We start from the raw sequence: 72,089 nt of genomic DNA, 5'->3' as shown, positions 1-72,089 counted from the left end.
GACTCGCACTTGGCCGGTTTTTTGTATGAAGAATCGGCCGATACCAAATCGGTGCAATGTGCGCACTGCGCACTTTCATACAATACAATCCATACTGATTAATAGCCCGATCCAACTATAGGCCGACAAAAAGTCTGTCTACACTGCGGGAGTACGACGCTCTAGTTTACCAGAGGGAATAGAGCAGTGGTTCTTAACCTTTAAGTCACGAGGGACCATTTTAACAAATTTCTGTCTTGTCAGGGACCACTTTTTTTTTTCAATATCCTATGAAAGGAGAGGTCGTTTGCGTTGTGTTGACTCGACTCATCACGTCACGTCACTTGTTTATTACGATGTCTTCGTGGACCACTTGGAATGCCTCCAGGGACCACCAGTGGTCCGCGGACCACCGGTTAAGAACCACTGGAATAGAGGATTTGCCTACATTCTCCCACGCTGGCGTCTTCCCAGACAGATTGGGGATGCTGAAGTTCGAATATTTGTCCCTTAGTTGCCTTTTACGAGGGTGAGATTAATGAATAACAAATCAAAGTTCAAACAATCCTAAAATAACTCATTGAAGTAAGTATGCTGTTGTGGTTATAAATGCCGATATAACGGCGATGTCAACAGCAGACGAAACAATGCGCAGGGGCCGTCTGCGCACGATTGTTTTATGTAACCCACGTGGGTCGGACTGTGTGAGCAATCAACGAAAAATTGCTTAGTTTTAAGGAGATGATCATTTTGGTAAAGACCTTCATCTCAGAGTGACACACACGTCGAGTGTTGGAAATCTTGCGAATTGACTGGCTAATATTCGAAACCGAGTAATTTGGTAAAATTATCTTTGAATTTAATATTGTTAGATCATTATGATAATTATTCTCATTTTTTTTCAGTCGATTTTTATCAACAAAATTGTCAAACTCTATATTAAAATGAAGTGATTCTATGAATTTGGCTTATCTGTGATGAAATCGTTGACTTCCTTCGCAAAGTCTAGTCGAGCGAAGTCCAGTTCCGTGGTCACTTAGAGGGTAAGGCTAAATTAGCCTCGAAGAAGCTTGGTGTGCTCAATAGATCGAGACGGTATTTCACTCCGGCCCATCGTCTGCAACTTTACAAGGCACAGGTTCGGCCTCATATGGAATACTGTTCTCATCTTTCGGCGGGTGCGCCCCAGTACCAGCTTCTCCCTCTGGATCGCATTGAACGGAGAGCAGCTCGAATCGTTGACTGCCAGGACATTTCGGATCGCCTTGACCCCCTGGCGCTGCGTAGAGATGTATCTTCACTGTGCATCTTCTATCGCATTTATCACGGGGAGTGCTCCGAAGAATTGTCTGGACTTATCCCTACCGCCACTTTTCGCCACCGATCTACCCGACAGCACTTCCATCCCCATCACTTAGATGGTTGGCAGTCCAAAACAGTACGTTTCTCCAGAAACTTCCTGCCCCGTACAACCAAACTGTGGAATGGACTGTCGTCTGCGGTGTTTCCGGACAGATACGACCTGCAAGCTTTCAAGAAGAGAGCGTATCTTCACCTTAAAGGCCGGCAACGCACCTGTAACGCCTCTGGGTCTGCGGGTGTCTATGGGCGACGGTAATCACTTACCATCAGGTGATCCGTCTGCTCGTTTGCCTCCTGTCACATAAAAAAAAAGTCTAATTGTTACCATTTTGTAGAGACTTAAGACATTGAACTCATCAAAGATATTAAGTACTCATATAACTTCACAATAGTTGTTTAACCTAGTCTGCGGTATTAAGATAACATTTATAAGAATTAGTCATTTTATAAAATAAGTGTAATACTCGTATGTACTGCATTACTACGAGTACTTCTCTGTGGCTCTACATGCAATAGTTTTACGCCATGACAAGTGTATTATGGGTAACAAATACCAGATATTCAGGATATTTGCTTTTTATGTAAAAGTAAATAAAAGGAAGTACAAATTGTTCAAATATCAGACGAATTACCTAGCCCAAACTAGCTCGTACTACGGCGATAAGGATTCTTATATGTATAAATATACACAAATAAATTTATTACGTGAACGCTATAGTTCCGAAGATTGTCCAGACGGCTTAACCTCCTTATGAGATAACACTGTGAGATAGGCTTAGAGTTGTTGTATCCCACTTTGTTTGGTGAACTAACTTTTTGTATTATCGGGATAACTTTGTCCATATGGACCAAGTTATCCAATAGTTAATAGCTAATATTAGCTAATTAAAACGTAATAATAAATCAGAAATCAGAAATATTTATTTGCTTTTACATGGTTTTACAAGATATTATTATTACAATTGGCATGTCCACATGTTGACTTAATTAGTCGTGCAAATATTGAAAAAAATAATAATGTAAGTACAAAAGAACAATAAGTATTATGTAATTCTACGGAGAGCGAGGGCTGCATATTAGTAGAGTTGTAACGGAGTTTTGGGCTGACACTGTGTAGGTTTGTTGTCGACACGAAAAGAAGAAGAACTAAAAACTGAGTTAGAGAGAAGACAGTGCCCTAGTGTGAAACGTACACTACAGGTATAAGACTTTGCATCAGTCTCTACCTAACATTTTCACAATGTTGATGAATGGTGTTGATGAATGATTAAAACTAGTCCCTAGCACTCTACTTGGAAACAAAGGAAAATAGCCCCGATGCTTTGCAAAAATAGCAGTGGCAGTCTCGCGAAAATTTTAATCAAGTGACCATAACATTCATCATCATCATCATCATCATCATCATCATTTCAGCCATAGGACGTCCACTGACGATGACTATAACATTAGATATGGCTAATACTAGTGTAAAATAGCCCAAATCGTGGGTCGAATCACGAAGAGGCGTAAACAGATTTTTATCAATTTTACAGGAGCGACGCTTAAAGATAATTTGAAGTATGGAAACATGCATTAGGGGCCCTTTTTACCTTTTTTTTTAATCAATCAAGATCAATAACTAGAAGCCTAGCCGCCTTGGTGGATAGAAACTTTTGCATTTACAACATTATTGGACCAAATGGATGGATTGGATCAAATGGTAAATTCATGGATTTCATAGGCCATATTTTTTATTGAGTCATAGCTCACATGAGACAAAACCAAGTGATACATACAGACACTCGACCTTGTAATTCATATACATAGCCAGCCGTATTTTCTGGACCACAGCTCATTCCCAGCGTCTTGCTGCCGGATGCGCCCATTATCTAGTTGAGGCCAGTCCGCGCTGTTTCACTGACCAGTTGGTATACCAGTCGAAACGTCAAAAAATTGACACTATAACTTTTAGATTCCAGTGCATCTTTATGGAAAGGGTTATTTGGACCTTGATGATCACGTCACGCGTCGTAACCTGAGAATATCAAAATCAAAATTTTCTTTATTTGTTTAGACTAATTAAATTAGTACTTGCAAATCGTCAAATGCTCTTAAGGAGCCTATACATGTCTCATTCTTTTTTTGCCCTACCAGCGCTTCGAGACAAACATTTGGCAAGTGCTGAGAAGAAGCGCCGCAACATACTCAGTCACCACTGTCTGTCTATCTGTCAATAACTATTTAAGTAACTCATTATGTTTTTCAAGTTGTATAATTTAGGTACTTCGTAGGGTTTTTAAGAAATAATGAAACGCAGAAAAATGTATAATTACAAAAAACGACATTTTATGTTGTGTTGTGGGACGACTCATCATCATCATCAGTGAATTAGTCTCTAATTCACCAGAGGCAAGAGGTTTTGGCCTAAACTCCCCACGCTGGCCAGACGGGTTGAGGAGGTGGGAAGACTAATAGAGCTTTAAGGCAATGAGGATCATTTCGATTTTTAGCTGTGAATGCAGATTTATAGGTCTAAGAAATCCTTAATATACAGTCCAAAAATTTTTGTTCTACGACAAAAATTGACGAAGTTATGGCCAAATTACTAAAAAAGTTCACTGACCGCCCGGCGCGGGACCGATGACGTCACTATATCCGATCCGAACGCTGCTGGCGTACTGCGTGGATAGAAAATATTTTTTTCTAGCCAAACTATCAGTTTTAGAGAAAAACTTGTTATGACATTTATTCATCAGAATAAAGTAAGCTATCGATAGGTAATTTTTTTAAATAGAAATTGTGAGAAATATCGCAAAAAATCCATACGCTCATACGATTCAATGGAACGCGGAGACGCGATTAGGGTCTCCGCGGTGGTATATTTGGCGATTTATTCAAATAAAGTGTTCATAAGTGTTGTTAGAGTCATATCTTTCAAATAAAAACATTTTCATTTTTTTCATCTTCGTCCAAGTAAAATATAAAAATGTATAAATATAAAGTTTTTTTCTAAAACTGATAGTTTAGCTGGAAAAAAATATTTTCCATCCCAATAGTACGCCGGCTGCGCTCGATTCGGATATAATGACGTCACGCGGCCCTGCGTACGTTGTCTTTTAGCGGCAAAAACGGCCTATGTTTATTACTTAATATCTTCGTAAGTAATGGTCCGATTTGGATAATTCAAAAAGATATATCTTTCTTATGTCTTAAAGATTAACGTAGATACTAGTTTTATTGAATTTTCTACAACAGTACTGATCCTCATTGAGCTTATGTAGTTTAATGACATCATCATCATCATCATCATCATTTCAGCCATAGGACGTCCACTGCTGAACATAGGCCTCCCCTAATGCTTTCCACGTTGATCGATTGGTAGCGGCCTGCAGCGCTTCCCTGCTACCTTTACGATGTCGTCTGTGATTTATGTCGATGTGATGTACGTTTGTGATTTAATGTAAAGTAAAGAAGCCACAAAGTTGCTCTGCAGCCTACATCCAAATAGAGATGCTTTCTGTCAACTAGCCCTTCTTTACCATTATTCACAATAATGATTCACTTGTAATAAATTCATCAAGTGTATCTTATTGATATAGTTATATCACGTGTTTCAATTAAACAACAATTTCTAACTAAGTGACAGATGATTCCGTTATCTAGAGGTCCAACCAGGTCTTTCTTAGTGCACTTGCACTCGTCATGATCATAGTACAACCACAACCTAGTGTAGTTCATTAGTTTGTTTTTGTTCTATCATCAGTTAACGATCCGTCTGGCTGGCCGCGACATTTTACAGTCAAACCTGGATAAGTGAGAACTGGATAAGTGAGAAAACTCTATAAGTGAGAGTAATAGCCAGGACCCGTCATTTTAAGCTCCCAAAACCTCTATTAGCGAGAAACAGAAACCTCTGTAAGAGAGAGTCGTTTTTCCCTCATAGACCTCCGTAAGTGAGACTGCTACTTATCTATACCTCTATAAGCGACAGTCGAGCTTTATTTACAAATTTAACATGTGCTATTTTATGACTTATTCTTAACTTTCGTGGAACTTCCTACTATTGTTTTTGTATTCTCGTCAATATTGTTCCTATTCTATTTCGTGGAACTAAATATAACTTTATTGTTGTTATTTTATCGCATTCTTTTCAAATGGACACGTGTGCCTGTGTACCGTCCTGTTTGTCAGACTTACTCAGTTTATAGTTTTCAATTGCGAAGGAATTTGTTATTGCTGCGTACCCCTATAAGAGAGAAACGCCACCCATGTACCTGCATTAGCGAGAAACTCGGGTTAGTGAGAAACCTCTATAAGCGAGAATGAGATTGTGCTCCCTTGAACTCTCGCTTATCCAGGTTTGACTGTAGTTAGATTTAAGATTAATTTAAATTAAGTACTTTTTTTTAAGAAATCAACATTATATCAAATATTTGAAACAATTGAAATGTGATGTCACGAAACTTAGGACCCCTCCCACCCCTTGTCACACCATGTCACACTTTGTCAACCCACTCCCCCCCTCTTTACGTGTGACGTACTTTATGGATGACCCCGTATCTGTTTTACGCCCGTATTTACAAACGATGCTTGCTTAAGTGAAGCAGCAAATCGAACGCACAGCGTTGAATAGAGTTCTGTGATCGGTTCGTGTGTGACCCTGTGCATCCACGCGCACTGTGAGACCTCATAGTATGTTTGTGAATACGGGCATTTTTTTTTATCCACAACGAGGAAGCTCTTGGCCTGTATCTCACCTGATGTGATGATCAGGCCGAAGGTGGAAGCGAGCTTCACCCGGAATCCTCAACCACGGAGGAACTGGCTATCTTACCTCTAACTGCCGGAACACAACAATGCTGTTAACATTGTTGTTATTAGTATCTGTTTTAGTCTTACTTGCTTAAGTGAAGCAGCAAATTGAACGCACAGCGTTGAATAGAACTCTGTGATTGGTTTGTGTGTGACTCTATGGGTCCACGCGCACTGTGAGTACGGGTTACTACGGGTTACGAGTGGGAGTTAGTCTTATGTTTTGTTTGCTGTTGGAGACTTGGAGTAACTTTATCAATAAAATTAAGTGGTATTATAAAATTTTAAATTCTTCCGTCACAAGCTGATGTAACAGAGATAATAGCTTACACCAATGACCACAGGTCATAAAATTATGTTTATCTGTTTAGTTTATTTAGGTCTTATTAAAATTACGAACTAGATTTTTTCTTATAAACAATATAATAAAATATAATGAATAAAGATACTGATTATAACAGTAGGTACCTATATCTTTAGAGTCATTAGAGTCTGAGAAACTTTATTACCTAACTCTATATTTTTTATCATATCTTTTTAAAAAGAATGCTACGCGGAATCCTTCTAACATAATAAATGTGATGATGGATGGATATTTGTTGTTTTTAACCACTGAACCGATTTGGGTGAAGTTAGAGTTAGTTTGAGACCCAGTGAAAAGCATAAGATAGTTTTTATCCCGGTTTTTAAAGGAGAAGAGCAATAAAACCTTTTTATGACAGACTAATATTCACGGGAAAAACGAAAAATATAAAAGATGCGACCTTGCAGCTCAAAAAACACTTGCTAAAACTACTCTACCGTCTGTCTAATAGAATTACTCGTAATTCCCGCGTGTCTCGGTCGCGTGTCGGCTCTAATTGGGCTATTTTCCAATAACAGGTCATCATACTCGTCATTAAGGCTCAGGATATTGGAGCGTCCGCTTCTCATGTGGAGGAGGCCACTTTCTTTGTAAATCAATGATCCGGCGCATTTAAATCGGATGGAATGCCGAGAATGTTGGCGGTAAGTCTTTCACAAACGATGCTTGCATAAGTAAAGCAGCAAATCGAACGCACAGCGTTGAATATAGCTCTGTGATTGGTTCGTGAGAGACCTCATAGTAATGTTTGTGAATACGGGCGTTAGTCCACGAGAAAAGTCGCTGGATCGAATTTTTCAATGTTTTTCTTAATAAATTAAACACCAAATCGACAATTACTCTAGAATCTTAGAATGGGCCCAGTTGCTGGAAGAAAAAAATATTTGAAAATTCTATCCAATGACTTGACCCGTGGTCCAAGCTAAAAGTGGTCCAAGTCGTTGGAAGACTCCTTTTAGCATCGGCGATTTTACGACTATCGATGCTCATCGCGATTTCACGCGTTTGTACGCAGTATCGGAATCGCGCATTGTACCGATCCTAAGAGTAGCATGTTTTGTGTGCTATGGCTTTTAATCACAAGGAATGTCGGCGCTAGCACGTGGAAATTCATCAGATTTGAAACCGGTTTTCTAAGTCTATCTATGGGTTTCAGGAAAAACAAGTTAACAATAACCTTGAGAAAAGCATCAAACGTACATAAGTATAATTCTTAATGGATGAAATAAAAATTTGAAACAAAAACCACTCATCTATCTCTACCAAGAAAACCGTTGTTTGTTCAAGTTGAAGAATGGCAGCAATTTATTTTTATCTGTCGTTATAAAACTTTAACTGACATAATTAAATTTAAAAAAAACCTGTTATATGCGGGTAACATTTAATTCTACAAGTCATTTAGTCTCCCTGCAGAAACACGATTTTATTTTTATTAGAACAATACAGGGTGTTAGGTAAATGGGTATATGAGCCGACACTAGCCCATGTTAACATGTGCATATAAATGGTATGGTGAAGTCAGAAATTTGATATCATCATTTTATTTTTTTTAATTTTCACACAATATACATTTTATAAAATCCGATTTCTATGAAAATCAAAATAATTAAAATGAAGATATCAATTTTCTGACTTCACCATATCATTTATATGCCCATGTTAACATGGCCTAGTGTCGGCTCATATACCCATTTACCTAACACCCTGTATAAGTATTAGATTCTTTTGCAAATTCAATAAATACTGTGTACTATTCCCTCGTATCCTCTGAGTATTTGTTTATAAATACAACTGATACAACTCTGTAGGTATAGGATCTTCAACTTTTGGAAGACAAACAAGATCTAAAAATAGATTGAACATTCGCCACTTAAGGAAGCAAATATATTAATAAGTCAATTTAAAATCACTTCAGATCATCATCTAAGTTTTTAACCTACATGTTTGTTTACGAAGACTGTCCGGTTTTTAACCATCTAATCTTGTTTTGATGAATCAAGCCCTGGAAATAGTCCCCAGTGTCTCATAGTAAATACTACGCAATGATTTCGACACGTGTACCATTCATACACCACAGTGGAAACAGGTTCAGTAAACCTAAAAATATAAATCTTTATCAGAAACTAAATCAAAATAAAATCACGTGGCCAAAAACTTAGAGCTTGCCCAAACAAATATTTCGACCACCCAGGACTGTCATGGCGCGGGCGCTGCAAAACGAAGAGAGCCGACCACAAATAATGTGAAATGGCTTAAAGAAGAAGAAATCAAAATATAATTACAAAAATAATAGTGGCCTGTAGTGACCACATACTTTTTAGAAACTGCTTCGCAGTCAAAATGCCCACGGTGAATCTATTTCAATACTTATTTATATTTATAAAATTCTGCCATTAATTAGTCTATCATACGAAAAACAAGGTCTAGTAAGGATCAGATTTTAAAAAAGGTATAAAAACAATATACGTAATAATTTCCAATCTCATTAGTAAATCAGTGACAGAGACTAAAATAATCAAGCTAAATTAAACTTACAAGATTGTCCTGTTTATGTCACCTTTATTGTTCAAGAAAAACATTTTACAAGTGCTGAGAAGAGGCTAATAATAAATAATGTATAGATGCCACTCTACTAAGTGCTAAATACCTAAATTACCTATATCTGATTAGAAATGCCACATCACAATATTCCTAACATTTAATTTCAAATCTCTAGATATGGCAACAAAACCAATGAAGATTTACTTTACTGCCATTTCAGAAATAGAACTGAAACTGAATGGTAAAATTAGCGTCAAAAAGTTCGTGACACCCAATAGAGAAGTACCTAATATTTTGTCCTTTCAAAAATACAGACTAAATGGGGTATTAGTAATACTACTGACTCTACATCCATTATGTTACTACTATGTATTATTATGTTAAGTGCGCCGCATACAAAGCAGCGCGTGGCACGATGAGTAAATGTTTACAGCGGTAGTAAATAACAATAGCTTATTAATCATTAGCCATGATTAATTTTTAATGTATCCCAATCGGGTTGTCCGACGACGAACTTCTGTCTCTACAAGACCTAGAGCATATTGCGGTGTGGAGAAAAGGAACCCGTGTAGAGTCGACTGTACATCACCGATCAACTGTTGCGTAGGTACTCGTAATTGCATAATATTACAATAAAATTACTTAACATGTCTCAGTGCGCTGCTTGATGTGTCATCGTCCGTACATTATAGGATAAAAAAAATAACTTTGTTTCCGTGTTTGTTTAGTCAACAGATTTTTGTATAAGATAAGTACGAAAATAGAAAAAAAAACACGCTAGAATTCACACCGGACTTACGAGACAAATATCTAAGTATGTGGTAAACACATATTTACATCATTATTAGCACAGTTCATTCAAGGCGTAAAGATCCGGTTTTGGTAGCTAGTTCTTAGAATTAAGAGGCAGAAACATCCCCAAGGATTTTCATTTCTGATCGAAATAAAACAAATAAGTATTATAATCCAATCCCTGACTATTACGGGGAATATCTCATGATAAACGTAATAAATAATAACAACATTTACTTATGAAGACTTTTAGTAGAAAATTTAGTAGGATGAACACCTTCACTTTGGTAAAGAGGATACGCAACAATGGGTCTTTGGGAATTGGGAGTCCTTTAATTCTTAGTGTTAAGAGGATTCTCATTTATGATTGAAATGAAACGTGTTTACTTTGGCTTTTTTTTTAGTACGATCACTATCCATTCTACCAATCTACTATCTAGATTCTAGACTATCGCGGGAAATATCGCGTTTCTAGTGCTGTATGTCGCAATTGATGAGACATCTTTGCAATGACCTTTATAGATAACTTAGATTATTAGTAATACTAATTCTAAATTAACTGTACCTCTAACCTCTAGATAATAGAGCATTCGACATACAGAGTTTTTTGCCATTTGGCAACAAGGGTAGAGTTTCACTTTTTAATAACCCAGGAAAATATCTTTGTAAAAAACAACGTGGAATAGATGAATAGAACAAAAAAAATCTATTTTGGTTCTCCTTCCTCTACATGTTGATTGAAACAACTCGGACTATAATAGCAATTTGAGGAAAATGCAAGAGTTATTTTCAACTTCTGTTGCCATGGTGCTTTGTATGGCTTTGAAATCGCCCCTCACTAATTGCGTCATTTTCGCATTGGGAAATGGAAAAGGTTAAAATAGAGAGCTTTAGTCAAAAATAAACACCTTACGTATAACAACTTTATAAGCGCGTAAAATCATTTCATGAATCATTTACATTTCTCTATATGGAAATGCACTTGAAAAGGAGTAAAACTAAATAGAAAGAAACCGTATGGTATGCCATGGAAGAAACGGCCATGCATGTTCTTTGCTCATGCGGCCCGCTTATGAGCAAAAGAAGTATCCATCTCGGGCGACACATCATGCACCCGGATGAGATAGCAGATATCACGCTCCAAAGAATCTGGAAATTTATAGACTCAACGGGACTAAGCAGTGAACTCTAAAGACAAGGGCTGCCACAATAGATCAAATTTGGTCGAGTTGGCGCAAGTAAAGGCCCAAAAACCAATAATAATAAAATGGTATGCCATTTCTTTGGGCTATTCATTTTTCTGATAAATGAAAATTTGCTCTTTAATTTAAGAGTCAAGATTTACTTATAGATTTCCATTCGAACCTTTGACGTAACGAAAACATCGCGACATTAAATGTAAAATTGTCTACGCTGCTACCATTTTCACTGACCTTTACAGATGGGCCCGTGCACTTGATGTTAGACGTTAGTCCCCCGGGGCATCATCTAGCTCGACCTTGTACTATGGGTTACGTAACGAAACCCGATCGGACACGGCGCGTCGCGGCCTCGTCACGTTGCGGTTGCCGAGGGCTGGTGAGACTGAAACGGGAGAAAATATTGAGTAATTGGTGATTATGACCCGGGAAATATGATATTGCAGCTATTTTTAAAATGTCAATGAATTAAAAATAACTTTGTTTTGCTCTAAAGATCATCACAAAAGAATTCATGCGTAGATATCGAGATATCTGGCAATCCTGCCTGTATCTTATGATATAAACTAGCGGCCGCCCGCGACTTCGTACGCGTGGATCCCGTTTTACCCCCTTAGGGGTGGAGTTTCGTAAAATCCTTTCTTAGCGGATGCCTACGTCAGAAAATCTACCTGCATGCCAAATTTCAGCCCGATCCGTCCAGTGGTTTGGGCTGTGCGTTGATAGATCACTAGGTCAGTCAGTCAATCACCTTTGAGTTATATGTATATTTAGATGATGAGATGTTACTGAGGATATCCATATTATATAGAAGTTTCCATTTTCTTGGTTCTCATCATCGTTCCCGGAATATTTCCATTGGTTAGTCGATATGGTTAATGACTTTAATAAGATAGGCCTTTGTCTACAAACATCGGTAGAGCCAACAAATAGTAAGTTAAAAAAATAACCACACAAGTATTTACTCTGCTACTACAAGTAAGTACTTGTTGTTATCGTCATTACCAACTGAAACTAATCCTAATCGAACACCTGTCATCAACTGAAAAGTTATGTTATCGTCTTATCGTTGCTACACTTGCAACTGCACTTCAAGTCTGAAGTCTGTAGGTTTAATATTTATTTTATCAATTCACAAAATACGATACTAAATCCCACTCCAACAGCTGCATAACTTACGAGTACAAGAAGTAAACTCATAAAGTTATGAAAACTAATATAAGTCATTTTATTTTTGCAAGTGGGCTTTTAAAAGGCACTTTTACACGTCCCAGTATTAACCCCAACACTGCTTCGGGACAATAAATGGGCCAGTGCTGAGAAGAAGCAGCGCAAGAAACTCAGCCACTATTTTATGTTTGACCGATAACCACAGTCAAGGCCAAATCAGTCCCGAGGGAAAGTTGACCGTAGTTGAACACGTAACGAAAGTAATCAGAAGTTAAGGATTAACTGAGTAGCTTAAGATCGACTATACTCCAGTGGGAAGGTGACATAATTGACAATCAAGGGTATATAAATAACCTACAGAATCAAATACATTTTGAATGCACCTGCAATATTGAAAACTTCGTAATTTGGCGTGCATTATCAGTAAGTAAGTATTTATTTTGCGATAGCAAAGGTGATCGTACTACGAAAAGGTGAATTGAAATTTTATCTAACGTAATAAATATAAAAATATGAAATGTAAAATGGTGTCGTGGTGTCGTTGCTGCATTGTTGCCAGGTTGCAAACATATTATTAAATTGTTAACCTGAAGATAAAGATGTTTTCATTGTTTTTTTGTTCGATAAATTGGAGCAAATACAGGTCGAAGGCCCCTCAACATAGTCTTATGAGATAATGCATATTAAAAGAGACAGTAACTAACCTTATTGATAGCGTTTACACCGCTACACTACCCACTAATAACTACCCATTGATCACAGTTATAAACACGGCAAAAATCGTCTAAATATATTCAAATTCAAATTGTTTATTGTATCCCACATTCATTACAAATAGTGGTGTTGTTCAGACATTAGGTGCCTTTTCGTTTTAAATAAATGTTAGTTTTTTCGGCGTGACCTATGGAAGTTTTTGGTAATAAGTATTTAAGATTAGCTTTTGAGAGCGACTTCACCCGCGTGAATTTTGGCCTGATATTCAGGGATAATGTAACACTATAGTCTATCCAATATAGCTTGATTAGAATGACAGCTGCCATCAAAAGTAACGACATAACTTTGTAGTAGCGATCAATGAGAGCTAAATATTGGCGGACAAGAAATAATTCACGTCTGACCTACAAACAATATTTTCGACGAAAGTGCTTCCAATAAAAATGTTAATTTCGTGTAAATCCAGCGTTAAATTACACCAATAAGTAGTAATTCGAAATTATAAAAATCAAGCTAGAGTATTAACGACGTCTCTACGTTTTTCTAAATGTTCACTATTAAAAACCAAAATACATTTCATTCTGAAATAATCAAACATTGGAAATCAATCACCGGTATTTTTTTGGGTATTCATAGCACCGTTGCTCTAGAAGAGATGCCCACCGCCCTCTAGCGAGAGGAAAAAACCACTGAAGAATACTGATGATAATGACTACGTTTTAGGTTGTACACCCTTGACATGAGTTTTAAATTTTACTGTCTTTAAATTTAAATTATAATTGTCATGTTTATGAATAAAGATATGAAGAAAAATTGGGTGCATTTTTTATATCATTTTTTCGAAAACTTATCGATACATCTATGTGAACCGTACGAAACATACCCAGCACTAGTCACATTCGTTTGATAGCTGTCATTCTCATCAAGCTATATTGGATAGACTATAATGCTGAAATATTTTTTCTCATTACTTTTTGTTGTAGGTTAATTAGAAGAAGCTATTTTCTCATTAATAGAATAAATAATTTGTTCCAGCTGAAAAATGCATTGGGATTCAATCAATTCGATTGAGGTTAAGTCATTATTGTGACCTCAAAAACAGTGGGTTACCTATTAAGTTAATAAAACTTATCTCTTTGCAGTAGGTACAGCCGATGACTGATGATTGATGATATTGTGATATCTTTTTGTCGCCGTGGTAACGGATTTAGTTCAGGCCTGATAAAAGTATAAGAACATACTGAAACAATTTCAAGTGTTGCATTGAACTCTTGGATAAGAGTTTTGGTGGTATTAACAAAATATAATTAACATTTAACACGTTACAATCTCTTGAAACAAACAGAAAAATCCTCACTGGGTTTTAGTTATCAGAGAAAACTTACACAATACATATAAGTAGGTACCTACGACATGGTGTAACTTTTACCTTACATTGTCAAAAGTGTAGTTAAGTTTCATAGGCCAATACTTATGTTAATTTAATTAGTAGGTACTTACAAAAGGTGACATTATGATTCAATGAAGCATTTATTTTTGGCTCTTAATTATGTATTTTCAGCTTATTAACGAACCCGGATTAAGTTTGTGTATGTCACTAGCTTTAATTGCGTGAATCCAAAAAAATATATGTAATTGGCTCCAAATCCCATTCATCATTTTTTTGGGTGATTACATCATCAACCATTATCACGGTAATTTGGAACAATTTTCCGAAATGGAAACACAAATATGAAACGAATAGCATAATCACTATTCTAGCAAATTCTGAATGAATTTCGGATGAATCACGTATCGTACGTAACTAATGTTGTTAGTATGATATTATCAAAATGCTAATAAATTCCAATAAGAGTTATCTTTAGTAAAATCGATTATCGGCGGATAATTCTAACTTTTCTGAGAAGTATCGCGACTGATAACTCTGATAAGGCACACATAGGACGATTCCCGATATGTTATTGCGATTATAATGATCGAGAAAAGGTTTTCGGTTGTTTAAGCAAGTGTTTTGCGGAAAAGAGTCAAGATACTGCAAATACCTACGTTCTTTGATTATTTTAACAAGTTAAAGATTCCCTAAATACTTAGTTTGCACGAATTGTAACGTAGGATATTTTTTATTTGGCTGTTTTGTGTGTTGTTTAATAAAGAGATTCTATCTATCTATCAAGAAAGATTTATATCTTTACTAGCTTTCCGCCCGCATTTGGTCTGTCACAAAAAGACAATTCGCGCGGGTCCCTGTTTATAAAACCGGGATAAAAACTATCCTAATGTCCTTTCCTAGGATTCAAACTATCTCTATGCCAAATTTCATCAAAATCGATTCAGTGGTTTAGACATGACGTAGCAAGACAGACAGACAGACAGAGTTTATAATATTATTTATAATATTAGTATAGATATCTTTATGATAAACACCATGCTTGCAGAATCGTGGCACTCGTGGTTAATGTCTTCATAGTTGAATGTTCCAGTAGGTACGACGATAAAATGATTTTATCAGAGATCTGGGGCACTAGAGATATGTATCTATCAGTTAGGTATATTACACATTCATGTTGTAAACACCAAAAACTCATCACTATTGATCACTTGCCCTTTGATATGGTGATACCACTAAATCCCATGGATGACTGGTGACAGTGAAGGTCAATAGTTTTTACGGATAAGGGATAGGTAGTTAGGACTATGGTAAAAGCAATTCCTGACAGATTTGATAAATCTTCATGACTAAATCTATTCTAACAATCTCATAAGGTATCTTAAAAAAAGAACTTAAAATAACTCAAGTACTTACCTAAATAATACAAAGCTAGAACTACAAAAAGTCAAAGCGAGATGGGAATATTTACCCCAATATTAATATTAGGGGAACTAAGCATTTTACTAAGAACTTTAATTAATTATTATTGTGTGTTAACTTTACACATAGTAATTAAAGTATGTACAATGAATATGTAAAATAAAGTTCTAGTACATACCTTCCTTGTGATAAACTTGATGTTAATCGTATCTTCGTATGCACTTTGCACTCCAGTTTCATTAACTTACTCATGATCACAATAATAATAATGATTACTAAATTAAGGAAAACTTAACGAAATATTGCTGGTAATTACCACCTACTACACACATTGTGCCACTGGCAGAACTAACCGAACGTTAGAGCGATCAAATGAAATATTAAAACCGAACTACCCACAAGTTGTGTCCGATTTATGGAGCGTGCGTGCCTTTGAAGCATCTTCTTCTTCTTCTTCTCCTCTATGGCTATTGTGTTTCCACGTTTGCCAATGTCACGTGAGCATACCCTTTGAAGCAAGATAATATCGATTTTTTTTTCTTGACATTAGACAGTTTACCCTTTACCTTTATTATGAGTGAGAATGGATGGATGTTTGTTACTCTTTCCGTTTCATCTACTTAACCATTAAACCGGTTAAGTAGATGAAACGGAAGACTTTATTCACGAGTAGGTATGTACCTACTTTACGTGATAAACCTTCTTTCCCTTTCAGACCGAAATAAGCGAAGTCACGAGCAAAAGCACCTATAAAATAAAACGAACGAATGATGAAAATTGTCAAGTTCTTTGGCGTATCTGGGTTGTCTGGAAGAAACCACTTCCTAGCGATAAGACTGCCTATTAATTGTGTCGTATGCACCAAGTATTTTTTTTGTGCGGTGTGCAATAAAGAGTATCTATCTATCTATTGCATCTAACTATCCATAAAACGTTAATAAACTTATAATAAATAATGAATCTGTTGTTTCAGCAAGGATGCGCGGACGCACGCCGCGCTGGCGCTGGATCGTGGCGGGCGGCGGCGCGCTGCTGGCCATCGCAGCCCTGGGCGCCGCCCTGGCCTGGACCGCCATCTTTGATTCTGTTCTGGCTTCTGTAAGTATTATGAGACTCCCACTTTTATGGGATTCCATCTTTTTACTACCTAGGTACACACCCCCTTGTGATTTCACACACTTTGCAATAGACATTTTACTGTTTTTACAGCGATTTGTACGCTGGCCAAAGCAACTCTGGGCGCCGCCCTGGCCTGGACCTGATAAGCCCGGTTTCCACAAGCTACCATCTCATGTGATTCCATATGGTCTTCATAATTTTAATATAACTAGATATCTCCCGGATACGAACGAACTTCTACTTTAATCATGTGGACTGCGTGGGAATGGAACTCTTTCTCAGGGTTTGTTTTTCCACTCTTCTATATTCCGGCACATGTAAGTACCCCATCCAAGAGAGAGTCTAAACTTTGTTGTACCAATACCTAAGTATGTTTAAGGAGGCTTTAATTAACTATTGTCTGGGTTCATCATCATGACGTTTTGATCTGTATCATCAAATCATCCTGTTTCCATCTTTTTAGCCCCTTTATTTCATTGTTTTCCTTATTTCATCTTTCCAGGCTGAAAGGGTTCAATAAAACCCAACCATTGCCAATATTTCCATCCATAATAACAATATTCTCTTTCCCTTGATCCTTTATTAATCTATATAAATAAAAATGAATTGATGTTCGTTAGTCTGATTATAACTCGAGAACGGCTGGGCCGATTGAGCTGATTTTGGTTTTAAAATGTTTGTCGTAGTCCAGGGTAGGTCTAAACGGTGAGTAAATACGCGCGCGATATTGTTTTTCTGTGACAGACAAAATTCCACGCGGGCGAAGCCGCGGGCGGAAAGCTAGTATCCAATAAAATCAGGGCTCATTGCCATACAGCACGTGTACACGAAACAAATTGAATTAAAACAGTGCGTCGCGTGACTGAAGCCCTGCAGTTATAATCTGCCCACTAATGTATTACCAATTTAGGCACTTAAGTGTCATTATGGACAGGATTATGTTTTTATTGATTTATAAAACATATTGCTAATATCTCTTCATAGTCTTTAATCGAAGTGCTTGCAGGGTCTGCAGGGATGTACATATTCTGGCTCCATGATCTCTCATGGTATCATTGTAGTGTTATTTTGTGGCCTAAAGTGTGGCGAAGTGATAACAATATGACCATTGCTGCATACGCAGTTCAAATTCAGAAGTATAGCGTGACAAGAGACTTATTGTGTGGACTTGCTTTGGAGTAGGTATTGGCTCCAAATGTAATGGTAAATTGTGTTAATTTTTTTTGGGTGCCTTAGAAAAAAATCATATTTAATGAATTTTGTGAACACAAAAAGCAATTATTAAAGATAATATAATTTATATAACCCGAAAGACTTGATAATAAGCTGACAGTTCCGCGTTTCGAGATGTTATTTAGGTATTTCGCTGCACATGCGTGACCGTACATTGACATTTAGCCTTATCAGCGGCTTATCAGAGGCTCAGAGCATTACAATAACAATTATGATGATAACAGGTAGTGGCTGGATGTTACAAAATCAAAATATCGATTGAATAATTAAGGCTTGGTATTTCTTCTAAAGTAGGTATTTCGCGCTGTCAAAATCTGCGCGCGCAATTCTTCGCCGAAAACAGCGCGTCAAAGAGCTCCCGCCACAATTTCCAGCTACACAGTATAGAAATACGCAGTTGGTTAGGTTAGGTTGACTTCCTTCCTTTCAAGCGTCACACTCACAACACTTTCTAATAGAAATCATATCCAAGTGATACAAATTAAAACACCTTTCAGACTTTTTGGGAATATATTCTAGAATCGAATAAATATAAAATATAACTGCAGAAGTAAACACTGTTCAAAGTGGCCGTGGCGTCGCCCGACCTTCTGGAAGTTCTGCGCCGGCTTAAAGAATTTCAAGATTACGTCACCCGACCTATCGGTAGGCCCTTGGGAGCTTGAGCGATTGGAATTTTTTTTTATGATAAGTTACTCTTAGTAGCGATTATTTAGAGCTTGGATAATAAATTTAATTATAGTTGTTGCAATTCACGAAGCTTTGCATGTGGTTAATAACATTAATCAGTATAGGTACGCATCAATTTTGTTCAGTCTCTTTGTTTATTAATAAATAAAAATATCATACTAAAATTGCAGAAACATATTTGTTTGTATTGGTCTGGGTGTTTTCTTTCTATAATATGTATGACGTATGTACGGGGTTCTGTACCTATCGAAAATTGCTATAAGCATCACACGCGGTTACCTGCGTACCTCTGTGCACTCATGGGAGTTTAAGCAGAGGTCCCTAGAGTTTGACTTTGAGCTTTGTTTATAGTCATTACGAAGCAGACTGATGGGAAACTGCACTGTCTTGAATTCGAAAGGGTAATTTGACGGTGTTTGGGGAATTCTAGGAATAAATACAGAGTCTCCTCATTGAGATTGAGACATTTCAATTTGAGATTTCACTTGACATTGAACACAATCTGAAATGGAGTTTTCAAACACTTGTAAAAATAAAAAGTAATTAAATCAAAGGCACTAAGTAGTATTGATATCAACTTCGAAGAAAATGACTGCCAAAATTACTTTCTACCCGTTCCACACGTCTTTCATGAATTATATTAAGGTATTGTTAAACTAAATTTCAAGTAGATTGAACCAAGGAATCACTTTGTCCCATACAAACTTTGCCCCCTTTTTTCACCCCCTTCATTTCATGACCCCATTTCGGAAAATCTTTTCTTATGAGATGCCTACGTCATAAAAAGAACACACCTTCCAACTTTCAGGTCTCTACGATATCCGTCAGTCATTTAGGACAAAGCATTTTTATTAGTTGTTCAAAACTCTATCGTTCCAGGTATGTCATTGACAGGAGGGCGCTACTATCTTAATGGGTTATTCATTAGTCCACTTGACATTTCAGAATCGTTTGTCTTTAGATACCTAAGCGATTTGATATTCGGAGTTTTTTTAATGAAATCAAGTTCTGAAATAACTTGAGGTGTTGTACCCGATCAAGCTTTTCATTGCAGGACAGTTAAATAGTTTTATTATTAGTTTCTTCTCTAAGTCTTAATTTGTCAGAGTAGGTAAAGGCTCCATGAGAGCAAAATTTAGCTTTATAATAGTTTTTAATTTTTTTCTTGAAATATTTGACGCCTTGTAATCTCTTGTAATCTCTCGTTAATATAGGTCCACACAAATAAATAATGTTTGACTTCGACTTTAATAATTATGCTCTTACATAATCCCAACTAATATTCATTTCATGTAAAATTTGTCCAATTATAACTCTATTTATACCTGCATCTGTAAGCAAGGATTCATGTTCTCCAGCCCAGATGCCGAGTAAACAGAATCGTCTTTCAGTGACGTGCAGCTGCCCCTATATTTGACACACTGACCTATTTTTTTTTTATTTATTTGTGTCAGTGTGCTCTTCTAAAGAGTGAAGACGATTGTATGTGGGTACTATTAAAATGTAATTTTAACTCATTGGTTTTGTCTCATATTTGAGGAATGTATCATGAGTAGAGTCTTAGTTTAAAAGGATGCCAACGATTTAAATTTCAATAGGTAGACAAAATTCAGAATTCTTAAATATCAAAAATTTTAGCTTTCTCCAGTAACACTGATATTATTATACTGTGACTCATCAAAGTCATCATTGTCAAAAATATTGACAAATCGAGAACTGTCACGTCCAAAAAACTGGCACGCGTCCGTCCTCCGTAAGCGCCACCGCGCGACTGATTGAGATTGTCCAAGCCGTCATGGGCCCAAAAAACTGGCACGCGTCCGTCCTCCGTAAGCGCCACCGCGCGACTGATTGAGATTGTCCAAGCCGTCATGGGCGATTTTTTCCACATTTTTTAACATAGTAACTAAATAAGACGCAATATAAAAATTTCATCCGTTAAAAGCCCTCAAGTTATTTCTGAACTTTAGTTTAGTAAAAGATTCAGAATCTCAAATCGCTTATTTTAAAAATAAAACCATTATTAGAAAACGAATAGAGGTAACTTTGGGAATTTATTCTATCGAGTCAACTTCATCAAATCGTGTTTCCATCCGTTAATAGCCCTAGAAAATATCCTCAACTATGCTCAAAAAAAATCTTAGCCTTTTATTTTACTGTTTAGTACCTCAAAAATGAAAAATGAAAACCTCATTTTCACCATTTTCTCTGCTACCCGGCCTTAAATGCTTGTTAAATTGAGTAATGTTGGAAATCAATAATCAATTAGGAATACGCTTCTGAACTGGCTAAGATCTTATTTCATTTCCATTTTTAATTTATTTAAATAATTATTAATCTTGTCGATATGTGATGTGTAATATGTGACTGTTAAAATTGGGACGTGTAAAAGTGCTTTTTGAAAGCTTATTTGCAAAAGTAAATGAGTTTTATGCGTTTTTTTTACTGATCGGTAGTTGGCCGAACGAAATGGGAATGTTCAGGACGTAGCAAGTTTCATTTTTCTACGAAATATTTTTATTTTATTATTATTATTTATTTATTTCCAAGCTTAAGCTTAAGCTTAAGCAAAGCAATAATTGAATCATTATAGGTTGTGGAATAAATAAATAAATAATCTATCAAGTCATGTTTAGATTAATTCATATGATCTTGGCCCGAACTTGAGCTTTTGTCAGCGATGGTCGTAACGACCACGAATCAATATGACTCAATTGCATCCAATTCACCTTGCCAATTGAATCGGGATAAGCTCCTAATCAGTGGACATCTGGGCAGTTACGACAGTTATGACTGAAACATGATCGCAATGACTGCCAATTGATGACTGATGATTACCTTGTGCCTTATAGTATGCCGTCAAAGACTTGCGTCATAATAAAAAGTCATCTGATTCGAATTAATTAATAGGCATTGCAATCTCGTTACAGACGCACATGTGCTTATCTTAAGTACCTACCTAGTTAAGAAAAAACTTGATACTTAGTGAACTTAGATTAGTCCGAAATTCGATATGATTACTAAGTTGGAGTTGAATGTATTTGCCAACACTAAATCACAATAAAATTCTAAAATATTTTTGAAAAAAAGTCCCATTGACTTTCCATAACGAAATAATTTGCTCTATTAGGTACTTCATTTATCATTTTGGAAGTGTATTCTTGCCCAAAACCTGACGATTCTTATCCAGCAGTCCGTCGGTCCAATGTCTCCTTTGTGCAGGTGTCGACAGTAAATTATTTCATTTGCACTTGCACAGAAATAAGCCTATTAAAGAATTGAGGTCAACTCTTGTCATTTATGCGTAGGGAGTTCTCAACCTTTGTATGGTTTAAAGAGGAACTCACATGCAGAATCACTTTTCCGGTCTTGCACAAGTTTCTACTGTACATTTCAAAGAATCTGCTTCCAAGAGATTCGTTTTGGTCTACTCCCACTCTCCCGTGGATGGCCTAAGAGGTGACTATGGGAGAAATATAGGGAACATTAGGCTTCCCCAACTCGCCTTGTCAGCATGGGTGTATGCCAAATTATCCCGTTTACCTCTAGTAAAGTAGAGGGTCACACACAGATTGTACACTATAGTAGAGGAGGCTCATAGTCCAGCAGTGGACTATAAAGGGCTGTTGATGATGATGATGAAAGTAGTGGGTCGTCCTCCTCAGATGAGTATATTATTATACTATTACCAAACTGTGGAATGGACTGTCGTCTGCGGTGTTTCCGGACGGATACGACCTGCAAGCTTTCAAGAGGAGAGCGTATCTTCACCTGTAACGTCCCTGGGTCTGCGGGTGTCTATGGGCGACGGTAATCACTTACCATCAGGTGATCCGTCTGCTCGTTTGCCTCCTGTCACATAAAAAAAAACTATTGCCGATTTTCAGGAAGCTGTGATTTGCCCTCAACCTTTTTGAAGTCCGCTCCTGGTCCTCCTGCAGTGGAGTCTGAATGACCTGATTATGACTGACGATAACGTTTCTAATCACAGTGTTTCTAAGTGGTCCCTCTTGTTCCAGCAATTAGCCCTCAGCCCGGGCTCCCGCTCGTACCGCGACTGGGTGGCGCCCTCCATGCCGCTGTACTTCGAGGTCTACCTCTACAACTGGACCAACGCGGAGAACTTCCCGCTGGAGAAGCCCAACCTGGTGCAACTTGGTGAGTCAATATTGAGACAGGCCTGTTCATCTCCACGAGTTTACATCGAAAACAAAACACGCACGATGGCTCACCTACAGGATACTATTCGACAAGGCCTCACATACGAGCGAACATTGTCTCACGCACGCGTATTCTTGTGTATGATGGAAGAAAATAAAGAAAATGGTGTACTAAATACTGTGCAGTATTTAAATGCCTAAATAATAATAAAAACACAGAATGTACTTTTTTAAGTTGCCTCAAGACACTGAGAGGTAAATAAGTAGTTAATATTACTCATGATAATTCATGCTAAATCCATTGAGTTATAATGTACTACGTACTAATATTACTTCAATGGCTAAATCATGTATTTCCTCCGCCATTTTCCGCAGTTTGGCACCTCACGTCACATCATTTTACCGAAGTCAGCCCTATAGCTTCGGCGCAGTGCCGATCACTGACGTTTGTCAACAAAATGGTGCTTGACTCTTGAGACAGGCTAAATTACACCATATTGTTAATGACATTGAGCATACATTTTTTTAAATACCTTCGCGAAGAAAAACTTCTGTACGTAGTACTTATTATTATTCTGTGATTGAGAGATCAAACTAGAAATTAGTGTTTAGGCCACTCGCCCACGGCGACTTTTTGTAGCGATGCAGTAGCAATTCTGTCGCGCGTTCGCATCGATACAGTCGCAATGCGTTCGCTAGCTGTGTGCCCTCGCCCACATAAACGCGCTACTGTCGCGATGCAAACGCGATTCAGTAACGCTCCCTCCGTTCTCTCCCCGATGTCGTCCGGTCGCGCGTTTGCATCGATACAGTCGCGCTGCTGTAGCGCGTTAGTAGCGCGTTGGCATCACTTCTGTAGTGCGTTGCAAATGCGACTAACGCGCGTTAGTAGCATCACTACAAAAAGTCGCCGTGGGCGAGTGCCCTTAGACACCGAAAATACCTTGCTAAAGGCAACGTGGCTACTAAGCATGCAAACACCAGACCTCCCAAACTCGGCTCGGTTTGCTTCTGGTAAATTAGAGGCTTGTGCTCCTGCAATGACTTGGTGACGATGAAGACGAGGCGTGTATTCGTCTTAAAATCATTCCGCCTAAGTAGTACCTACTCACAATCACACACAGTCAGGCAGCACATTAAATGACTGCCTATACTTTTTTATTTGCAAAAAAATAATCTATTACCTAACTGTGCATAAGTTGCCAGTACCATTGTCTGTAGTTACCTTAATACCGAAACAGATGAAGTTTATTGATTTTATTAAACACATATCGAAAATGGTTTCGATCGAGTAGTCCATCGATATAATAGCCTTACCACAAAAAAGTTTAACGCGCATTGAACACTAGTTTAAAATGTCATTTCCACTAAATATAAATTTATGTTAGTGTCAAATGCGCGATAACTTTTTGTGGTGGGGGGGCAATATATTTTTTTAACCGGGAAATTAGAAGGCACCGCAGTTTCACTATAAAATACATCTAAATAATTCCTTACTGTGCCATGAACTTTGGATGATAATATGACATTGATTGGCAATAACCGAAATTGCTATTGAAGTTGATCGGTCGCTATTGGATTGGTTGGCATAAATTAGTTTTCGTGTGCTCATCAATTGCTGGAACGTACGCGTGGATCCCGTTTTACCCCCTTAGGCCCAGAACAGACGGTGAAACGCAACTGCAACTGCTAGTTACTTTTGAGTTGCATCTAAGTTTCTGCCAAAGCGTCCGTTGAGAGACCACACATGACGCGACCAGTTTGAAAGTTTCAGTTTCATTCATCAGAATCATCAGAAAGTTGCAGTTTCGTTGCAGTTACGTTTCACTGTCTGTTCTGGGCCTTAGGTAAGGAGTTTCGTAAAATCCTTTCTTAGCTGATAACTTACGTCATAACATCTATGTACCTGCATGCCAAACAGCCCGATCCGTTCAGTCACGGTAATAATTTATCATACAGTATTGTAACTTCATATTAACAGACGAAACGAGAACTTTCTTTCGAAATTCAAATCTCGGTATGCGCTCGGTATGCAAAAGTCGGGGGTGTCGCGAATGTGCCGAATGGACGTCGGTGGCCAAATGTTGAAAATGACAACACTGATTGAATTTGACTGACCGTCATTTACGGTCAAAAACTAGTCAAATTGTCATTTTCAGTCAGTTTGATTTGAAATGAAAATTATATTGTATTAAACCAGCTTTTGCCCACGACTTCGCCCGCCCGAAATTAACGTACCTAACAGATCATTATGATTATTAAAGTTTCAAAATTATTTAAGTAGTTTTTACTAAATTAAATCTACTAATCACAAAACAACACACATTTGTAACCTATTCCATTCACAAAGTATTTTGTTTGTCTAACTAAATAAAAAATACAGTCACAAAACTGTACATATAGAAATTCTAAGTAGGCAGATGTAATTAAACTGGGTACTGTAGGTGGGCAGCCCTATCGCATGTTGTCATACTGTGACGTACCGCGCGACTGTTGACATTTATTTCAAAAATATGGCCGAGTTGGAATACTGTATAGATAGTATTACCGTGGTTCAGTGGTTTGGGCTGTGCGTTATTAAATCACTATGTCAGTCAGTCAGACAGTAAGTCATTCACCTTTAAGTTATATAGGTATATATTTAGATAGTAATAATATTTGAATATAGTTTCTTTTCTTAGTCTAAATCTTATAACTAATATTTCCTAAATATCGCTTTTACTTTGTTTAAATAAAGAAAGAAAAAGTATTTATTTGGTACTAAATGATAGAGTTTATTTTGGTTAACCGATGTTAAATATGAACTAAATAAGTGCTGCCAACTCTACCGTAATTCTCAATAAACTCAGTCTCTAGATTTCCTGTAGGTTTTGTAATAGCCTCCCAACTATTAAAAAACCGTCAAAAAATCCTCTAGCAAAATTCCCATTTCCCTAAAAACACCAAAAAGCAAAAAGTTTAAGAAAAGGAATTGGTCTGAATATCAAATTCAAATGTAATATTAAGTAGACCCTTCGCAGGGCACTAATTTATTTAATGAGAAGATCTTAAGTAAACAAACTCCTATTCCATGTTTTAAGGGCCTTAAAACTTATTATTTGGGAGCAATGAAGTTTTTATAAATTGCTCATTGGACCATTTTTTTTTATAAAAAATATCTAACCTATGTTATCAAACATACTATACAATCTCTATCTAGGCTCTATCGACCGAATTTATCACCCGTGGGGGCATTATTGCTTTATTTCGACATAATAATTATGTATTATGTCTATTTCGATTTTCGGGCAGAGCTTTTCGAAAGTAATGCCCGTTCAAAAATCCCAACTAATATTATAAATGCGAAAGTAACTCTGTCTGTCTGTCTGTCTGTCTGTCTGTTACGCTTTCCCGCTTAAACCTCGCAACCGATTTTGATGAAATTTGGCATAGAGATAGTTTGAGTCCCGGGAAAGAACATAGGATAGTTTTTATCCCGGTTTTTGAAACAGGGACGCGCGCGATAAAGTTTTTCTGTGACAGACAAAATTCCACGCGGGCGAAGCCGCGGGCGGAAAGCTAGTTTCTAATATTTCGCCATCTTATGCCTTCTTTTTTTCTTTTTCTTTTTCAGCCAAATGACGTCCACTGCTGGACAAAGTCCTCCCTCAAGGTTTTCCACAATGAACGGTCCTGCGCTGCCCGCATCCAGGCTCTTCCCGCGACCTTTACCAGATCGTCGGTCCACCTAGTAGGAGGCCTGCCCACGCCACGTCTTCCAGCCCGTGGTCGCCACTCGAGAACTTTCCTGCCCCAACGGCCATCGTCTCTACGAGCTATGTGCCCCGCCCACTGCCACTTGATTTTAGCAAATCTGCGAGCTATGTCGGTTACTTTGGTTCTCCTGCGGATCTCCTCATTTCTGATTCGATCACACAGGGAAACTCCGAGCATAGCCCGCTCCATCGCCCTTTGGGTGACCTTGAGCCTTCTTATGAGGCCCATAGTAAGCGACCACGTCTCAGATCCGTTTACCATCACTGGCAACACGCATTGGTAAAATACTTTCGACTTAAGACACTACACACTTATGCCTTATATTACAGAAATACAGCCATAAGAACAATGCTAATTACTAATCGTCATAATAAACCCTCAATGCTTTAGTAGATTGGGAAAAAATGATATCGCGATTTACCTAAGCACAGTGCCCCCTACCGGCCGGGGGAAGTATTCAAAGCTAAAGGCATGAGGGTGGTGAAAGCGCTGGGGCGGGTTGCGTTTATTGAAAAGGTTCCAACTTATGATAACTACGCTTAGGATTACGTCATAAAGTTAATATTCCTTCCGAAGGAAGATTAATTTTATGGATTACTAGCTGACCCGGCGAACTTTGTTCCGCCTTAATGGCAATAAATAACGGGATAAAAATTATCCTATGTCCTTCTCCTGGCTCTAAACTACCTCCCTGACAATTTTCAGCTAAATCGGTTCAGCCGTTCTTGAGTTATAAGCGAAGTAACTAACACGACTTTCTTTTATATAATAGATATATATATATATATATATATGACTAGCGGCCGCCCGCGACTTCGTACGCGTGGATCCCGTTTTACCCCCTTAGGGGTGGAATTTCGTAAAATCCTTTCTTAGAGGATGCCTACGTCATAACATCTACCTACCTGCATGCCAAATTTCAGCCCGATCCGTTCAGAATAAACCAATAATTCCTCTATGTAGATTACCTGATACATATTTGCTCTTTTGGGCCTTTAATTATTATTGGAATTTTAAAAAAGTACAACATCAAGTTAAACACGATGTAATAGGATATTGCAATAAAAATGTAGATATAGTTTAAGTAATGTGCTGTGGACTGGTACTGGGGTGGTAAGTAGTTAAAGTGTGTCAAATACCCAATTTTCCAACCTGTCTGGCCAGTGTGGGGAGTTTAGACAAAATCCTTCATTTTTCTCTGCTAAAATACAGAGGGTTGCGCTCCTGCAGTGCAGTCAGTGCAGTCTAACCCCCTTACTAATAAAAAGTTACCCAGTTGTTGAACACTGTTTTAAAATGACATTTCCATACTAAACGTCACTTTAAAACACTGTTCAACGAGCGTGTAAGTTTTATTAGTAAGGGGGTAAATGTCGTGATGATGGAATACCTAATTAATTAGAAAGACACGGGTCTCACTCTCGGCTTGACGTTTCGGCTGCTATGCTGCAGCCGTGGTCACAAGCAGACTGGCAAGTGAGTATTGCCGTCAAGTACGAATACGGATACTGTGAGTGTTGTGTGTCGTGGTAACATCACTAGTGGTGTAACAAATGACAATATGAAGGTAGTTGAAAATTTTCAAGCCCGCCCGAACGGACGACGCCGCGAGCCGCCAGTCTGCTTGTGACCACGGCTGCAGCATAGCAGCCGAAACGTCAAGCCGTGAGGACATAATGTAACTCATCGAAATGGAACGTAAAAGTTTAAAATCTTTACCTATTTAATATTCTAGGTCCATACCGGTTCCGGGAGTACCGGCGGCACGTGAACATCACGTGGCACCCCCACAACGGCTCGGTGTCGTACCGCAACCTGAAGAGCTGGCACTTCGACCCCACCAGCAACGGGACCCTGCAGGACAACATCACCACCTTGAATGTCATCGCCGCTGTAAGTGTAGCGATGTATTGGCTCATATTCTGGTTGTACTACATTTTGCGTTTTCTTAGCCTAGGCGCAGTCCACCGACTTTTAGTTGGCCGATAGTTGGGTCGGGCTGTTAATCAGTATGGACATTTGGTATCGGGCAATTCTTCGTTGGTGCTTCTAAGTAAACTCAATCATTTATTGTTTATTTTATCTGTCATTATTTTAATATGTATGAATTAATTAAATTTTATTCCGTAATTCGCAAGTGAAAAACATTAGCTATGTATGTTGGTGATGTAGATTATAGGATAGATCCTATTATAGAATATAGAATGAAAGGGATCGCATTTGGCCTGTTTTTTTAAATGTTACGAAGCCATTGCTAATATCCTTAAGCAGACTAACTTAAATGAATAGCATCCGATTTATACTATCATTGCAATGTGAGCTGTAGCATTTTGGTGTTAAGGTAAATTACTTTATTGTCACTCGAATCCTTTGCCGTTCTGTCCTGAGAGGTCCTGACAATGAGTGCACTATAACGAAGCTCGTTAAAACTTTATAATACCGGGATTCAACGGGATTACGTAAAATATAACGATGTCATGTCCAGTCCATTCAGAAGGACTTTCTGTACATCAATCGCTTGTGTAACCTGTTTGTGACACCTGACACCCCGATAACTTGTTATGTAACAGGGCACAGGAGTTGACCTTTTCAATCGGAAAGTCCGATGCAAAAGATTTTTATAACTATCGGTATATTTATAGATTTTTCCTTTTTATATCTTCCAACTACAATATGTTCATTGATTTCCTATCTATCAATTGCAGTATATTTTATAACACGCTAATTGATGAGATAAGAGCAGATTAAAAATTGTCGTTTATTTTTATGACTTACTTGCCCTTCAATTAAGTTAAGAACATGCTTATTTATTTTTGAGATAGTGTGGCGTAGGTTAGTTATACGGATCAGAGATCGATCATGTAGAGCCAAGCTTCTAACTCTACTCACTAATTTAAAAAACTCTACACCTTGGTCGTAATATGTGACTTGGACAAAATTCGCGTCGACATTATCTACCTTGATGATGCTAAAATTTACGTAGCAGCGAATGAAACAATCAATTATTTTTCTGTTTTCAGTCAGCGGTCTATCGGTCCCGATTCTGGGGCTTCTTCCAGCAGAAAGGTCTCTCCATGGGCCTCGCTATGTTCGGCCAACACATCTCCGTGTCCAAACTAGCCAGGGAATTACTCTTCGAGGGTTACGAAGACTCTCTCCTGGAGCTGGCGAAGAGTCTGCCACCCAGCACTACTGGTGGTGCACCCCCTATCGACAGATTTGGGTGGTTTTACGAGGTAAGATGGGCATAGATAGAAACAGTTATTCTAGGCAACTCTTTTGTGGCCCATAGTATACCAAGAGACAGGCTGAACCAGGCAGAGCCAGCCTTTCATAGATGGCTACGAAATGCTAAAAAAATCTAATTTCGAAGCTTGTCTGTATGAAGCCAGTCCCACTTTGTAGCCAGCTACGAAATTCGGCAACGAAATGGCCCTAAGGCATTCCGCCTGCCAAAATTCCAAAACACGAACAACCAATGCCCGTTACCAAGTCCTTTAACCAACTTTTAGTCGAGGTCAAGATAATGCAGTTGATAGCAAAGAACATTATGAGTACTTAGTCCATTAAATGTAACAAGCCAAAGAGTAGTAGAGAGTGGCAGTATTATCTGTCGAACATGAATTGATGAAAAGTGGAGTAAACGGACAAAACAAATGAATGACTAAGTTTTCTCGATTGATAGTATTGCTACTTGAACGTGTGTCTCTAAATAAACAAGTGGTACTTTTCAACCGACTTCAAAAAAAGGAGGAGGTTCTCAATTCGACCCGTATGTTTTTTTTCTATGTTTGTTACGCGATAACTCCGCCAATTATGAACCGATTTGAACAAATCTTTTTTAGGCGAATAGGTAATACCTCAAGGGTGGTCCCATTTAAATTTAATAATAAAAAAAACAACCCCCAAGGGTGGAAAATTGGAGATGAACTTTTTTATACGCAATATCTCCGCCGATTATAAACCAATTTGAACGATTGTTTTTTTGTTGAATAGGTATTATTAAAAGGGTGGTTTCATGCGAATTTGAAGAAAATATTTCACCCCCAAGGGTGGAAAATTGGGGATGAACTTTTTTATACGCAATATCTCCGCCGATTATGAACCAATTTGAACGATTATTTTTTTGTTGAATTGGTATTATTTGTGTTCACGCATTTGTAGTCGGTTTTTTTTTAAAGTTATGTGTTATCACTACAACATTTTTACACAGCAATCAACACGTGTATATTCTCAAGTACATTTCGTAGTCTACTTAACACTATTATAATATTATGCCTTTCTTTATTCGCAGAGGAACAACTCCCTGGATAATGACGGCTACTTGGAGGTGACTACAGGACAAGTCCGAGGCACGCTGCCGGGACAAATCATCAGGTGGAATCACGAAGACCACCTCCCGTTCTATGAGGGCGAGTGCGCCAAGGTAAAAATAATTTAGTTCTGACGTCTTCGAAATAGAAGGCGATGTTCAGTTTTACATCGTGGTATCATGCTTTTGGCTAGTTAACTTTTAACAATATTACAAAACTTGTAAAGCTTTTTGCGGGTCGTTACATTCCCTCTAATATGGTCGAGTGAAGCGATGGCTGGTTCACTCGTCATGTCTGTGAACAGGCGCTGCTTTCGGGGACTGGTCAATCCAAGTTATTCAAATTTATGTATGCGAGTCATTTCTACTAGTATCTTAATATGTAAGTCTAGATATTAGCACGTCACTACCTTGTTTAATATACTACGCAATCTTGTATACCCATTCTTATAAGATACACCATACAAGAATGCATGGTAAATTCAGTGAACTGCTCCTGAATCGAATGTACCTACTACTACTATTTATATTTATTTATATTAACCGGCAGACAGTGGTGACTGAGTTTGTTGCGGCGCTTCTTCTCAGCACTTGCCAAATGTTGGTCTCGAAGCGCTGGTAGGGTAAAAAGATTATGAGACATGTAGAGGCTCCTTAAGAGCAAAATGACGATTTGTAAGAACTATTTATTAGTCTAAACAAATAAAGAAATTTTGACTTTGACTTTGCAAATTGGGCAAGATGCACAAAAAAGGGGACACCACACCAGCAGCCTAAAGTGAGCGAGGAGCACTAATGCAATGATCACTTTTAAACTGCTGTCTTCTCGGGTCCCAATGGTTTTTGTGCCCCCTCTATACTGCCTTAGTCTGTGGCAGTCTTGGTTCACTTTACAGAGCATCTATCTATCTTGTAATTGTCATTCTTTACGATGGTAAATGCAACCAGTCACTAATGGAAACATCTCCAACTTTGCAGCTGTCAGGCAGCGCTGGCGAGTTCATGTCCCGGAGTTTAGACGAGGACTCGCAGCTGGAGATGTTCATCCCGGAGCTGTGCCGGACCGTGGCCATGGACTACGAGGGGAGCGGGGAGCACGCCGGCCTTATGTACCATAAGTACGGCATCTCGCGCTCCAGCTTCGATAACTGTGAGGTTCTTACTCAACGCCTTATTGTACGCTCCTGCAGTCTTTCCTGAACACTATAATCCAGGCCTTTTCAAGGCGAGAGTGAATAGGCATTTACAGGACAGATATGTATAATCCGGAACTGCATCTCACTTAACACCAGGTGCGATTGCGGTCAAATACTTGCCTTGTCATGCACAACAAAATGTAGCATACTGTACTGCACGGTCACCATGGTCTTCGTGGCCACAAGTATGGCATTCTCAAATTTTCTTCAAATTGATTTCGTTGAGAGTTCTGGGATAATAGTAAATTTACCCTGTTTGCAATCACTACTTGAGTTTTTGTCCCTCACACTAGGTTCTTTGAACTCCTCTCCTCCAATGCCTCTGGTATATTAAAGAAGATCGACTTCCTGCAGTGGGACTCCAATGACCAGATGAATTTAAAAGAGCCAGAGCTTCTTGGATTGAGAAATCCAACCTTTTCCCCAATGTCTGATCATCTATAACGTTTTGTTCTGCAAAATGATCCAGAACTGCGCCCTTTTAAGCTAATGAGCCTGTATCGGGGAGCAACGCTCTTCCATTAGTCATATTAAATAAACGAATCTTTCCCCAGCATCTATGTCGTCCAACAACGCGTGCTTCTGCAACGGCGCGTGCGCATGGGGCGGCGTGATGAACGTGTCTGCGTGCCGCTTCGGCTCGCCGTCCTTCTTGTCGCTACCACACTTTCTGCACGGGGACCCTGAGCTCAGAGACATGGTCACAGGCATGGAGCCAGACCCTGAGAAGCACTCGTTCTATTTTGCTGTGGAGCCGGTAAGTGAGATAGATACTCAACATTACCGAATGCACCCTTTTTTATCCGGCTGCGCCAGAAGGAGGGTTATGTTTTTTCATCGGGAAATGCATGAAATTGCAAAGCCACTTGCCCAGGGGAACCAGTGGGTTATGTGAAGTTCTCCTTGCCAGATGGGCAGGGCCTACTCACTAAAACCTGACGGTGTCCTCCAAAGTCTTTGGGACGGAACTGCGAGTTATTGTCCGAGCTAAAGGCCTAGACATTCTTTCGCGGCTTCGCACCAACCGAATGCACCCTAAGGGACGATACCCATTCAACGGCGCGCGATTAGGGTTGCCAGGTCCAAAAACACAAAAGCCGGACTATGTGCTTCATTTGGCCGGACATTCTACCCTAAAAGCCGGACATGCGACGGGGGAGGGGGGGGGGGAGTGCAATTAGTGAGTACTATCATCATCGGATGCCTAACGTCCTGATGCGTGCGTGCCTTATTCTGTGGCCCGACTTTCGCCTGGCGCGGCAACCAAATAAAAAGCCTAACAACATCCGGACAGGCCGGACATAGGTTATTTTGGCCGGACACGCAATCAAAAAGCCTAACTATGTCCGGCTTTATCCGGACGCCTGGCAACCCTACGCGCGATGCGCGCTGCCTAAGACTACTTTAATTCGTAGAACAAGATGTTGTTGCATAATGATGTCAGCTATCTAGTTGCTGATGTTTTACAAATAATCTTGTAGTCTGATGTGTTTTCAACCTATTACCACAAAAAACGAGTTCCCAACGATTTATTTATTTACATGAACAAGCCAAAGGACAGTATCAATGACCTAATCTGCTTTAGCATAACCGCATATTCGTGGTCAAACAGTTTTGTAAGACAAGGTAATTGAAATAATTACTTTAATTTAATAATTTTACTGTTCCTTCCAGAGATTGGGAGTCCCTCTGGATGTCGCAGCGCGGTTTCAACTTAACATTTATTTGGAGCCAAATCCTAATGTTGCGTGAGTATCTCTTCTACATTAATCAAGTATAATAAGCACTAATAATAATTTAAACGTGATGTTGACCCTCTAATAATATAATTTATAGCCCGTCTTCCTAGTTAGTTCCTCAAGGCCGTCTTTTCGTAGGTATGTGTAATGAGAACGTTAGTTATTTTTCGAATATTCGGTTACCTACCTATTTTTTATGTGTGTTGATACTATTGGTGTGACTAAATCATCCATGTGTCAGTAGAACCTACCCAACTTCGTAATTACAGTGTTCTTACATTCTCTGATCAGGAAGTAGGTTAATTGAATTCAACCAGTTTGACCGGTGGTAGGTACCTTCTTTATCACATTAACTAACATTTATCTAATAGCAAGTTTCTTCGAGCAGCTTTTTTTGTGTAAACATTGGCCTGCGTAAGAGTTTTATGTTCTGAACACTTTTTATTTCTTACCAAAGGACAATAAAATTCTCCATATTATAAAATTTTGTCCCTTAAAAGGTTTTTTGGTGACAAGTGGCAACACGTTAACTATAATACTTAGGGCTGATTTTTCAATCGTCGGATAACTTTTAACTGAAGAATAGGTTTGGCACATTGACAGATTCAGTCTTTTACTGTTACCAAATGTATCCAAATTGGTTCATTTGTTTAAACATAAAAACAAACAGCTAAGTTTTTTTTCTCGTGGATAATATTAGTAGACATAGACGATTAAGTAGGTGCCATCAAATTATTCAACGACTTGCTTAGAGGAACCGACGTGGAACCTGTTTAGCCGCACTACTTAGTTGGGTCCGTTACATACTTTCTGTGAGAGTTGAATTTTATTTGTTTTTGTGTGGACAAGCTAGTGTATGTGGATGTGGACGATAAAATGGTAGATGAAAGCTCATCTCATAGATTAATCCATTCAATTATCATTAATCTGTAGATTACCAAAGCTGCTGGAAGGCATTACCTAAGTATTTGCTGCCTATACAGCTGCGTTTTGTTACACTAGGTTTTCCCACATAGCAAGATGATGTACTAAATTCAGTTTTAGTTTGTACCATAGACAATATCGATGGCTCCTACGTATACTGGCGTAAGTGAAAAAAATAGATATTACAGGAGAGCCATTTAAGTAGCCAGTATAGTGCACTATGTTGGCATAAGTTTTAAATTATAAAACTAATTCTCTAGTTTTATTAATACAACAAAATCTTTATTTCTTGCCGCAGTCTCTACGAGAACGTTCCACGCATGCTGTTCCCAGTCTTCTGGGTGCAGCAACGAGTGCTAATCGACGAAACCGTGGCAGTTGAGCTAGCCATGGTCCGCAGCATCCTCGACTGGGGAGCCACCGTGTGCGCGGGCGCAGCTCTCGCGTTCGCGACCGTGGCTGCCCTAGCCACGTGCTTCCCGAAGAAGAAGCACAAGGTGGACTTAGCAGCCGAGAAGCTGAAGGAAGACGAACTCAAACTGAACCCCATGTGAGGGTAGTGATGTGCGTGCACTTTTAGGGGCCAATATCGCGAGACAGACAGTGGGAATGTTGCCATAATTTGAATATTGCGTTGTCTTAAGATTAAGACGTTTCAAAACACATTTTTACTTGGTCAGTTTAAATTATGACTTTTGGATTGCGTGACTTCGTTGCAGTCACTATATTGAAATTGTTCATTCTACTGAAATACTCACACGCAGGGATGAATTTATTGTATTATGTCTGAAATAGATGAAATGATTAGGATGCCTACTGCGGTAAGCCCATCACAATAATATTTTTATATCAAAAATGTATAGGTATAGTTACAAAGAAACTTAATTTTATACTGATGATGATGTGGTAGAAGGATACACGAGTGAATGTTGATGGAAAAAAGTTCGAGATTCGAAACATTTTAGGTTAAGTTAGTTGTTCTGTACTTGGCCGTAAGGCCGTAAGGTTTACACCTTCCAGTAACTTGACTAACATATTTTTGTATCGATTAAACTTGAACAAATTCATAATAATAATAACTATATTTGTGTTTATCCCTAGGAATTGAACCAAAGACTAGGGTCAAGGTCCAAACTACGGAAGCTTTAATAAAGCTAATAATACAGAGTCGAATTTTTGACCCTTACCATCCACCATATTAAGTTATCTTGTGACACTCCTAAATAAATTATGTATTACATTAGTTACGTAAGTAAATAAATGATCCAAAGTGAGAGATGACAGTGTTTAAAGGACTTTGTTCATTATGGGTGGTTCTAATTTTAATGTGCCATAATACGAGTTAAGTATAAGTTAACGAATTAATTTAATTTTTAAGTTCTACTAAATCACACTCTCTATTTTAGTTTTTTATTTACATACTACATAATTAACATATTTTACATTTTGTAATATTTTGTTTATCACACCATTAATCTTTTTAATCTGTATATTTTATGTTTATTTTTATCAAATTATTGCACAAAGTTATATGTTTTGTCTCTGCCACCATATTTTTTTTTGCTAAATACTTACGTCGTCTGTACGATTATTTATTTCGTTTTGTATTTCACATTTAAAAGAATAACCATATTGCCATTTCTTCTTTTTTAGAACAACATACACATTCCTCTATTGTGATAAGATTATATTATTATAATAAGCATAGTATAAAAACCGGCAAGTATGAGTTTTACTTGAGTAAATATTTTTTATTGCTTTTTAGAACCCTGTGAAGATTTTATGTGGTAAATACATTCAAATCTTTGTAAGATCAATAAAATATTACCAATTATATTTTTCTCTGTATTATTTATATGAAATTACATCATTATGCTCGTTTATATTTTTATATGTAGGTAAATAATAAGTAGGTATGTACGTAGTGACTATAGGATATTCTGTGATATTTCAACTCCATCATGAAAATAATGATAAGGTATTATTTAATTTAAATATTTACATTATAAAGTATTTTACCTATGAAATTGCCGTTCCGTATGGACAGTTACACTTAATTTTCAGTAATAACATTTATGAAATTAATAAAAATAGGTTCATCATTCTTCATGATGATGTAACAAAACATTCATTTAATTACCCATTGAAAAAAGTTAGCTAAATATCACGGAAATTAAGAATCTGTACCTGGAAAACTGTTGCAGATTATATGTTGAAGAAGAAATAAAAGAAATTAAAAAAATGGTAATACTTACCAATTAAGTTACAGGAATTTATGTAGTTACTCATGAATGATAATAAGTAGGTATGAAAATTATGGCAATTTCATAAGAAAGAAAAAATAAAGTAGTTGTGATGACACTACGCAATCTAAGTTATAACATCTCAAAATAAACTTACATTTACAAAATAACCAGATTTTAAGGCTTCAGAATACCAATTTGCGGACGAACTGACAACAACTTTATAAGAATTCGTTATAAGATTTTAATGGTAAAAAAAAAATCACCAACAGTTAGATAAAGAAGACAGAAGTTGTTTATTTTTATACATATTATTAAAATTAAATGGTTACTTTTATATTTTTGTAAGTTTACTATAAAATGAGTTATGTAAGTTGTTTTGAAATTATGAAATGAGCGTTTTTTTTATTAAAATAGTTATTAAGACAACAATAATTTTGAGTTCCTCACACTAGAGAACACGATATTATGACATCACAACTTGTTATTAATTACTTAGGTACCTATACCTATTTTAAGTATTAGAACAATAAATGTAACAAACAATGAATTAAATATTTTATAAAAATTGCAGTATTTTATTTAAACATTTATTTTACCGACTGACAAATTATGACGTTCTTCTTCGTCACAATCAATACAATCACAAGCAGATAATTTGAAGTAATTCAAACCGTAGGTAAATATTGCAATATTTATGCCAATATTGTCTATGATGCACGCACAGTGCACTTCGCGTGAAAATGTTTTTGCGGTCAGTTTTCCCGTAAACCAAAACTTTTCATTTCGAAGAGGAGTCCAGTCTAGTTTCGAAGAAGGCTTGCAAGCAATTCTAAGGATTTTCATAGATGATTAATCGAAATAGAATGATACACTTTTAATTTAGACTAAATACCTTAAAATAAAAATTTGTTTAAAGACAAAGTTTTTAAGAAAAACCTGATCATTCAAAATAAATGATAATCATATTTTCACTGAACCTTCTCACCGTAAGAACAAAAAAAATTACCTATCTGTGAAGATTCAGAATTAGATCTTGCCAATAACTGCCAAGAGGCGAACATTGCAATTCAAATAGAAACAAAAAAGTTGTACCTACCTAGATCCAGAGTCGTAGTTTCATCCTAGACCTCGTTAAGGGGACAATATGTCATCGTTGGTCTTTTATCCGAAGTACGTACCGCCGGCTGCATATAGCGGCGGACGCGCTTTGTATTGCAATTTGCACTTTTCTACACGTGAGCGAGCACAGTAGAGTACTAGAAACCTCAATGTCAGCGGAACTGGACCAAGTGGGCGCTTAGGACCCGTATTTCGAATGCACTAATCTTAAATCTAACTGACAAGAACATGTGATTGGTTGAATTGATCGCTAAGACCAATTACAAGCTAGATTTTGTCGGAGTTCCAATCCAGTTTTAAGCATTTTTTTCTGCACGAACGATCCGCATTTTATAGAATATTATTATGAAATTCATCACTACATCAAAGTTTGCTTGTCTGTATAAAAGAGCAGCATGTTAAGTTGGAAATAAACAAATAATATCACCTGCCCATCCTACATTTTGTTTTGTTTTATCTAATTAAATGAAGCCGCAACGTCATATTTTCAATCATGCAAAGTTATTAGCTCAATAAAGAGGATGCCATTCATAGATAATTAAATATTGTGTTTATCATTCGTTGGCAACTATCAAACAAAACTAGAATAATCTAATCTACAAAATATTGGAAACATAGATAATACCTCTATTAGATTTTTCTGAGACTCATCTGGAAACCGAAATAATCTCGCAAAATAAATGATAAAGTCAAAAGGTCTGGTTTATCAGTTTAATACTTTCTGTTGTGCATTCAAGTTGTATTTTGTGCTATAGTTGCACGTAAGATTTGAATTCTACAAAAGATTCACAGAATCTCTCTTTATTATGAAGGTAGGGTTGGTAGGGTTCGTTGGACACAACTAAGTAACACTACTTAATACTGGTTATTTAACTCGTCAGAATTTTTAAAGAGGATTTTGTTGGGTTACGCAACAATATACTTAATTTCGTATTTGTTAGAAGTTAAAAGATTATTTGGGGTCCATAATTAATTCTACAAAGTCTGCAGGATGGTTAAGGATGAGGATCTATGCCATTGGAACTTCCTTTTGCAATTGACCAAATCAGAATTCTACTTTACGATTCACGGAAACACTGCACTAGACCATATAAAACATAGCCCTAAAACCATCTGATGAAAACTGCCCTAAAAACCTTTGCAACGACAAATATCACAAATAAATCAGATTTCCAAGCAGACCCGGGCTTTATTTCTAGTTGTCCTGCTGACGTCCACATCCCTCCCGAGTCCTTGCCACCAATCGCGCCAGTAAATTGGGCAATTTGCCAATTGGCAGGACAGACGCGCGCGGCCAGTGCCGGCGACCGGCCAGTACGCCAGCATGATGTGGTGGACGCTTCTCGTGGCTATAGCAGGTTGGTGGTTCATATAGTTTTAGGCTAAGTTGCACCTTAACTTTAACCGTAACTATAACTGGTGTTTTTGTTCTCTTCTTCTTCGGAGTTGGACAGACTTTTGATGTTTGTTAAAGTTAAAGTAAGATGGTGCAAGCCAGGGTCTGGTAATCTCGCAAACAAAATTAAATATGGAGGTTTAACACAGATTTAGTGGAGAGATTAGTGGTGGGAAAGAACCTCTTTTTGACAGAAAAAAGAATCAATCTTGAGATTACAGAGTAGACTTTTATATTGTCTGCGAGGTTGCCAAAGATTTAACAGATTTACTAGTTCTAATACAACTTCTCCTATCAGACAATAGATTTCAAAATGTGGTGTACGAGTAATCTGATGTGAAATAAAAAGCAGGAAAAAGCGGAACAAAGTAACTGATAACTTTATTCGCTATAGCCGTAAGGTTTATGATTGTTCTACCATCCATAACTTTAGAAAAAAATATTTGGAATGCCTAGTTTTAAATTGATTTCACGGCTAATGGCTTAACAGAAGTACCACGACTATTATAAGACCTAGTCATGGCTGATATTCTTCTAAAACCCCGTGTCAAACTTTTTGTGTCACCGCATTTGGTAACGTTTGCAAAGTAAGCACGTACCACCACACCACAGCAGGGCAAAGACTTTACCTCAACTGCGGAGGGTGGCTTAAGCCATGGCCAGTGGCCACGCAATGGGAACATCTAAATCTTCTTCTTCTCCTTTATGGCTATTGTGTTTCCACATTTGCTAAAGTGTTCTAAGATGATGACCTATTTCTAAGATGATGACAGGCTACGCATGTGATATTGCCATTTGACGTGATATGCAACAATGTTAACAGCATTGTTGTGTTCCGGCAGTTAGAGGTAAGATAGCCAGTTCCTCCGTGGTAGAGGATTCTGGGTGAAGCTCGCTTCCACCTTCGGCCTGATCGTCACTTACCATCAGGTGAGATACAGGCCAAGAGTTTCCTCGTTGTAAATAAAAAAATAATATGCGCTTACTTTAAACCGTTATTGGTCTGATTAGGCTATTGACACCAGGTTTGTGACCTCAGTTCTCACAGTCCATATGATAAAAAATGATAAACATCATATTAGGGTTGTGCTGAAGCACATTGGGTGTTAAGATAATAATATTCATGATAGATTTGTCGTGTACAAGTGTTAAAGACTACAAAGATAGTCGCATATCTTGACTATTGGAGGTCTCTTCGGAATTTGCAGCGTCTTCCAAATCTTTTTGACCTGCAACTGCAACCTGTAGAGTTCAAACCTACGTATATGTATAAGTAAGCAGATAACTATTTCGATCTTTAGCATCTGTATCAGGTACTTGATGTTTTAGATGAACTTGAATCAAACAATAAACGATATTATGTTTGCTGATAAGCACTGTTGGTCTCGGGGTGATAAACTAGATTTTATCTGACTGACTTTGACTACAACGGATGAACTGAATATTTTCTGTATGGAAAAAAATCGACTGCCTCCAGTAAAATATGACTCTTTTCTCTCTTTTATCGAAAGTGTAATAATTAACTAAAAGTACCTACCTGCTTACTTTATATTTACTTACAGCAGAAGGCAAAAATCTATACGACCAAGCTATAATACCTAGACTTCAGTCAAAGTACCTATCCCCCTAGAGGACATACATAAACACTAGACCGTCCCACTCGCCGGGAACTAATCGCTGTGTCCCCTAGCCCCGCTCATTGGATGAGTTGTTACCTGAATAAATCACAATTCCTATACAAGAGGGATATGAATCTTCATACAACAAGCTATTCTTTGTGCGGTCTAATAACTGTTAACTGGACGCTAGTTTAAAAACGCCTACATTATTTATCTCATGCAAAAAGACGTCCGAGTAATTGCGCTGTTGAAAATTGTGTAGGCGTTGGGAAAAAACGTCTTAAGGCACGCCAAAAGATAAGAATGCTTTTAAATCTTAATAAATAACGACATTTTACAATAGAATATACAGTAAAATTGCTCACGTCCTATTCCAAGAAATTCTGAATTAACCCTAATTAATATTTAGGCGTCCCGTTGACCTAAATAAAAAGATAACAATCTAGATTTTAGCTAGTTTTATTTCATTGAAAACTGAGCCAGTGAAATTAGCTAACTGTGTTTATCTAGATAGCAAATCTAGAATCGTGCCAAGTTTACTTTGTTGTTATTTTGAGAAGTCTGATGTTTTTAGCAATATAATTTTAGAACAAAGAAAGTCAGGAAATGAATATTAAATCTTTGAAATGTCTGAAATAACTTTAGGATAGTGAAGACTACAAATTTAATAAGAAGATAGTAACGCTAAAATAACTATTTAGGAGGTAGATGTTAATTTTAGTCAATGTGATAAAAATAATAAATGATGATCTTTAAAACAAAGGAAATCATTCGTCATGATTTAGGTATTAACATAACCCACATAAAATACATTGTCATTAGCGGTAGAAATCGGAACTACAATATTTTAGGCCAGTTTCATGACCACTAGCGCCAGTGTCAAACAGCGAAAGGCCGGGCTATTTTTATCCGTCAATGTTATTGTTTGTAAAATCGTGATACATTTAATTTACTGCACTTTTGTGAGTAACAACATTTTACATAATGCCCAATACATAATACCTACTTACTAAAAACGTTTAAATAATAGATATTTTGTCAATTTGGAAACAAAATTATCAGAAGTAATTTTGCCGATTTGTGACAGATCACAGATGACAGCACACGTTGCTGTCATGAATGACGTTTCATTGAGGCAGTTTGACATTTTACTTTTTTTAAACTCTAGCTTAGGGATACTAGACTATACCTACTCAACATTTTATTACAAAATATTAAATTAAGTTAATTATTTTTATAGTCACTTTGGTGAGCTGCGACGAAGAAGCAATGAAAAACCTGACTACAGTAACCTGGGCACATGCTGTGAACAACAAAACGTACCTTGAAGCCGCATTAGCAAGTAAGTTAAATAAGAAACTATATTACTTGAGACAGATGGCGTTAGAAGCAGATTCCACAATGAAGTTTAACTATTGAAGAATTAAATGCAACAAGTTTAATGAATCAAAGTATATCCCTTTTAATATCTTTCGCACCACTGAAACTTTTGTAGTTTAATTATGTAATACCAATAAAAAAAAACAAGTCAAGGCTCAGGGAAAAATAAAAAATAGGAGAAATTATAACTAAACGTTATTTACTACTTAATATTTTATCCTCACTAATAAATGTACAAACTCGTATTTAAGGATGTTTGTTACTCTTTCACGCAAAAACTACTGAACGAATTTTGATGAAACTTTATATTAATTTGGTAGTTTGTTTAACATTAGATTAACAATATTTCACCCGCAACAGTTACTTTTTAAACAACCTTCCTTCCTTGTCGTTATACATATTATACACGATCAGGGTATAAGCCTAGCTTGACGCTAACTGTATTTGTTTCCAATTAAGTATGTAAATAAACCTTATAGGCTATTAAGTTTTAATGGTTTTTATATTAAACTAGCTTTCCGCCCGCGGCTTCGCCCGCGTGGAATTTTGTCTGTCACAGAAAAACTTTATCGCGCGCGTCCCTGTTTCAAAAACCGGGATAAAAACTATCCTATGTTCTTTCCCGGGACTCAAACCACGGTAATACTATCTATACAGTATTCCAACTCGGCCATATTTTTGAAATAAATGTCAACAGCCCCGCGGTACGTCACGGTATGACAACATGCAATAGGGCTGCCCACCTACAGTACCCATTCTAATTTACATCTGTCTACTTAGAATTTCTATCTAGTTTTGTGATTGTATTTTTTTTTATTTAGACAATCAAAATACTTTGTGAATGGAATAGGATAAAAATGCGTGTTGTTTTGTGTTAGTAGATTTAATTTAAAAAAATATACTAAAATTATTTTGAATCTACTAATCATAATGAGTACCTACTTAATGACCTGTTACTTTAATTTCAGGCGGATGAAGTCGTGGGCAAAAGCTGGTTTAATACAATATAATTTTTATTTCAAATCAAACTGACTGAAAATGACCATTTTTGACTGTTAATAACTTGTTTTTGACAAATTTGACCGTAAATGACGGTAGTCAAATTCAATCACCTTAGTCATTTACAACACTAGCTAGGCCATCGACGTCCGTTCGGCACATTCGCGACACCCCTAACCCTAACTTTTGGATTTCGGACGCGTCCCGAGATTTGAAATTCGAAGGAAAGCTCGCGTTTCGTCGGTTTATATGAAGTTATAATACTGTATGATATTATTACCGTGCTCAAACTATCTCTATGCCAAATTTCATCAAAATCGGTTGCGAGGTTTAAGCGGGAAAGCGTAACAGACAGACAGACAGACAGACAGACAGACAGAGTTACTTTCGCATTTATAATATTAGTTGGGATTGTACACCGACAAGAAAGTCGAAATCGAATGCATAATTTATGCCGTTTTATGCGCATGCGACGGCTAGACTAATAAATTCCGCGGCATTCCGGCCAGCTGCGGCTTCTGTTACACGCTTTAAATGCCTATAAAAACATCGTTTATCCCTGTCATCGTCCGTGTGACAGACAAAGATGGCGCGGTCTGTTTTGTTGCGAAAACAATACTTGACGCAAGCGTAAAATTGTTGGGGGTGTGGTCTTGAGGATAAGATAAAGCGACAATACAAAAAGCTTCAAAAAGATGAGGTTGAAATGAGTACCAATTTAGGAAATTAAAGTAAGATAAGGTTGCAGGCCTATGTTTAGTAGTGGACTTCTTGTGGTTGAAGATGATGATGAAGTGTAATTGATACAAAAAATCTTAATATTAGTCAAACTTTCCCAAAAACTGGAAAGATCAAAAGAGATCACTAATAATCTACTGACTGACCTGAATATTCTCGCCACTATGTTTGGTTGAAGTTGTAGAAGCTCTTCAAGCTGCCAGATCGCAACCTGGAAAGAAGGTGTCATCATCATTGTCATATCAGCCATAGGACGTCCACTGCTGAACATAGGCCTTCCCCAATGATTTCCATATTGATCGGTTGGTCATAGCGGCTTGCATCCAGCGCCTTCCCGACTACCGTTATGAGGTCTTCAGTCCACCGTGTGGGTGGACGTCACACGCTGCGTTTTTCGGTACATGAAAGAAGAAAGTGGACTGAAATGAACTCGTTCGATGGCTTCCTCATTGTGGATAAAAAAAACTTATTTAGGCGTAACCTAAATAAGTTCGTTTCAGTCCAAATTCGCTTGCATCTTATGACTTGTCCAACCCAGTCCAGAAATAGGCGATTCCAGCAGCCAGGCCGGCCAGGCCTTCCTAGAAACAGCAGTTAATAACAATTACCGCGATGACGGATTTAGGCTTCACACGTCTAATTGTTGTAAACTAATTGGTTAGTTCATACTATGGCATAAGCGTTCTTGCGGTTGCATTCTTTCAGGATGCGTCAAGTTCACCAGAATATGGAAAACTAATTAAATAAGTACATTACCTTGGTGCATAACTAATTAGATACTCATGGTCTTATAATTTATGTATCAATACAGTTGCACTCTTTATTATTTATACTCGAAGGATGGTTACCTACGCCTATTTGTGATAATAACATTCATGTTTACTAAAAACATATTATTTTGAAATTATTGATGATTGGCCAATGCTCTTCAACTTATTTATAACGCTTATTTTTTATCCTAAATTACAATCTTTTCAATAAGGAAACTTAACCCTACTCCTTAAAGATCAGGTAGAACAAGACCGCGGACTAAAATGCGCCTGAATATTCCGTGATCAAGACAGGGTAACAGGACCCATAGTTATCAGTTAAGATAAAATCATACTACGCTGATTAAAAGTACCTACAATTAGTTCCATTATCGTCATCGGGTCATTAAATCTCCACTCCGACCCCCCTATTTCATCTCACGAATGGAGGATTAATAAGGTTTAAGTTTAAAATTGGCACGACAGATTAGATCCCCCTAAGGGGACAAGTTAAGTTGCAAAACCCAATGCTTATCAGAAATTGAATTTCCACGTTTCACTACAAGCGATGTTTGTTTGTAAAAGCGCTTTGCAGAAAATAAATGACTCTTATGTTCCCCCAGGCGATGTGGCCATGTTGGAAGCGGACATAGTAATGGGGCACATCAACGGAAAAGAAGGACCCCCTATTCCGGTGATGGCGCACCCCCCCGCCACCTCCTCCGACCTCAGTCTTTCCGACTTCCTGTCCACTGTGGCGCAGTACAACAACGTCAACGCGAAGCAGAAGGGCGTGAAGCTGGACTTCAAGAGCATCGACGCGTTTGAGAAGGCGCAGGCGCTGATCGCACCGTATTCTAAGCCTGGGGTAAGATTATTGTTCTTTTCAGATTGAAAGTCTGCAGCTGGACGAAAGCCTTCGTAAAGAAGCCATAAACCACTGCTTTCATTCAGCCTCTATTCATAAATTTGGTGTCGGTTCTTTGAGCATTGCTGCAAATGGGGTAAGAATGATGTTCCACTGTAGGATGAAAAACTTATGAAATCGTCCGAAAAGCTATCCCTTTAGAAAAACGGTCAGTTGATTAAGTTTTGAAGGTTATGTGACTAAAATATTATGGATACAAAAGTTGTTTTAGAAATATTGAGGATACGAAAGAGGATGTGGAAAAGGAAGAAAACATTATCAAGATATTTTGTAGTTCAATTTTAAACAAACCTGACGGAAATTGAAAGGGGGAGATAGTGGATCTCGAGATCAAAAGAATTGTGCTCTTTTTATTCTGAAATGACGAATCAATGACTCATTGCCATTAGTCAACATTTTATGTGTATTTTGGGATCCCATTTTTAAAATTAGGATTTATTTACTAATTTTAAAAATGCCTTGTCCCATTTTTTCGAAAATGACCTTTATTTTAGCTGGTGCTGAAGTTTTGAATGAGTTTTCTGAAATGCTTTCTTTCCCTTGAACGTGTAAGTCATGTGTAAATATTGTTTGATCATATTAAATTGTGTTGAAATATGTTTATTTTGGCGCGACTCAATGGTTAGGTACCTAATTACGTATCATCTGAAGCAGAAAATAAAACCAATTTCTTTTCAGTCAGCCTGTAACGCGAACGGTATGACTATTTCTAAAATACATACTAAAATAGCATTGTTTTTAAAAACTTTCTTTTCAATTCTTCGAAGTACTGGAAAATAAAGCTTCTTTTTATCGTTTTCTGGTGAGATAAAGATACTGTTTTGGATGTGTGTAACAGTGTATGAATTATTTACGATTTGTCACATCATGTGTGGCCGGCGAGTTTTAAAGTCTATACCTACATGTATTGAAAAACCGGCCACCGGTAACCGCTCTCATATTTCATGGAAAAAGAGAAGTTTTTTTATGCAAACAAAAATAAAAAGCCACAAAAACAATACTTGCAGTATGTGCCGTTTGCGCAGCTGCAAGATGGATTTTATTGCCTAAAAGCTTACACAAGGTTATGAAATAAATCTACTAAAAAGATAAAACGTTGAAAAAAAAAAGAATATTTTCAATTGTGAAACAATAATAAATAATTTATTGTGCTTCATTGATCGTCATTTTAAAAACAGTTTTCAATTGGATTTCAGGCAACTGTTCAATAAGTTCATTTGGCCTTGAAAATATCAAATAAGTCAATTCATAAATCCATAGTCCGTTCTGTATCAGTTTCTAAATCTTGGTATTATGAGACTTGAAGTTTGGCAGTTTACAAAAAGCTAAAAAAAAGTTCTTAATCAACCTGTATTTAAAAAAATCAAGACGATTATGCACAGATGCTTTAAACTCTAATTAATATTTTCATATTAATAAAACAAATGAATTAATCATGGCCGCCACATGCTTGTTAATTAACATCCTCATTATAATGAATCTGGCGTTTGTTTTTTCCCAACGCGCGCAGACAACGGGCGGGCGGGACTACTTAATCAAGGCAATCAAACTAACTGCTTAGTCATGGACACCCCTTGCTTAAATGAACTTATAATGTCAAAAGTTAGGTCGGTAGTCCACATAAACACTAGCTTCAAGTCTTCAATTCGGTGGCTTGTCTTTCATTAACACATTTTTGGTGTTAAAATTGTATAAATATTATTAAAAAGTAACAAACTAAAGAAAAATGACCAACTTTTATCTGAAAAAATATACTATTGTAAATCTTCAGAAGATTAATGAGAGCCTTCAGGAAGATGAATGGTGCCGTACCTTAACTTTTAATAAATTTATGTCTGCTAATTATAAATTTCATCGATTTTTTGTAGACATGCAGTGGACGCAACGTTTAGCCAGGCATGCGCAAGCGCACATGTGCAAACATCTTCCGCGTATCATTACCAATTGTAATCGCGTTTGCCAAGAAAGCCGCTTTTTTTCGAATCTCCTTGTAATGCAAAGAAGCCACTTCGATTGGAACGTTTGGTTTTTGATCACAGCTTGAGATATGACCGATTTTGACGTCGAAAAAATATCGGATGTATGATGTATTAAATGATGACGCAATTTTTGAAATGATGGAGCCATATTGCGTCACGCACGTTACCAGGCATTTCCCTTCAAGTTCTTTTTCGTTACCATACTTCGCCCGATATTGCACTTTTCTACTGACAAATGTAGCCAAATGTAATCTTAAAGATATTAAAGATGTTATATTACTTAGAAATACTAAGAAAAGTAGGTACAATTTAACGTTGAGAACGATTCTCATTCCTCATTTATTATTCTCAGGTGACCTTCCCGTTATGGCTGAATGCAGACATCCTCCCCGGCCCAGTAGAAGCTACCACACCCCCAGTGGACCCCTCAAAGTTCCTCAAGCTGGCCTCAGGACACCCCCGAGCGGTGCTCTCCGTCGGATGGACCACGAAAATCGGGGGGAACATTACAGAGGGAGAATACAGCAGGGAACAGATCGGAACCATGCTGAGGATCTTACACGAACACCATATCAACCAGACTGTCACCTTTCCTGTGAGTTTTCTAGACTATCTCAGGGATACTTAATATTTTGATGGAGGCTCATCTCATGGTAGCCACAGGTCAGATTGCTGACTGCTATCTTCATACAAAGTCTAACAATGAGTCCCAATATGACTTATCATTAATAAGATTATTAAGATGAACTAGATCTGCTTTCTAAAAGGCTCTACTGAATGAATGATGAAGACTTTCAAATTACGTGTGAATATTTAAAAACACGCTCTGTGTTCCATTTTACATCCTCAGATTTCTGGTAGAACCCCTCAATTTCGCAGGTCCGCGCCGGCATAGCATCGAACAGCCAGCCCGTTGTCCTGGACCTGCTCCGGGAGACTTCGTACCTGAACTCTTCAATGACGGTCTGGTCCAGTGAGGGAGACGCCGTGGAGGTGGACCGTTTGCGCGCCCTGATCCTGACGGTGGGACTCGAGAGGACGTACCTAGATGTGCCTCACGAGCTGGCTGCGAGGCTCCATCTGCCCCCGGCTGATGTATCTAAGAATTAAATAGAGTTGATAGTTGCTAGTACAGTTGCGTTTTATTCACCTGTCTTTTTATTTTTTTCCTGATCCATGGACACTATGGACAGACAACTTCAAGAAGATAGCTGGCAGTGGCCTGATGATCGTGCGATGTAGCGCTCCTTGTTGATACTGACGATGATTCTTTGAATAGATATTATGCTCTTAACTTCTTTCTATTTCATAAGTCTTTAGACATTTATACTCGTAGTTGCAACTAATTCAAATTCTCCCAAAGCAACAGGGGCCTCAGAACCGTTTCCAAAGAAATCTTGATGCCCCCAACGAATATGATAGATAAATTCCACACACTTTCTCAGTAATTAAAGACTTGCGAGTCCTTGTTATTGAAATTCTCATCGAGATGCGGCATTTTACTTTGTCTCACGCCGGACGATCTTCCCACGGGAATCTAAACCTTAATGGAACTTAATAAAGACGATGGGAAGTGCATAAAAGAATTGGTGGTTGGTTTGTCTGCTTCAGATCTTGATATAGGAATGCAGACTTTAGTTGTTTGTAATAAGGGTGCTGGGATACGTAAAGGAGTGTTGGCGGATAGGGTGTCGACCTCACACATGTGGCGGGCATATGGTCGAAGGTTCGCACCATGAGCGATTGTCATTCATGATTTGTAGTCAGTGACTGGACTGAATAGGGTTGTTGGAGGGTGATTAGAAATTTCATATTTTTGTAGGTTATGAAAATATTATAAAAAATAACACAGTCAGCTGCTTATTAATTAAAAAATGATGCAATCTGTGCATTGGGTATGCCTTCTCCTTTTTATGAGATAGAGCATGTTGTTACTCCATCATTCTACAGAACATTATCGTAATTTACATAAAGATTAACAATATTTAGGTACTGTCACACCGACTACAATAATTGATACAAAACACCGAGGAAAATATAAGACAGAAAATAATATAATTTTAATAAAAGTTTGAGGCAACCCTGCGTAGAGTCGATTCAATCCTCAGAATGTGAAATGGCATTGTAAAGGAAGTGATATCTTCCTTGCAATTATCGGCATTCGACGTGGTGGTATTGGCACACTGGTTCTAATAGCGAATAGGAAGACTATCTACGAGTACTATGTTTATTTGTGTGTGTACATAATTATAAAAAGTTAAGGCTATTTCTCATCGCCACGGTTCTCATCGTCACCTTCGTGGCGAATTTTATTTCTAACTTATTTCAACTTTTTGTAAACAAAAATTGTAGCGCTTGATGTGAAGATTGTATTCTCAGTAAATCAGTCAAATAGTGAGTCTCGTTTGGAAGCTTTAACGTTTTGAATTTTTTGATGCCACGAAAGTGATTCTGTACTTCACAGCAATATTTTTTTCAAACTTTACTACTGTAAATGACTCTAAAGTGTTTATAAAACATATATTTTGTCTTATTTTCATAGATAAATAGCAATAACATAATATAAATAGGTACCTACTTAAATACAAGATAAAATTTTACCGATTACGTCACCTACTAAGTTACAAGATTCTACGCAATTGGTTTTAAGGGTGACACTGGTGGCATTCTGAATTGCTAAAGAAGCAAAAAAAGGATTATCAGTACCTCAATAAAAAAGAACTCTAACTGATTATCAGTCCCTCAACGAAAATATATTTTTTATTAAGGCCAGAGGGCCTCGTATTTTTGTTGTACAACTTTTAACTCAAACTTCAGATTTAATTTATCTTACAAACAGATACACACACAGTCACATATAGAGACATACATACAGTCACACAGACAGACAGACAACAAAAATACGAGGCCCTTATTTATTTATTGATGTACTGATCTCTACTTACCACGTATAATTTATTAGTTATTAAAATATTGTAAAAACATAAACACCAGTCACTATATTTTAAAATAAACCAAAGCAAGAAATCACTTTCGTGGCCTAAAATCACCTTCGTGTATAAAACACCACGAAGGTGATGCCACGAAGGTGACGAAAATTTTAGTTTTTTATGAATTATCCTTAAATTTGAATTTAACGGTTCAAGTTGAATACTACACAAATAAGTCTAACATGTTAAGTTTTCAATGGCAAAGTTTCAATTAAATTGTTTAAATTTTAGAGGTAGAAAATATTGTTCAAGCAAGCGACGGTATGTCTATGGATAATCACAAAAAGTTACGTATTTTTTTCGCGGAGCGACGATCGACCTATCTCACCTCCCCAATGGTCGAAGCGCGACTGACGTTAACCGAATAGAACGCTGTGATTGGTTGCTGGTGTTCGGTTTAACGGCAATCTTGTATTATAACTCAAAATTTTAGGTACCTAAAATCGTGTGACCAACGTATTTCGCTTTCTCAATTCAAAATAATTATAAGAAGATATTTTTTTGACTATTGTGTGGAAAGTATATTTAATTACGATGATTTTAGTATATGCTACACACAAATTGAATGAAAATTGTGAATGCAGTAACAAAATGTTTCATTGCAACCGAAGGTGTGACACGATGAGAACGCGAAAAATGACCCCGTTTTTTATCGTTTCATGTGATTTTTTCGTATTAATTTTGCTTGTATTACGATAAAATTTATTTTGTATGTAGCTAAATAGATATTTTATCATCTGATTTCAAAGTTATTGTTCTAACTTATACCGTTTATGAAGTATTATTGTGTGACCATCAAATTTGAGTGTAAATGAGAAGTACCCTTAAATAGCACTGAACTCTCAGAGAAAGTTCGACTAAATTAACAAGATATTTTTGTGAATTACTTACCTAGCAAATACAATAAAGGTTGATGTTTTTTACCAATAAGAAAAGTTACAGAATTTATGTAAAAATCCAAATAAAAATCAGATTTTATGTGACAAACAGATCGAAAAACACGGGTGAAGCCGCGTGAAGAAGCCAATTAATATAAATTAGGGTGGTTACGAAAACAAAACATTTCTGCGGTTTCTTTTGAAAGTTATTCTTTTCACAATTTTACATCGAGTTCAAATTTCGCAATAATTTTACATTTCCACCTTTCTATTTCCGAAGTCCGAGCCAGCGTCCGATTTGTTCCCTTTGAACGCTTTTGATCAAAGGAACGTTGCGTTAAAAGTCTGAAAACATTAGACTTTCGTAACTGCACAAACTTTTGAAGAAACATTGAAACAACATTGGCATCGGAAATTGATTTGGCAACTATTGGCAAGGTAGAGTCATAGTGATTAAAGTTAAAAAATTAAAAACCGATGAAAAGCGAGATCTTTGTAGTGGTGACTGAGTTTGTTCCGGCGTTTCTTCTCAGCACTTGCCATGTGTTTGTCTCGAAGCCCAAAAGATAAGGAGACAGGTAAAGTGCCCCATGAGGGCTACCTTTTCTTTTTTTATTATTTACTATATTTTACGTTCATAAGTGCCACTTGTGGTCTAAACTGAATAAATATGTACTTTTGATTTTGATTTTTGATTTTTGATTTTGATTTAGAGATAGAGATGCACGTTTGAAATGTTATTAGTTAACTTGGTGTAAGTAAAACTTCCAAAATAAAATCATAATTACATTGAATCTTAGAATCGAACTGAAAATTATATGAGTGAAGAGAGCTTTCTGAGCGGAAAAACAAAAGCCATTGTTTTTGCAACTACTTTCATTGCTGAAAATCTGCAACGAAAGCTTTTTAATTTTTGTGTTACGACGGTACAACTTAGTTTAATTATGTGGGTTGAGTGAGACTGTGTAGCATAAGAATCAGATGTTAAGATGCTAACTGGAGGTCTGCTTAAACATAATTAAAAATTACATTTAAGTAGATCTGAGTTGGACCCTTGTGTATCCTTTCTAAGAAGGACTACACTGTCACGGGCACATTTAGCGCGAACTATTAGCCGGGACAAGTGCACTTTGTTTGAGACTTTCTCGTTAACTGCTTGTCACATAAATAAATTAACTCGGCAAGCACAATGATGATTTCTTTAAATTAGTTGTTATTTTGTAAGACACCGCCAAGCGCACCAAGATTTTTGTAGTCGTCATCAAAACGCGATAGATTAATAGCCAATTGGAACATAATAATATGTCGTCGCTTCTAAACCAACACACAATGGATTTGTTTAATTTATTGATTTCAAAGCAACTGAAAATCGAATGTTACTAATGAGGATCAGTACTGTTGTAGAAAATTCAATAAAACTAGTATCTACGTTAATCTTTAAGACATAAGAAAGATATATCTTTTTGAATTATCCAAATCGGACCATTACTTACGAAGATATTAAGTAATAAACATAGGCCGTTTTTGCCGCTAAAAGTCAACGTACGCAAGGCCGCGTGACGTCATTATATCCGAATCGAGCGCAGCCGGCGTACTAATGGGATGGAAAATATTTTTTTCCGGCTAAACTATCAGTTTTAGAAAAAAACTTTTAATAACATTTATTCATCAAAATAAAGTAACCCATCGACCAGTAATTTTTAAAAATAAAAATTTTGAAAAATAAGTATCGCTATGTCCAAAGACCACATTTTCATAGGATTCGATGGAATGCGGAGACGCGGTTGGTTGGGGTGAGTGTAACTTTATGATTGTTTGTATTGAACAAAATAAAACAAAAAATGATGCCAATACCCAGTTTCCGGGGCGGGGGGGGGGGATAAGTCATACCCAGCTTATAGCCTGGGGGGAGGGGCAAGCCTTACCCAGCTTCTGGCCTTGGTGGGAGGGGGGAGAGGCAAGTCATACCCAGTTTCTGGCTTGGGGAGAGGGGGGGGGAGGGGTCAAGTCATAACCAGTTTCTAGGGCTGGGGGGAGGGGCTAGCCTTACCCAGCTTATGGCCTGGGGGAGGGGGGGGGTCAAGTCATACCCAGCTTCTGGCATTTCTGGCATGGGGGGGGGTGTCATACCCAGCTTCTGGCCGAAGGGGAGTCATATCCAGCTTATGCTTATGGCCTGGGGGTAGGGGCAAGCCTTACCTAGCTTCTGGCCTGGGGGGAGGGGGAGGGGTCAAGTCATACCCAGTTTCGGGCCTGGAGAGGGGTAAATCATACCCAACTTCTGGCCGAGGGGGAAGTCATGCCCAGCTTATGACCTGGGGAGAGGAAGGGGGCGGGGGAGTCATACCCAGCTTCTAGGCTAAGATTAAATAGATTTCCAGGAGGGAGCAGCTGTCCTTTCCTGCAGCAGCTGGCCCGCCCATGGGAAAGGCGAATAGATAGGTAGGTACGTAGGTTTAACTCAGAAAAACTAAATAACAGGTAGGTATTGCGTAAGTACATCGAAATGATCTTCATAGCAATGTCTTGTAGCCTAGGCAGAGTGTATCTGCCTCAGCTATACCTTATTGTTAGAAGTAAATAAATTAATACTTATATATTTTTATATTTTACTTGGAAGAAGATATGACTCTAACAACACTTAATATGAACACTTTATTTGAATAAATCGCCAAATATACCACCGTGGAGACCCCAATCGCGTCTCTGCGTTCCATTGAATCGTATGAGCGTATGGATTTTTTGCGTTATTTTTCACAATTTCTATTTTTAAAAATTACCTATCGATAGCTTACTTTATTCTGATGAATAAATGTCATTATAAGTTTTTCTCTAAAACTGATAGTTTGGCTAGAAAAAAATATTTTCTATCCACGCAGTACGCCGGCAGCGTTCGGATCGGATATAATGACGTCATCGTCCCCGCGCCGGGCGGTCAGTGAACTTTTTTAGTAATTTGGCCATAACTTCGTAAATTTTTGTCGTAGAACAAAAATTTTTGGACTGTGTATTAAGGATTTCTTAGCCCTATAAATCTGCATTCACAGCTAAAAATCGAAATGATCCTCATTACCTACATTTTCAAGGTTGTCCGATTCTTCAATTGTTACTTGCTTATTTAAGTAAATTAATAGAACATGTCCGTAGCATAAGGCGATTGATTGATCTACACTTCTAATGAACTCATACATAGTCAGTAATATCATTAGAGGTTAGTAAATAAGCAATTATTATAAAGCGATGCAGGCACTTATCTTCCAGCAAATTACTTTTAATTTATAAGACATATCCTTCACGTAAACAATTAATAAATTGACAGGATCGTTGTGATTGTAATATCATCCGGCCTCATTGTTCTACGAAAACTCGATCGGTTGAATAGATTCAGCCGAATGTTCTAATAAATACTTTCAATGTTAAATGTCGCCTGGTTACTGAATCAATTACCTTTACACGTGAATTTGAACAGCAATTAACAACGTTTGTTTAATATTTCACGTGTAACTTATGGTTTAGATCAGCTGAGCAAAGAAAAATGTTTCTAATGACAAGTCCACACCGACTGGAAAATATTGTGCTTTAAAGAGGTGAGAATATGACAGATTACCTAATTCAGAACAAAATTTTTGTTCTACGCAAAACATTAAAACTAAGTAACTACTGTTGACTCCTCATGTACTAAGTAATTATCCGAAACACATAATTTTGCTGGGGTAATGTATCACACATTGTGTGCCATCAACAGTGAACTAGACATAGCTGATAGACCAACGTGATTATGTTATTTTTAAATGTAGTTACCTTAATGGCCAGACCTTTTTATCTTTCCCCGGGACAAACTTGACCTTCACTGGTTGGGTTTATATTGGCGGTCAAGTTGTAGATCCTGGCTACATAGGAGTTGCAGCGGGGAAGCCGAGACCGAGAGATAGTTTAGACAAACGTGACCTAACTTCCAGTAGCCAACTCCATCAGTGAGAACGCGGCATAACTCAAAACTATTTGAGAAGGTTATTACTCTGATTCATATTATGTTTGACATTGCTGAACGGCGCAAATACGAGCCACTTGTGGTTACACGTTTGCGCCTTTGCACGTGAAGATCTTTTGACCATGGGGACTGAAACTAAGTAGGTACGTGAAAAATTTGAACATTTCTATTTCGTAACAGCTTAACAAAAGTCAGCTATCTAGCGCGCGGCTATCCTCATTTTTCCTTTTTATCTCCTGCGCTTAATTATCAAGTTGGTAGCTACCTAATTTGCTGTGCTTAAATTACTAATATTCGCATTAATAATTTAAAAAAAATAGGCTAACTACCATCATCTAATTTAAGTCCGCCACCATAGCATCAGCATCAGCAGCTATTGCATTGTTGTGTATCAGCAGTTGGAGGTAAGATATAGCCAGCTCCTCTATGATTCAGTTCGGGTGAAACTCTTCCATTTGGTTGGGTAAGGAGAAGGAGATGCAGATTAAGAGCTTCCCATTTGTGGTTAAAAAGCCTTAGAATCTACTAATAATTACAATTATGCTGGTGATATGAGTGTGTTTACCCACAATAATCCAGCGGTAAAAGATCGAGCTACATACTTTTTTCGGATCGTTAAGCTGATGCCAAACCAATACAACATGTATTTTGTTATCTCTGCTAATCATAAAGCAATGCTTCACTGCTATTATCTGCGCATAGCCTGCAGCTAATTGCTATGCTAATTCAAAACACTATGAATTAGCATAAAACACTAGGAATTTGCATTCTCTTGAGTCTGGCGACCCTGCATGATATACGCCGCTTGTGACCTTACGGGGACCCTTAGCTTGAGATTTACTGCTGTATGCATTGGGGATTATATATTGATACCTTCCCAAGTAACATTTTACTCCATTTAAGAGTTCACATTTAGTTCCAATGTGTACTTAAAGCATTAGTACAGTTCACTCGTGATGTATAAGCTGTATTATTGCAATTAATTACACCTATACCTGTAAGGGACTTATAGGAGTGTAGACTAGTGTAGAGTTATACTTTTATACGATTGTTGGTGTTATAATACTCTAACAACTATCCTTTAGTCAGCCATCTGACTAAGAGCATTATAGGAGGGTAGAGATACGGCAACCGCTGTTTAACGGCTTACTTGTACGATGTTATAGAGCTAGCATTTTAATAGAACACACGTGGTCATTTATAAAGCCAAAGGCTGTTATGTTTACTTGTTTTAGACTGTTATACAGCTAGTAGCTGTAGTAGGACTTGTTTGTGATAATTAAAATAACCTTTTTTTACTATCTGTACAAAAGTGTTTCAATGGTTCGCATGTACACTGTAGGCTGTTAAAAGGACTATATGTGTTGTCCATTAACATCAATAGCAGTTTATTTGTCCACAAGTACTACTCTTATTTGCTTTAAGCTGAACACGAATGTGAATGTGATATTCTATTACACATTTCCCCAAGCCTGTTTTTAGTTGTTCATGGTGGTTCTGTACATGATGCAGAGGAAAATATTATGCCTGAACCTGAAATTTCCCTTCAAAATATACCAGATATCAGAGTGTGATGATTGCAGTTCTTGTGATAGTGAATACCATTTTGATTTGGACAATTATTTAACCTTTCGCAAAAAAAAATAAGAACATGGGCTATTGAAAATCGTATTCCTCATTCCGCTTTGAATAAATTGTCAAGCATAATAAACGAATTTAAACCGGGAACACTACCGTCTGATGCTTTAGGTATTCATACTTGACTATTAGTACCTGGGCTAGGCGATTTAACGGACATTAATAATTTTTATTGCGGATCTCTAAAATTTCAGTATTTGAAAGAATTAAAGATACACAATTGACCTGAACTAGGTACATCTTAAAGCTGTACATAAGTTCACATTAGAATAAATTTATAGACATTAGCGCTGTAGTGGTACAAATGTGGAACTTCATATAGATAACAGCATTCTAACAGAACACATGTGAACCTAATATACGCTCACCGCATTAAATTGGAGTTATAACAGTTCACATAGCCGTATTTCATTTCCACCATTTTGTTCTACATAACCTAAAATATTTACCAAATAAATCTCCAAAATTAATGCAGATTTATCACAAAATTCGCAGATAGAGCGATTGAGTTTTGGTTTCATGTTATAATTAATTACCGTAATATAATTATAATGCCAATCCAATATCAAAAACTGAAAATTGTAGATTTCCTCTCAGCCAGTTTTAAATATTTTAAAATGAATATCGCGTTTTTACAGAGGCGCGTAAATATTTTAGCTGTAAATATGTATACATTTCACGATAAAGTTGCATTCCCAATGGCATTAACATTATTAAGTATTTAAAACCCGTGTTATTATTTGCATAAATGATTATCCGCCCGAGTTGTTTCCCTCTTGGCACTTACGTACAAATACCAAACTAATATTAAAATGTGGAAATAATTTAAGACACACGTGAACTTTAGGTAGCATTGGAGTACTTTTGTCGGACTTCATAACTTTGAAAGCTGTGCATTTAGCCACTTGTTACTCTTTATTGTCCTCACGTACGTTGTATGGTTCACACTGCGTCCCATATAGTGCCGTAAGTCAGCCTTAAGTACGATGTTACTACTTAAACTGCTATTATAATGCTATTATACTGCTAATGTACAGCCATAGTGAACTTAAAGCTGTCTAATTTGTGCCCAAACTGGATCTATAAAAGCATTATAGCAAGCTATACAGCTCGTATACAGCTGACATACACAGCTTGTGGAGTACATGTGAACGACTATTGAACTCTTAAATGGAGTAAAATGTTACTTGGGTTTCTATTGTTATTTTTAACGGCATTAACAAGCTGTCAATGCATTATTGATTTGTTTTTCATTTACTTTTCTAAATGACAATGCAGATATTCGTATTCAAAATCAAAAGTTTCCACTTATAGCAATATATTTCTTATGCTTTTGTTAAGTTTTGTTTGCATGACAAACTCGTTATCCTATGTTTTTGTTAACTCTTTACAAGTTACTATTTTAATCGGTGGTTAAGTTAAATTTTCTAGCTTCTACAGAACTCTATACGTATATCTAAAGCTAGATGATAAGACCTTAGGTAACAGTAATTAAGTAAAAGGGAATGCTAAGCCAGATCAGGCCCTGAACAAGCAATCCCTTCCTAATTAGCCGCAGCGGCGCAGGAGTCGCCGATAAAACGCATTAGAGCCGTTTAATACACAATTTAGTGCTTGTTAACACCTGCAATGAAGGGCCGGTCTAGTCGGTCGTCGAGCTTACAAAACATTTATCCCATAGAATACGTTATGATATTAGCACAAAATTAATAATGTTATCAATGTAAATGTGCGAGCAAGACCTTCTTCCTCGGTCCCTCACTTATGAGGATCGCGACCACAGATAGTGTTCCTCCACAGACTGCGGTCATAAGCTGTGTGGACCGCACGATGCAAACTTCCGCCCACCGTCTTCCTCTCCGCGTCTGACCTGAAGGTACTATATTTTGACGTTCATAAGTGCGACTTGTGATCTAAACTGAATAAATGTTTTTGATTTTGATTTGATTTTGACCATCTCGTCGATGTCGTCGACGTCATCTCTCGCGAGCAAGATACGATACATGAAATCCACCATTTACTTCATTGAAATAGGTAAATAACGAGTTTGTTCATGTTTCTGTAGGATGTTGGTGAAAGGTATAAATTGTGGCGACTGTTAGCATAGTCGCAATAGTAAAAAAACCTGCGTGTATTTTTCACTCTCTACATACCTACAGGAGACCCGATATCGTTTGTGAATTCTACTGCCTAGGTACTTATTATTATTCTGTGATTCTACAACAGATCCATGGTCTTGCAAAGGGTTGCAATATTTAGTGCATGTAAACAAGATTCGTAGTAAACCCATAAATTATCCAGAACACCGGGATGTGGGCCGGAGCCCAAATAAATCGCAGGGATCAAAAACCATTTCACTCGGCGCGCGCGCCGCTTTATGCGCGCGACATTTTTTACGACGCCATTTTATAAATATGGCGTTTTTATGAAATTGTCGGGAACTGTATAAAAGGTATCTGGAAATCTTATTTCCGTTTTTTGATAATATTCATATTTTTACGAACGATTTAATATCAAGTCATGTGCACAAAGACAGACATAAAAAACCAATTAAAATATTAATAAACGTTAAAAAGATGAATCTTCCTGTTGACGTAGGTACTTAGTGCTAGTACTCGTATTGTGTAATCAAAAGATATGATAATTATGATAATTTCTCGTAAATCTGCGCTCATACTAAGCAACATAATACTTATCTTCTAAAGTGCTTTTAATTGCAAGTAATGCTGTTAAATAATAATAATTACACAGATAAAATGACATCAAAGCTGATGCTTGCGAATATTACACGATTTACACAGACATTCCCACCGAAGGTTTGCGACCTCTGACTTTTACTTCGGAGTACGATAATCGGAAACGACTCTAGTTAGAAACATAAACCAGCTAATTGTTCGTTTCATGTGGCTAAAGGTAAGGTTATAATTATGTTTTCATCTACATACATAAATAAAATTGAGTGTCTGTTTGTTATGTCAAAATATCAGCTTTCACTAAAAGCATTTTGAAAGTATACCTACGTAATACCTAGAGAAAATCTGTTCTAAACTACGCAATGTTTTTTAATCATTCATCACTTCGCATAGTTAGACCTTAAAAACACCCTGTATATTGTTATAAACAAGTACCTAAATATTCTATTATGTTATACATACGTGATAGACGAAATATTATAATATCAGCTTAAGAGGCTCTACCTAATTTAGTTTAAACATCCATATCACGACTTCCAACAAAACGATTGTGAAAATTTTCCTTATATTAATGACATTTTATGCAAAGCCCAGTGACCTGGATGCGGTCTGATCTGCGATTAGATAAGACGGTGACTAACATATAACATACCTACTGGTATCTTGCGACTTGTTTGTCTAGTTGCCTCTGACCTCATAATTACTAAGTTAGAATAAACGTGCGTTAATTAAGCGACTTATAAATAAGAAGTGTATAAGTATGGAAAACTCTAGAGAATGTAACATTTGATTAAGTTTAGATTTTTAATCCCTAGTGGCTAAGCCACGACCCATGATGGACGACGGCACATCAAGCGATGCATCATGAGCGAATAAGGTGCTACTCTACATATTTTAGACGACAAATATATGGGTATAAAATCGATATTACAATTCATGCTAGCCAGGAATACTCATTCAATATTTTTTCTCTATCTTTTTAATTTGAAGATGTATATTTCATAAGCGACAGCATCAGTTCATTGGAGTGTTAACGAGAGTCAAAAAGTATTCACCTCAAGAAGATTTAACTATGTTGTCATTACGTGGAAAATTACGTCATGCATTGATATCGTCGTAGTTAGAGATGGGTTTCCACCCGGGTAAAAACCCACATGAGGGTAAAAACCCAATAAAAACCCGTTTCATTCCACCCGTGGGTGTTTACACCGGGTGAAAACAAATAATTTTATAATTATTTCAATTGGTATCTTTTCTTTATTTTTATTGAATTTTTCTCATTTAAGTTTATTGATTAATAAGTAATAAGTCAAATTTAACACTAATATGCATTAATTGTTAGGATATAGAATTTTATCATGAGATGACATGTTGCTGGCAGGTTTTATTTTAAAAGTAAATAGCATTAGAATAAAGTTTGAAAATAATGACAGGTGTAGACAAGCAAGAAAATGTGACATTGTATCATTGTATTATTGAATTTCGATAGAGTCAGTTGTAAATGTTTTAATATTTAATATGTAATAGTTTTGATAATATTTTAATAATAAAGTGTGTGTGAAGTATTGAAGTGGCGTTATTATGATTGAATAACCTCCCAGGAGTTGTGTAGAGAGGCACACTCCTCGAACAGGTCATGGGCCCAGCGTACGAACCCAGAGGGCTGTAAGAATTATCTCTTGAATAATAAGAATGAAAGTTAAAGATCTATCCTGATTTTGTTTTTGGAAAATTTTAAAATAACAATATGTCGGAAGAAAATTTTAAATTATCAACGTTATCAAAAGGAGAAGAGTATACAAACTGGAAGAAGAAATTGATATTGTTATTGACAGCGAAAGATATAGATTGTGTTTTGGAAGATAATGCTGAGAGCAAAAAGGATTTTAATAGAAAAGATGCAAAAGCAAGATACATCATAATAAGCTCATTATGTGATAAATTTGTTGTATATGCATTGAATTGCAATACAACAAAAGAAATTCTACAAAAATTTGACACATTATTTCTAGGACATGAAGATACACAGATTTGTCAACTTTTGGAACAATTTTACAAATTCAAATTTTCAAATTCGGATTTGATGATTGACATAGCAGAAATTGAAAATCAAGCAATAAAATTAAGAAATTTGGGTTACAGCATAGACGAAAAACAAATCATGATTAAAATTTTAACAAGCTTACCAGAAAAATTTGCCTTTTTTAGAACTGCGTGGGAGTCAACCCAAACTTCGGAAAAAACACTAATAAATCTAATATCAAGAATAAATCTAGAACTTACTATGCGAAAAGAGAATCAAAATCTAAATTTGGAAAAACCTGAAATGACGCCGTCTACGTCAGCAATAGAAACAAATGACAATGCATTTGTAGTCAAGAGTTGTTTTGAATGTGGCAAGAAAGGACACATTGCCAAGTATTGTCGGCAGAATATGAATGCAAATCGTGGATGGAAAAATAATAACCTGCAATGCTTCAGATGTCTGAAGTTCGGACACAAACATACGGAGTGCAGTCAACAAACGAACTGTATGTACTGCAAGCATAATTCCCATTACACGAAATTCTGTCTACAGCAACATCAGCATGTGAGTAATTTTATTCCTTTAAAAACAACTGTGGACTTCATCCTGGATTCAGGAACCAGTAGTCATATTGTTACGTCTGAAAATTATCTGAATGACAAAGAAGACATAAATTATAGAATTATGACTGCTGATGGAAACATACATCCAGTTAACACCATGGGAAATATTTATACAGACAATATTAATTTTAAGAATGTTTTATGTGTACCCCAACTTAAAAAGAATTTATTATCTGTGTCTAAATTAGCTGATGATAATTATATTGTTAAATTTTACAGAAATAAATGCCAAATCATGGATCAGAACTCTGAGTGTAAGCAGACAGGAGTTCGCAGAGAGGATGGCCTTTATTATGTGAAACTGCCAATGGACATGTCAAAGTCAGTCGTGCATTCGAGGTCAGACAAAACATTCCTTATTAAAGGCTTCTGGCATCGTGCCTTAGGTCATGTACCTATAAACAAGACTAAAGACCTTGTTTTAGGTATAGATAGAAACTTAGTAGATGATGTAGACATCTGCGAAGTCTGCATACAATCTAAGCTTTGTAGAAAACCTTTTAAAACTGTTAGATATAGAGCTACTAAACCTTTAGAAATTATTCACAGTGATATTTGTGGTCCTATTGGAAAGGAAACATGGGATGGCTACAAATATTTTATTACATTTTTAGATGATTATACACATTTTGTTAAAGTATTTCTTCTTAAAAACAAGAACGAAGCTTTTTCTAAAATTTTAAACTTTATCAATTTGGCGGAAAATCATTTTAACACAACAGTTAAAACATTCAGATGTGATAATGGTGGAGAATACACCAGTAACCAATTTAAAACTTATTGTATTTCCAAAGGTATTAATATTGATTATACAATTCCGTATACTCCTCAACTGAATGGTAAAGCTGAACGGTTAAATAGGTCCTTAATGGAACGAACAAGAGCTTTACTCTTTGATATGCAGCTACCACATGAACTATGGGGTGAAGCGGTTTTAACTTCTGCTTATTTATTAAACAGATGTTCAAACACAGTAAACACTAAAACACCGGCGGAGATGTGGTTTAATAGAATACCAAATTTAAAACACTTAAATATTTTCGGATCATTAACATATTTTAAAAATAATTTTCAGTTAAATAAACTTGACTCAAGAAGCAGTAAAGGGCTTTTAGTAGGTTATACTAATAACGGATATAAAATATGGGATCCTTTACATTTTAAAATCTATTATTCAAGAGATGTAACGTTTAATAATAGTAAGAGTGATGTTAGTGAGTTTTTAAAAACGTGTTATAGGGAAGTGAGACAAAGTGANTCCAGCCACCACCATTGAAGATTATTTGGAAACCACAAAAAACTTAAGATCCGAAGGATCAGAATACCTCATACTTACAATAAAATCTCCACATAACGTAACCTGCACCCAAACTATTAGTCGCTGGGTTAAGCAAACATTAAAAGAAAGCGGAGTGANAACTATTAGTCGCTGGGTTAAGCAAACACTAAAAGAAAGCGGAGTGGATGTTTCAGTGTTTAGTGCTCATAGCACTAGACACGCATCCACTTCGGCTGCAAGATCCGCAGGCGTCTCTTTGGATGTGATTCGCAAAACGGCTGGCTGGACAAAAACATCCGAGGCTTTTGCAAAGTTTTACCATCGACCAATTATCGATGAAGGTAATTTTGCAAAGGCAGTTTTGGATCAAAATTAATAAGGTCATTGTGATTGATTATCATTTTTCGAGTAACAAAAATGAAAGACTTGATTGTAAATAATTATATTGATTGTAAATAAATACCTACGGCTAATTTACAAAATAAAGTGTATAATTTAATGAACGACAAAACTTTATGCTCTAAACATCTACGTTGTGACTTTATATCTGAAGAATGAAGCGTTGAAATATAATAGATGATCAAACGAACTCCAGGAATGAAGTTCGATCACTATTATATGAATACGCTTCATTCGAAGATATAAAGACCCTCCCCCCCTACCCCTCACCTAAAGTTTTGTCTGATTTCTCTAAAGAATGACGAGTCGAGCCGACTGGCGCCAGTGCGCCGGCGGCGGAGCGGTGGGGGTGGATGGCAAAGGCGTAAAATGCTATGGCAAAGGCATAAAACCTTATTCGGTTTTTAAAAATTAAAATATTTTTTTTGACGTGCGAGGTTGCCTTGTAGGCTAAAAGGACTACGTTGTGACTTTATATCTTCGAATGAAGCGTATTCATATAATAGTGATCGAACTTCATTCCTGGAGTTCGTTTGATCATCTATTATATTGTTGTCGCGACTGTGCGACTGGCACCCGCAGTGAGTGTGCGAGCGCGATAGCAACATAATTACGCGCGAGCGATAAGGATGGGTAGCTTGGGGTCATTGGACAAAATTCTACGTGCTCCCGGACCAGACTATACAATCCGGGCCTTTTCAAGGCGAGAGTGAATAGGCACTTACAGGGCAGATATGTACTATCCTAGACTGCATCTCAATAACAGGTGCGATTGCGGTCAAATACCTGCCTTGTCATGGATAAAAAAAAATGTATTAAGTGCGACCACAGATAAATAATAGGCTAGTTTCCTAAAAACATTTTTTTAGTCCGTCAATTTTAATATGAAAAAGTATTGGACACATACATTTTTAATTGTCAATCAAACAAATAATTACAAAGTTATAGTGCGCTGAAGTTCCGCGCGACGTCACAAAGTGCAGCACTTTTACTCACTGACGTCACGAGCCTTTTCTTTAGAACTTTGGCACGCTTTATCTCTTTACATTTTCATTTGTTTCAAAAAGTGAAAAATACGTGTCGAGTAGTTTTTGATAAGCTAACTGACGGACTAATTAAAACTCTTGCTTTTTTACCCAGGAAACATCCCTATTAGAGGCTATTAAGTGGAAGTAAGCACTAGATTTTTAATGTCATTCCTAAAGAAAAAGAGATCCTAAAAAAATAGTATTTTATTTTTGCTAACTGTTCAACCAACACAGAAGTGGTCCGTTTATAGCCTCCTTGTAGACTCCAACAAAAGTACGTTTAAAAATGTTCTAAGACATGATTTATGAACAGCTTAGCTTGAGATTAATGGGCACTGGAGTAAATGCTATTGGCTGTGAAATATAATGAGTTTTTTGCTGAAAAAATACAGGTATTTCTCAATTAAGAGAATAGTATTTTGCGCACTCGAGTATTGTTTATATTAAAGTTTATAAAAAGTTTTTTATTTCTGAGGCGTATGAAAAGGTAACCCATTATTTTAAGCATTATTCAAATACACTATTGAAAGTCCGTCTATTGTAACTCGCGTTCTAATGAAATACTGTGCTCTAAAAGCTTTGAATCATCCACCCCTTAACCAGTTCGCGGCCTATACGTAGACGAAGCGCATTTTTCTTAATTTTCCGTTTCCACTCGCTGAATAATAATGCTTTTAATGGCCCTCACCGTTGTTTTATTATTTTCCAAATGAGATGCCCCACGAATGAGTTTTCTATGTAGATGAGATAGTATTGAAACGTCGCTTAGTTGTTATTTGGGAACTCTAGGTGATAGAAACGTTTTAGTATGATAATAATAGGAATTCATTTTAATATTTCGTTTAGTCTTCATTTGAATGGAATTAACACGTTGGCTGCTTAGAATATTAGAAACGATAGTAACTATTACAATGCTATAACGTTTAATAAAGTCGCAATGAAAGGTAAAATTAGTTTGTACAAAAATAGACGATTTTTAGACATTTTTTTTAGATTTTTTTAGACATCAGATGGTTTTGAGTTTCAGCTTAAACTTTATTGGCACGTGTCACAACTTTTTATTGGAGTAACCTAATTTAATTCTTTGCCATTTTCCTAAATAAGCAAAAACGGGTTTAGGCACTTTTGTAATAAATTGTTCCGATCGCTTCGCATGTATCAATATTTTAAAACGTTTTCTTAATTAAAAACTTTTGATCGCACTTAAAGTTACCTTACTATAATTCTGTTATATCATGGATTAAGGGTCCTCGGCCACTGGACACGGGGGTGTTTGGTGACCGCTAAAGGAGGACCCGTGGCGGCGGCGCGCGTATGTGTTCACGCGCACCGTTAGCGAAGAACAGTGGAGGTACTTCTCCCCTGAAGCCAGTCGTCGCTTGCTCAGACCAACAGAGCGAGCCACAGTCTGGGGCGGAGCCGCGAAAGAATGTCTAGGCCGTCTAGCTCGGACAATAACTCGCAGCACCGTCCCAAAGACTTCGGGAGGACACTGTCAGGCTTTAGTGAGTAGGCCCTGCCCATCTGTCAGGGAGAGCCTTACATAACCCACTGGTTCCCCCGGGCCAGTGGGTATGCAATTTCATGCATTTCCTGACGAAAAAAAAATGTTTTATCATAAGCGGATTAAGATAAGCGGTATTGTCTTCGTTCGGCAAAAGAAATACTTATAAAGAGCATGTTAACATTTTCTCAGAAAAGCAATTATTTCCTCATCATACTAAGGTCACACTCCTATCTGTCATCACAGAAGTAATTCAGAGATCTGTCAGAACCTAGTATCATCCACACAATTCGTTAGTATTTCCCTCGAATACAAAATGTGTCTACCTCACGCGTTAGTGGGGGGTGTAGACAACCCCCCTTTCCTTGGTGGGGTGTTTCCGAACCCCCTTCCGTCGCGTGAAGAGGCGAAACATTTGCAGTCTATTCGCTTACGTATCTCAATGGTAGATATGATCATAGGCGCTGTATCTAGGCTTTTCTCGCGAGATTTTATGCCTATTTTTATGGTAGCACTAAAAGGTATTTATGTTATGTGCTTTACGTTTAATCGTTATATGACGACTGATATTAAAGTATTATGACTTCATCTTGGTACTAGAGCTATTTCTTGCTTGCAGTGTGGAATAAAATAAGCAATGTCAGAGACATTCCTGAACACAATTTTTGCCGGCAGAAAATAATGTCATTCTTTATCGATGTCTATTAATGTTGTTTGAAATAATTGAAATTCTTTTTTGTGCCTCTTTATGTGAGTACATGTTCCAATTTGGCCCATATTTATGTGCCAGGCAACAACTTAAATGAGGTGTCACTCACACCGCCTAGCAGTTACCACCAACTCCAGAAAACGGATAAAACTTTGTTCGGACCGAACAAAAGGTTCGAGGTTTTCCCAGATCCCCACTTTTTAGCCTTTATTTCGTCTCGGGAGTTCTTATCAAACAGTCTGATACATGCGTCCAAGTTTTGGGCCAAATAAGCCGCAAATGCGGCGCGAACGTTTGCCGCAACCCTTTCGTTTTGGAGCGAAGTTGGAGCAAACTGCGGCTGGATTTTCGGGATGCCATGCGTTGGTGTTGGGATTTTAAAAGTCTGAAGAGTGGTTGATATAAACTCTTTTGCTTTAACTCGTGGAAATGGACGTTTAATAAATTTGTTTTTTTTTTGGGATACAGGTCACTTTCTCTTTTTCCTTTTTCAGTAATTCCCTTAATATTGAGGATCGTTGGTCCAACCATCCAACACTTGGCCACCCTCTTAATGAACGTACGAAAATATTTATCCATCTTAATTTTCTCTTGGCGCACTAGATTGGCCATCCAAGTGGCCCTTAGAGGTCAAATAAAGGTAATAAATTTCAAGCGATGTCGCCGGTGAAGAAAGTGTCTTTCTGATTTTAATGTTAATTTATTCTGCATAATGAATTGCAGTGGATTTGAAAAGAGCAGTTTGCAGTCGCGTTTCGCTTAAAAGGTTTTTCTTTGACGACAAAGTAAATTAAGATTACTTTAAGGGCTATATTTCACCGGGACACCATGGCGGCGCAACCAGTCGCCGGCTACCAACAAAATGTATGCAGCTCTATAGAGAGTTACTCACCTGGTGTCCGTTTGGTTGCGAAAAGCTGCATACATTTTGTTGGTAGCCGGCGACTGGTTGCGCGCCATGGTGTCCCAGTGAAATACTCGTATAGCCCTAAAAGTTTATCAGCGCAAAAATGCATTAATTCGTTCTCGTTGCAGCAGGCATCTTAAAAAAGTCTAATCACATTCAAGATCTTAACTCTTTTTAGTCGGTGTTACGAAACCATATGTCAGTATCATCTCGCCGAAATATTACTAGGATATTAGAGATACTGTTGCCTCGTGTTTTGCTCCCAACAATGCAGCTTTATGCTGTTCGTCTCCATTGTAGGGCGGAAAATTTTAGAATAAGTACCTATATTAGTGCTTTGATTGTATATTTTGACTACTTTATCTATTATAGAAGTTATAAATTCCCGCATTTTTTTCATTAAGTCATCCGTAAAACATGTAAATATACCTTCTCTTTTAAACATGAACTATTTTCTTATTTATCATCTAGTAAGTATAGGCACTTATTCTATAGCATTTTGACTAGAAATGTAACACCAGTAGGTATAACGCTCTCTTAAACTAGTTATGAGTTACTTCAACAAGTTCATTTAGTACTTTTCCACCTCATCCGGTAAAAACGTTAAAATAAAGTTGATCAAAACTATCCACACGATAAAAATGACGTGCCAATCTCGTGCACATTATTATCGGCGGCAGTGGACACAGTCGGGCGCCACATTAGACGGCAGCTTAATATCGGCGCGCGGGAAGCCGGGACGTGTCGTATAATGCCGGCTGCCTTTTAGCGGCTACGTAAGACTTGAAGTATGAGTATTCTAATCTGAATTTAGGGGCCCTGAATAGTTTTTTTAGGGCTCGCTTTTATAATAATCCCACCATAGATCGCATCTGCACATACGATCTATGGTGGATCTTGCCCAGAAAATTCCTTTTCTCTCATGGCTTAATGACTATCTAGATAGAGTTAAAGATATATCAGATAGTAGTTTTTCTCCATACATTTTATTAGTTTTAAACCTGAATGTTAAATGATTAAAAACTTGTGTGCGATACTCTTAATTCGTTTCCATTCATCTTCAAGACATATTAAACGGGATATTGGATTCAATTATCGTAAAAGAATTGAGCAAACTTTTCAACATTCAATGCGGTGTTATCTTTTGTTACTATGTATTTTTATAATTTAAGTATTATTTAGGTTTTTACGAATGACCCATTAGATTTCCAGTCATACTAATCTTTTTTGAATTGTAGACGAAAAACCCCATTACCGAAACACCAAAAAATATGTGAGTGATAATAGTGATAAGTAGTTAATGACTATATGAAAATGTTAGCTTGTGTGTGCCAGCCCACGGAGACGGCATTGTTGTTCAAAGGCGGACCACCGGTGGCTATGGGACCACTCGGCTCTAGCAAGATTAGGAACCAAGCTTCAGCGATGAAGGGCCTACAACTGAACCCTAAGGAAGCCCGGAGGCTAAGCGAGGACTCCTCGCACCCGTCATCCCCAACAGAAATACATTCGACCGGGAGCCTATTAAATCTTAGAAAAATAGAAAAGAAAGCAAAATCAACGAAGATCCTTGTTAACCCAGTCTGCTCTGATAGCGTCGGAACAAGCGACGATAGTAACCCAACGAAAACCAAAAAGTGGAATGGGAAGAAAAAGCGACTAAAGTCAGATGAGAAACTTAAGCCCGATTCAAAATACTCCACGGTGGATTCAATAAAACGTGTCGCCGCTAAAGAAGATAAAACATCAATATCCTGCTTCAAAATTAAATGTTCAGATGACAAATCCCGTTCCGACGATGACAAAAAGTCGGGAAGAGAGAACTGCAGTAATGAAAACGCTAGCAATCTGATTAGTGCTGAGAGACCTGACCTCATTAATCATTCTAGGAAGAACAGCCGAGAGATATTGGTGGATGAAGGCACGATGACTGACGAGTCCACTTTGAGGGGCGATCAGCAAGTGAAAGGAAAGACTGATATTGTAGCGGTTAAAGATTACAAGGTGAGTGGAGTAGACGTAGACACAAACAACACTACTTTCTTATTTATTATAATTACACTATGATAATGCTTTTACCTACGACGCAAAATAAGGTGTTTAAACATTATTATTGTAATATGTTTAAGTAGGTACAGATATTTTGACACACTCGTCGCTCACGAAGTAAAATTAGATTTTGAAACAAACCATTGTTTCATGATACTCATTTGTGTGTGAATTGATTTGAACATTGTTACATAGTTTTTTCAAGTTATTATTCAAAATTTAGTTTGAGAAGCGACTCAATTTGCTAAGAAATTTTAATAACGATTGTTACATAGGTATATCAATGAAGTACTAACATTTTTAAAAGAAGGGGTAAACATTTTAGTGGAATATGAATATGATAGATTTGGAAATGATGGCAGCCTATACAATCTCTAAAGAATGTGTACTTAAAAAGTTTCACAAAAATAGGAGGTTATTTTGAGATGTCTAAAAATACTTCTATCCGCAATTTCCATTCGTTTCAAGGTCGTATCGGCCCGATAACTCAATTGTGGGCTGGATTCCTCATTAACCCGATCGGAATCGTCCCGAGCGGTCTCTATGCTAATGAGGCTCCGCTCCCGAGAGCCTCGCGAGTGGATTGCGTTTTGGAATAGATTGTGCCACCGCTAAGATATTTTGATAGCTCGTGCTAAGATATTTCGGTAGGAAACTGTCATTTGGATAGTAATCCAAATCCAAATCCAAGTACTTATTTGTAGCTATCCTATTCCGCAGGGATTTTCTCGGTATAATCTTACTTTAACTATAACAAACGTCAAAAGTCTGTCAAATTTCATTCAAAATACCCGTTATTAATAAAATTATTTATCATCATCATCATTTCAGCCATAGAACGTCCACTGCTGAACATAGGCCTCCCCCAATGCTTTCCATGTTGACCGATTGGTGCAGACCTGCGTCCAGCGCTTCCCTGCTACCTTTATGATGTCGTCGGTCCACCTTCAAGGTTCTGGAATGGAGGCCGCGTACCGGAAAACGCAGCGTGAGACGTCCACTCGCAAGGTGGACCGACGACATCATAATTATTTATCAGCATCATCATCATCATTTCAGTCATAGGACGTCCACTGCTGAAAATAGGCCTCCCCCAATGCTTTCCATGTTGCCCGGTTGTTAGCGGCCTACGGTAATTTATAGTTACGGTTAATTTTAAGATGGTGCAACTCAGCCTTAGACAGCACATCTAGTGCAAAATGCTTCAGTATTTAGCTTGACATGATATTGTCTGTACATTAATAGAATGTGCGAATTTCAGCAAACCTATTCATAACCAAATAGAGCATAATTGCGGCTAGCGATATCGTCAGACAAATATTCGATTATTCCAAATCGGAACGTTCGTTAATACTGAATCGGAACACCACTG

General features: G+C 37.3%; 4 protein-coding genes across 6 annotated transcripts in view; all 4 read left to right on the top strand.

Annotated features, from left to right (window-relative positions):
• SCRB4 (scavenger receptor class B member 4) overlaps positions 1 to 37,252 on the top strand; it is a 42,275-nt gene extending 5,023 nt beyond the window's left edge. Inside the window, exons 2-10 of the mRNA XM_028303974.1 lie at positions 16,695 to 16,819; positions 22,783 to 22,921; positions 28,415 to 28,572; positions 29,700 to 29,915; positions 30,974 to 31,105; positions 31,970 to 32,141; positions 32,742 to 32,944; positions 33,862 to 33,935; positions 35,149 to 37,252. Of these exons, the coding sequence (XP_028159775.1) occupies positions 16,700 to 16,819; positions 22,783 to 22,921; positions 28,415 to 28,572; positions 29,700 to 29,915; positions 30,974 to 31,105; positions 31,970 to 32,141; positions 32,742 to 32,944; positions 33,862 to 33,935; positions 35,149 to 35,404 (1,470 nt within the window). The 5' untranslated portion in view covers positions 16,695 to 16,699 and the 3' untranslated portion in view covers positions 35,405 to 37,252. The remainder of the gene's footprint in view (positions 1 to 16,694; positions 16,820 to 22,782; positions 22,922 to 28,414; positions 28,573 to 29,699; positions 29,916 to 30,973; positions 31,106 to 31,969; positions 32,142 to 32,741; positions 32,945 to 33,861; positions 33,936 to 35,148) is intronic.
• A 1,691-nt stretch (positions 37,253 to 38,943) lies between these two features.
• On the top strand, positions 38,944 to 49,135 carry LOC114352380 (protein FAM151A). Of its 3 annotated transcripts, none has more exons than XM_028303971.1 (6): positions 38,944 to 39,027; positions 39,415 to 39,573; positions 42,471 to 42,572; positions 45,720 to 45,964; positions 48,356 to 48,598; positions 48,883 to 49,135. In XM_028303971.1, exons 2-6 carry the CDS (start codon positions 39,540 to 39,542, stop codon positions 49,111 to 49,113), a joined length of 855 nt encoding a protein of 284 aa, XP_028159772.1. In that variant the 5' UTR covers positions 38,944 to 39,027; positions 39,415 to 39,539; the 3' UTR covers positions 49,114 to 49,135. The 3 variants fall into 3 exon arrangements, with proteins under 3 accessions (XP_028159772.1, XP_028159771.1, XP_028159773.1); XM_028303970.1 differs by having other exon boundaries at positions 39,007 to 39,027; positions 39,495 to 39,573; XM_028303972.1 differs by lacking the exons at positions 38,944 to 39,027; positions 39,415 to 39,573 and adding an exon at positions 42,088 to 42,192.
• A 12,400-nt stretch (positions 49,136 to 61,535) lies between these two features.
• LOC114352387 (uncharacterized) lies at positions 61,536 to 64,093 on the top strand. The gene is made up of 2 exons (XM_028303978.1): positions 61,536 to 62,783; positions 63,062 to 64,093. The coding sequence occupies exons 1-2, from the start codon at positions 61,941 to 61,943 to the stop codon at positions 63,065 to 63,067; spliced, it is 849 nt and encodes a 282-aa protein (XP_028159779.1). The 5' UTR covers positions 61,536 to 61,940; the 3' UTR covers positions 63,068 to 64,093.
• Positions 64,094 to 69,902: 5,809 nt separating this feature from the next.
• On the top strand, positions 69,903 to 70,735 carry LOC114352371 (uncharacterized). Its single transcript, XM_028303956.1, has one exon. The coding sequence runs from the start codon at positions 69,977 to 69,979 to the stop codon at positions 70,733 to 70,735; it is 759 nt and encodes a 252-aa protein (XP_028159757.1). The 5' UTR covers positions 69,903 to 69,976.
• The last annotated feature ends 1,354 nt before the right edge of the window (positions 70,736 to 72,089 follow it).

This window comes from Ostrinia furnacalis, unplaced genomic scaffold, assembly GCF_004193835.3.
Source record: "Ostrinia furnacalis isolate ACB-3 unplaced genomic scaffold, ASM419383v2 OfSCF1345, whole genome shotgun sequence".
Classification (NCBI taxonomy): Eukaryota; Metazoa; Arthropoda; class Insecta; order Lepidoptera; family Crambidae; genus Ostrinia; species Ostrinia furnacalis.
The sequence above is the reverse complement of the archived record's forward strand: the minus strand, read 5'-3'. Positions and strand labels throughout refer to the sequence as shown.

Coding starts and splice junctions, on each gene's coding strand:
- LOC114352371 (XM_028303956.1), top strand. CDS start 69,977: ATGAAAATGTTAGCTTGTGTGTGCCAGCCCACGGAGACGGCATTGTTG.
- LOC114352380 (XM_028303970.1), top strand. Junction 39,574..42,470: donor GCTTCTCGTGGCTATAGCAG/GTTGGTGGTTCA, acceptor TTATTTTTATAG/TCACTTTGGTGAGCTGCGAC. Junction 42,573..45,719: donor CCTTGAAGCCGCATTAGCAA/GTAAGTTAAATA, acceptor ATGTTCCCCCAG/GCGATGTGGCCATGTTGGAA.
- LOC114352387 (XM_028303978.1), top strand. CDS start 61,941: ATGTCGGAAGAAAATTTTAAATTATCAACGTTATCAAAAGGAGAAGAG.